Below are 72,089 nucleotides of genomic sequence, written 5' to 3' on the forward strand. Positions count from 1 at the left end.
GTATCGATTTCCAATATTTAAGACGAGCCAAAAATTCATCGATTATACATTTTAATAGTACATTGAATACAGAATCTTTTGGTACCAAGCAGACAACAGCGTACAAATTTATTAATACGATAAACATAAAATAAGGATGCGTCGCACAGGGTCAGCGGTAAAAAGTATCGATTTCCAATATTTTAAGACGAGCCAAAAATTCATCGATTATACATTTTAATAGTACATTTATTACAGAATCTTTTGGTACCAAGCAGACAACAGCGTACAAATTTTTTAATACGATAAACATAAAATAAGGATGCGTCGCACAGGGTCCGCGTCAAAAAAGTATCGATTTCTAATATTTTAAGACGAGCCAAAAATTCATCGATTATACATTTTAATAGTACATTTATTACAGAATCATTTGGTACCAAGCAGACAACAGCGTACAAACTTTTTCATTTGCTATACATAAATTAAGGATGCGTCGCATGGGATCAGCGGTAAAAAAGTATCGATTTCTAATATTTAAAGACGAGCCAAAAATTCATCGATTATACATTTTAATAGTACATTGATTGCAGAATCTTTTGGTACCATGCAGACACCAGCGTACAAATTTTTTAATACGATAGACATAAAATAAGGATGCGTCGCACAGGGTCCGCGTCAAAAAAGTATCAATTTCTAATATTTTAAGACGAGCCAAAAATTCATCGATTATACATTATAATAGTACATTCATTACAGAATCTTTTGGTACCATGCAGACACCAGCGTACAAATTTTTTAATACGATAAACATAAAATAAGTATGCGGCGCACAGGTTCAGCGGTAAAAAGTATCGATTTCTAATATTTAAAGACGAGCCAAAAATTCATCGATTATACATTTTAATAGTACATTGATTGCAGAATCTTTTGGTACCATGCAGACACCAGCGTACAAATTTTTTAATACGATAGACATAAAATAAGGATGCGTCGCACAGGGTCCGCGTCAAAAAAGTATCAATTTCTAATATTTTAAGACGAGCCAAAAATTCATCGATTATACATTATAATAGTACATTCATTACAGAATCTTTTGGTACCATGCAGACACCAGCGTACAAATTTTTTAATACGATAAACATAAAATAAGGTTGCGTCGCATAGGGTCAGCGGTAAAAAGTATCGATTTCCAATATTTCAAGACGAGCCAAAAATTCATCGATTATACATTTTAATAGTACATTGATTACAGAATCTTTTGGTACCAAACAGATACCTGCGTACAAATTTTTTAACTTGATATACTTAAAATAATGTTGCGTCGCATAGGGTCAGCGGTAAAAAGTATCGATTTCCAATATTTAAGACGAGCCAAAAATTCATCGATTATACATTTTAATAGTACATTGAATACAGAATCTTTTGGTACCAAGCAGACAACAGCGTACAAATTTATTAATACGATAAACATAAAATAAGGATGCGTCGCACAGGGTCAGCGGTAAAAAGTATCGATTTCCAATATTTTAAGACGAGCCAAAAATTCATCGATTATACATTTTAATAGTACATTTATTACAGAATCTTTTGGTACCAAGCAGACAACAGCGTACAAATTTTTTAATACGATAAACATAAAATAAGGATGCGTCGCACAGGGTCCGCGTCAAAAAAGTATCGATTTCTAATATTTTAAGACGAGCCAAAAATTCATCGATTATACATTTTAATAGTACATTGATTACAGAATCTTTTGTTACCAAACAGACACTAGCGTACAAATTTTTTAACTTGATATACATAAAATAATGTTGCGTCGCATAGGGTCAGCGGTAAAAAAGTATCGATTTCTAATATTTTAAGACGAGCCAAAAATTCATCGATTATACATTTTAATAGTACATTTATTACAGAATCATTTGGTACCAAGCAGACAACAGCGTACAAACTTTTTCATTTGCTATACATAAATTAAGGATGCGTCGCATGGGATCAGCGGTAAAAAAGTATCGATTTCTAATATTTAAAGACGAGCCAAAAATTCATCGATTATACATTATAATAGTACATTCATTACAGAATCTTTTGGTACCATGCAGACACCAGCGTACAAATTTTTTAATACGATAAACATAAAATAAGTATGCGGCGCACAGGTTCAGCGGTAAAAAGTATCGATTTCCAATATTTTAAGACGAGCCAAAATTTCATCTATTATACATTTTAATAGTACATTGATTACAGAATCTTTTGGTACCAAACAGACACCAGCGTACAAATTTTTTAACTTGATATACTTAAAATAATGTTGCGTCGCATAGGGTCAGCGGTAAAAAGTATCGATTTCCAATATTTTAAGACGAGCCAAAAATTCATCGATTATACATTTTAATAGTACATTGATTAAAGAATCTTTTGGTACCATGCAGACACCAGCGTACAAATTTTTTAATGCGATAAACATAAAATAATGTTGTGTCGCATAGGGTCAGCGGTAAAAAAGTATCGATTTCTAATATTTAAAGACGAGCCAAAAATTCATCGATTATACATTTTAATAGTACATTGATTACAGAATCATTTGGTACCAAACAGACACCAGCGTACAAATTTTTTAATACGATAAACATAAAATAAGTATGCGTCGCACTGGGTCCGCGTCAAAAAAGTATCGATTTCTAATATTTTAAGACGAGCCAAAAATTCGTTGAGTAAACATTTTAATAGTACATTGATCACAGAATCTTTTGGTACCAAACAGACACCAGCGTACAAATTTTTTAACTTGATATACATAAAATTATGTTGCGTCGCACAGGGTCAGCGGTAAAAAAGTATCGATTTCTAATATTTTAAGACGAGCCAAAAATTCATCGATTATACATTTTAATAGTACATTTATTACAGAATCATTTGGTACCAAGCAGACAACAGCGTACAAATTTTTTAATACGATAAACATAAAATAAGGATGCGTCGCACAGGGTCAGCGGTAAAAAGTATCGATTTCCAATATTTTAAGACGAGCCAAAAATTCATCGATTATACATTTTAATAGTACATTTATTACAGAATCTTTTGGTACCAAGCAGACAACAGCGTACAAATTTTTTAATACGATAAACATAAAATAAGGATGCGTCGCACAGGGTCCGCGTCAAAAAAGTATCGATTTCTAATATTTTAAGACGAGCCAAAAATTCATCGATTATACATTTTAATAGTACATTTATTACAGAATCATTTGGTACCAAGCAGACAACAGCGTACAAACTTTTTCATTTGCTATACATAAATTAAGGATGCGTCGCATGGGATCAGCGGTAAAAAAGTATCGAATTCTAATATTTAAAGACGAGCCAAAAATTCATCGATTATACATTTTAATAGTACATTGATTGCAGAATCTTTTGGTACCATGCAGACACCAGCGTACAAATTTTTTAATACGATAGACATAAAATAAGGATGCGTCGCACAGGGTCCGCGTCAAAAAAGTATCAATTTCTAATATTTTAAGACGAGCCAAAAATTCATCGATTATACATTATAATAGTACATTTATTACAGAATCTTTTGGTACCATGCAGACACCAGCGTACAAATTTTTTAATACGATAAACATAAAATAAGGTTGCGTCGCATAGGGTCAGCGGTAAAAAGTATCGATTTCCAATATTTCAAGACGAGCCAAAAATTCATCGATTATACATTTTAATAGTACATTGATTACAGAATCTTTTGGTACCAAACAGACACCTGCGTACAAATTTTTTAACTTGATATACTTAAAATAATGTTGCGTCGCATAGGGTCAGCGGTAAAAAGTATCGATTTCCAATATTTAAGACGAGCCAAAAATTCATCGATTATACATTTTAATAGTACATTGAATACAGAATCTTTTGGTACCAAGCAGACAACAGCGTACAAATTTTTTAATACGATAAACATAAAATAAGGATGCGTCGCACAGGGTCAGCGGTAAAAAGTATCGATTTCCAATATTTTAAGACGAGCCAAAAATTCATCGATTATACATTTTAATAGTACATTTATTACAGAATCTTTTGGTACCAAGCAGACAACAGCGTACAAATTTTTTAATACGATAAACATAAAATAAGGATGCGTCGCACAGGGTCCGCGTCAAAAAAGTATCGATTTCTAATATTTTAAGACGAGCCAAAAATTCATCGATTATACATTTTAATAGTACATTGATTACAGAATCTTTTGTTACCAAACAGACACTAGCGTACAAATTTTTTAACTTGATATACATAAAATAATGTTGCGTCGCATAGGGTCAGCGGTAAAAAAGTATCGATTTCTAATATTTTAAGACGAGCCAAAAATTCATCGATTATACATTTTAATAGTACATTGATTAAAGAATCTTTTGGTACCATGCAGACACCAGCGTACAAATTTTTTAATACGATAAACATAAAATAATGTTGTGTCGCATAGGGTCAGCGGTAAAAAGTATCGATTTCCAATATTTTAAGACGAGCCAAAAATTCATCGATTATACATTTTAATAGTACATTGATTACAGAATCTTTTGGTACCAAACAGACACCTGCGTACAAATTTTTTAACTTGATATACTTAAAATAATGTTGCGTCGCATAGGGTCAGCGGTAAAAAGTATCGATTTCCAATATTTAAGACGAGCCAAAAATTCATCGATTATACATTTTAATAGTACATTGAATACAGAATCTTTTGGTACCAAGCAGACAACAGCGTACAAATTTTTTAATACGATAAACATAAAATAAGGATGCGTCGCACAGGGTCAGCGGTAAAAAGTATCGATTTCCAATATTTTAAGACGAGCCAAAAATTCATCGATTATACATTTTAATAGTACATTTATTACAGAATCTTTTGGTACCAAGCAGACACCAGCGTACAAATTTTTTAATACGATAGACATAAAATAAGGATGCGTCGCACAGGGTCCGCGTCAAAAAAGTATCAATTTCTAATATTTTAAGACGAGCCAAAAATTCATCGATTATACATTATAATAGTACATTCATTACAGAATCTTTTGGTACCATGCAGACACCAGCGTACAAATTTTTTAATACGATAAACATAAAATAAGGTTGCGTCGCATAGGGTCAGCGGTAAAAAGTATCGATTTCCAATATTTCAAGACGAGCCAAAAATTCATCGATTATACATTTTAATAGTACATTGATTACAGAATCTTTTGGTACCAACCAGACACCTGCGTACAAATTTTTTAACTTGATATACTTAAAATAATGTTGCGTCGCATAGGGTCAGCGGTAAAAAGTATCGATTTCCAATATTTAAGACGAGCCAAAAATTCATCGATTATACATTTTAATAGTACATTGAATACAGAATCTTTTGGTACCAAGCAGACAACAGCGTACAAATTTATTAATACGATAAACATAAAATAAGGATGCGTCGCACAGGGTCAGCGATAAAAAGTATCGATTTCCAATATTTTAAGACGAGCCAAAAATTCATCGATTATACATTTTAATAGTACATTTATTACAGAATCTTTTGGTACCAAGCAGACAACAGCGTACAAATTTTTTAATACGATAAACATAAAATAAGGATGCGTCGCACAGGGTCCGCGTCAAAAAAGTATCGATTTCTAATATTTTAAGACGAGCCAAAAATTCATCGATTATACATTTTAATAGTACATTGATTACAGAATCTTTTGTTACCAAACAGACACTAGCGTACAAATTTTTTAACTTGATATACATAAAATAATGTTGCGTCGCATAGGGTCAGCGGTAAAAAAGTATCGATTTCTAATATTTTAAGACGAGCCAAAAATTCATCGATTATACATTTTAATAGTACATTTATTACAGAATCATTTGGTACCAAGCAGACAACAGCGTACAAACTTTTTCATTTGCTATACATAAATTAAGGATGCGTCGCATCGGATCAGCGGTAAAAAAGTATCGATTTCTAATATTTCAAGACGAGCCAAAAATTCATCGATTATACATTTTAATAGTACATTTATTACAGAATCATTTGGTACCAAGCAGACAACAGCGTACAAACTTTTTCATTTGCTATACATAAATTAAGGATGCGTCGCATGGGATCAGCGGTAAAAAAGTATCGATTTCTAATATTTAAAGACGAGCCAAAAATTCATCGATTATACATTTTAATAGTACATTGATTGCAGAATCTTTTGGTACCATGCAGACACCAGCGTACAAATTTTTTAATACGATAGACATAAAATAAGGATGCGTCGCACAGGGTCCGCGTCAAAAAAGTATCAATTTCTAATATTTTAAGACGAGCCAAAAATTCATCGATTATACATTATAATAGTACATTCATTACAGAATCTTTTGGTACCATGCAGACACCAGCGTACAAATTTTTTAATACGATAAACATAAAATAAGTATGCGGCGCACAGGTTCAGCGGTAAAAAGTATCGATTTCCAATATTTTAAGACGAGCCAAAATTTCATCTATTATACATTTTAATAGTACATTGATTACAGAATCTTTTGGTACCAAACAGACACCAGCGTACAAATTTTTTAACTTGATATACTTAAAATAATGTTGCGTCGCATAGGGTCAGCGGTAAAAAGTATCGATTTCCAATATTTTAAGACGAGCCAAAAATTCATCGATTATACATTTTAATAGTACATTGATTAAAGAATCTTTTGGTACCATGCAGACACCAGCGTACAAATTTTTTAATGCGATAAACATAAAATAATGTTGTGTCGCATAGGGTCAGCGGTAAAAAAGTATCGATTTCTAATATTTAAAGACGAGCCAAAAATTCATCGATTATACATTTTAATAGTACATTGATTACAGAATCATTTGGTACCAAACAGACACCAGCGTACAAATTTTTTAATACGATAAACATAAAATAAGTATGCGTCGCACTGGGTCCGCGTCAAAAAAGTATCGATTTCTAATATTTTAAGACGAGCCAAAAATTCGTTGAGTAAACATTTTAATAGTACATTGATCACAGAATCTTTTGGTACCAAACAGACACCAGCGTACAAATTTTTTAACTTGATATACATAAAATTATGTTGCGTCGCACAGGGTCAGCGGTAAAAAAGTATCGATTTCTAATATTTTAAGACGAGCCAAAAATTCATCGATTATACATTTTAATAGTACATTTATTACAGAATCATTTGGTACCAAGCAGACAACAGCGTACAAATTTTTTAATACGATAAACATAAAATAAGGATGCGTCGCACAGGGTCAGCGGTAAAAAGTATCGATTTCCAATATTTTAAGACGAGCCAAAAATTCATCGATTATACATTTTAATAGTACATTTATTACAGAATCTTTTGGTACCAAGCAGACAACAGCGTACAAATTTTTTAATACGATAAACATAAAATAAGGATGCGTCGCACAGGGTCCGCGTCAAAAAAGTATCGATTTCTAATATTTTAAGACGAGCCAAAAATTCATCGATTATACATTTTAATAGTACATTTATTACAGAATCATTTGGTACCAAGCAGACAACAGCGTACAAACTTTTTCATTTGCTATACATAAATTAAGGATGCGTCGCATGGGATCAGCGGTAAAAAAGTATCGAATTCTAATATTTAAAGACGAGCCAAAAATTCATCGATTATACATTTTAATAGTACATTGATTGCAGAATCTTTTGGTACCATGCAGACACCAGCGTACAAATTTTTTAATACGATAGACATAAAATAAGGATGCGTCGCACAGGGTCCGCGTCAAAAAAGTATCAATTTCTAATATTTTAAGACGAGCCAAAAATTCATCGATTATACATTATAATAGTACATTTATTACAGAATCTTTTGGTACCATGCAGACACCAGCGTACAAATTTTTTAATACGATAAACATAAAATAAGGTTGCGTCGCATAGGGTCAGCGGTAAAAAGTATCGATTTCCAATATTTCAAGACGAGCCAAAAATTCATCGATTATACATTTTAATAGTACATTGATTACAGAATCTTTTGGTACCAAACAGACACCTGCGTACAAATTTTTTAACTTGATATACTTAAAATAATGTTGCGTCGCATAGGGTCAGCGGTAAAAAGTATCGATTTCCAATATTTAAGACGAGCCAAAAATTCATCGATTATACATTTTAATAGTACATTGAATACAGAATCTTTTGGTACCAAGCAGACAACAGCGTACAAATTTTTTAATACGATAAACATAAAATAAGGATGCGTCGCACAGGGTCAGCGGTAAAAAGTATCGATTTCCAATATTTTAAGACGAGCCAAAAATTCATCGATTATACATTTTAATAGTACATTTATTACAGAATCTTTTGGTACCAAGCAGACAACAGCGTACAAATTTTTTAATACGATAAACATAAAATAAGGATGCGTCGCACAGGGTCCGCGTCAAAAAAGTATCGATTTCTAATATTTTAAGACGAGCCAAAAATTCATCGATTATACATTTTAATAGTACATTGATTACAGAATCTTTTGTTACCAAACAGACACTAGCGTACAAATTTTTTAACTTGATATACATAAAATAATGTTGCGTCGCATAGGGTCAGCGGTAAAAAAGTATCGATTTCTAATATTTTAAGACGAGCCAAAAATTCATCGATTATACATTTTAATAGTACATTGATTAAAGAATCTTTTGGTACCATGCAGACACCAGCGTACAAATTTTTTAATACGATAAACATAAAATAATGTTGTGTCGCATAGGGTCAGCGGTAAAAAGTATCGATTTCCAATATTTTAAGACGAGCCAAAAATTCATCGATTATACATTTTAATAGTACATTGATTACAGAATCTTTTGGTACCAAACAGACACCTGCGTACAAATTTTTTAACTTGATATACTTAAAATAATGTTGCGTCGCATAGGGTCAGCGGTAAAAAGTATCGATTTCCAATATTTAAGACGAGCCAAAAATTCATCGATTATACATTTTAATAGTACATTGAATACAGAATCTTTTGGTACCAAGCAGACAACAGCGTACAAATTTTTTAATACGATAAACATAAAATAAGGATGCGTCGCACAGGGTCAGCGGTAAAAAGTATCGATTTCCAATATTTTAAGACGAGCCAAAAATTCATCGATTATACATTTTAATAGTACATTTATTACAGAATCTTTTGGTACCAAGCAGACACCAGCGTACAAATTTTTTAATACGATAGACATAAAATAAGGATGCGTCGCACAGGGTCCGCGTCAAAAAAGTATCAATTTCTAATATTTTAAGACGAGCCAAAAATTCATCGATTATACATTATAATAGTACATTCATTACAGAATCTTTTGGTACCATGCAGACACCAGCGTACAAATTTTTTAATACGATAAACATAAAATAAGGTTGCGTCGCATAGGGTCAGCGGTAAAAAGTATCGATTTCCAATATTTCAAGACGAGCCAAAAATTCATCGATTATACATTTTAATAGTACATTGATTACAGAATCTTTTGGTACCAACCAGACACCTGCGTACAAATTTTTTAACTTGATATACTTAAAATAATGTTGCGTCGCATAGGGTCAGCGGTAAAAAGTATCGATTTCCAATATTTAAGACGAGCCAAAAATTCATCGATTATACATTTTAATAGTACATTGAATACAGAATCTTTTGGTACCAAGCAGACAACAGCGTACAAATTTATTAATACGATAAACATAAAATAAGGATGCGTCGCACAGGGTCAGCGATAAAAAGTATCGATTTCCAATATTTTAAGACGAGCCAAAAATTCATCGATTATACATTTTAATAGTACATTTATTACAGAATCTTTTGGTACCAAGCAGACAACAGCGTACAAATTTTTTAATACGATAAACATAAAATAAGGATGCGTCGCACAGGGTCCGCGTCAAAAAAGTATCGATTTCTAATATTTTAAGACGAGCCAAAAATTCATCGATTATACATTTTAATAGTACATTGATTACAGAATCTTTTGTTACCAAACAGACACTAGCGTACAAATTTTTTAACTTGATATACATAAAATAATGTTGCGTCGCATAGGGTCAGCGGTAAAAAAGTATCGATTTCTAATATTTTAAGACGAGCCAAAAATTCATCGATTATACATTTTAATAGTACATTTATTACAGAATCATTTGGTACCAAGCAGACAACAGCGTACAAACTTTTTCATTTGCTATACATAAATTAAGGATGCGTCGCATCGGATCAGCGGTAAAAAAGTATCGATTTCTAATATTTAAAGACGAGCCAAAAATTCATCGATTATACATTTTAATAGTACATTGATTGCAGAATCTTTTGGTACCATGCAGACACCAGCGTACAAATTTTTTAATACGATAGACATAAAATAAGGATGCGTCGCACAGGGTCCGCGTCAAAAAAGTATCGATTTCTAATATTTTAAGACGAGCCAAAAATTCATCGATTATACATTTTAATAGTACATTGATTACAGAATCTTTTGTTACCAAACAGACACTAGCGTACAAATTTTTTAACTTGATATACATAAAATAATGTTGCGTCGCATAGGGTCAGCGGTAAAAAAGTATCGATTTCTAATATTTTAAGACGAGCCAAAAATTCATCGATTATACATTTTAATAGTACATTGATTAAAGAATCTTTTGGTACCATGCAGACACCAGCGTACAAATTTTTTAATACGATAAACATAAAATAATGTTGTGTCGCATAGGGTCAGCGGTAAAAAGTATCGATTTCCAATATTTTAAGACGAGCCAAAAATTCATCGATTATACATTTTAATAGTACATTGATTACAGAATCTTTTGGTACCAAACAGACACCTGCGTACAAATTTTTTAACTTGATATACTTAAAATAATGTTGCGTCGCATAGGGTCAGCGGTAAAAAGTATCGATTTCCAATATTTAAGACGAGCCAAAAATTCATCGATTATACATTTTAATAGTACATTGAATACAGAATCTTTTGGTACCAAGCAGACAACAGCGTACAAATTTTTTAATACGATAAACATAAAATAAGGATGCGTCGCACAGGGTCAGCGGTAAAAAGTATCGATTTCCAATATTTTAAGACGAGCCAAAAATTCATCGATTATACATTTTAATAGTACATTTATTACAGAATCTTTTGGTACCAAGCAGACACCAGCGTACAAATTTTTTAATACGATAGACATAAAATAAGGATGCGTCGCACAGGGTCCGCGTCAAAAAAGTATCAATTTCTAATATTTTAAGACGAGCCAAAAATTCATCGATTATACATTATAATAGTACATTCATTACAGAATCTTTTGGTACCATGCAGACACCAGCGTACAAATTTTTTAATACGATAAACATAAAATAAGGTTGCGTCGCATAGGGTCAGCGGTAAAAAGTATCGATTTCCAATATTTCAAGACGAGCCAAAAATTCATCGATTATACATTTTAATAGTACATTGATTACAGAATCTTTTGGTACCAACCAGACACCTGCGTACAAATTTTTTAACTTGATATACTTAAAATAATGTTGCGTCGCATAGGGTCAGCGGTAAAAAGTATCGATTTCCAATATTTAAGACGAGCGAAAAATTCATCGATTATACATTTTAATAGTACATTGAATACAGAATCTTTTGGTACCAAGCAGACAACAGCGTACAAATTTATTAATACGATAAACATAAAATAAGGATGCGTCGCACAGGGTCAGCGATAAAAAGTATCGATTTCCAATATTTTAAGACGAGCCAAAAATTCATCGATTATACATTTTAATAGTACATTTATTACAGAATCTTTTGGTACCAAGCAGACAACAGCGTACAAATTTTTTAATACGATAAACATAAAATAAGGATGCGTCGCACAGGGTCCGCGTCAAAAAAGTATCGATTTCTAATATTTTAAGACGAGCCAAAAATTCATCGATTATACATTTTAATAGTACATTGATTACAGAATCTTTTGTTACCAAACAGACACTAGCGTACAAATTTTTTAACTTGATATACATAAAATAATGTTGCGTCGCATAGGGTCAGCGGTAAAAAAGTATCGATTTCTAATATTTTAAGACGAGCCAAAAATTCATCGATTATACATTTTAATAGTACATTTATTACAGAATCATTTGGTACCAAGCAGACAACAGCGTACAAACTTTTTCATTTGCTATACATAAATTAAGGATGCGTCGCATCGGATCAGCGGTAAAAAAGTATCGATTTCTAATATTTAAAGACGAGCCAAAAATTCATCGATTATACATTTTAATAGTACATTGATTGCAGAATCTTTTGGTACCATGCAGACACCAGCGTACAAATTTTTTAATACGATAGACATAAAATAAGGATGCGTCGCACAGGGTCCGCGTCAAAAAAGTATCAATTTCTAATATTTTAAGACGAGCCAAAAATTCATCTATTATACATTTTAATAGTACATTGATTACAGAATCTTTTGGTACCAAACAGACACCAGCGTACAAATTTTTTAACTTGATATACTTAAAATAATGTTGCGTCGCATAGGGTCAGCGGTAAAAAGTATCGATTTCCAATATTTTAAGACGAGCCAAAAATTCATCGATTATACATTTTAATAGTACATTGATTAAAGAATCTTTTGGTACCATGCAGACACCAGCGTACAAATTTTTTAATACGATAAACATAAAATAATGTTGTGTCGCATAGGGTCAGCGGTAAAAAGTATCGATTTCCAATATTTTAAGACGAGCCAAAAATTCATCGATTATACATTTTAATAGTACATTGATTACAGAATCTTTTGGTACCATGCAGACACCAGCGTACAAATTTTTTAATACGATAAACATAAAATAATGTTGCGTCGCATTGGGTCAGCGGTAAAAAAGTATCGATTTCTAATATTTAAAGACGAGCCAAAAATTCATCGATTATACATTTTAATAGTACATTGATTACAGAATCATTTGGTACCAAACAGACACCAGCGTACAAATTTTTTAATACGATAAACATAAAATAAGTATGCGTCGCACTGGGTCCGCGTCAAAAAAGTATCGATTTCTAATATTTTAAGACGAGCCAAAAATTCGTTGAGTAAACATTTTAATAGTACATTGATCACAGAATCTTTTGGTACCAAACAGACACCAGCGTACAAATTTTTTAACTTGATATACATAAAATTATGTTGCGTCGCACAGGGTCAGCGGTAAAAAAGTATCGATTTCTAATATTTTAAGACGAGCCAAAAATTCATCGATTATACATTTTAATAGTACATTGATTACAGAATCATTTAGTACCAAACAGACACCAGCGTACAAATTTTTTAATACGATAAACATAAAATAAGGATGCGTCGCACAGGGTCCGCGTCAAAAAAGTATCGATTTCTAATATTTTAAGACGAGCCAAAAATTCATCGATTATACATTTTAATAGTACATTGATTACAGAATCTTTTGGTACCAAACAGACACCAGCGTACAAATTTTTTAATACGATAAACAAAATAAGGATGCGTCGCACAGGGTCCGCGTCAAAAAAGTATCAATTTCGAATATTTTAAGACGAGCCAAAAATTTATCGATTATACATTATAATAGTACTTTCATTACAGAATCATTTGGTACCAAACAGACACCAGCGTACAAATTTTTTAATACGATAAACATAAAATAAGTATGCGTCGCACTGGGTCCGCGTCAAAAAGTATCGATTTCTAATATTTTAAGACGAGCCAAAAATTCATCGATTATACATTTTAATAGTACATTGATTACAGAATCATTTGGTACCAAACAGACACCAGCGTACAAATTTTTTAATACGATAAACATAAAATAAGTATGCGTCGCACTGGGTCCGCGTCAAAAAGTATCGATTTCTAATATTTTAAGACGAGCCAAAAATTCATCGAGTAAACATTTTAATAGTACATTGATCACAGAATCTTTTGGTACCAAACAGACACCAGCGTACAAATTTTTTAACTTGATATACATAAAATTATGTTGCGTCGCACAGGGTCAGCGGTAAAAAAGTATCGATTTCTAATATTTTAAGACGAGCCAAAAATTCATCGATTATACATTTTAATAGTACATTGATTACATAATCATTTGGTACCAAACAGACACCAGCGTACAAATTTTTTAACTTGATATACTTAAAATAATGTTGCGTCGCATAGGGTCAGCGGTAAAAAAGTATCGATTTCTAATATTTTAAGACGAGCCAAAAATTCATCGATTATACATTTTAATAGTACATTGATTACAGAATCATTTAGTACCAAACAGACACCAGCGTACAAATTTTTTAACTTGATATACTTAAAATAATGTTGCGTCGCATAGGGTCAGCGGTAAAAAGTATCGATTTCCAATATTTTAAGACGAGCTAAAAATTCATCGAGTAAACATTTTAATAGTACATTGATCACAGAATCTTTTGGTACCAAACAGACACCAGCGTACAAATTTTTTAATACGATAAACATAAAATAAGGATGCGTCGCACAGGGTCCGCGTCAAAAAAGTATCGATTTCTAATATTTTAAGACGAGCCAAAAATTCATCGATTATACATTTTAATAGTACATTGATTACAGAATCTTTTGGTACCAAACAGACACCAGCGTACAAATTTTTTAATACGATAAACAAAATAAGGATGCGTCGCACAGGGTCCGCGTCAAAAAAGTATCAATTTCGAATATTTTAAGACGAGCCAAAAATTTATCGATTATACATTATAATAGTACTTTCATTACAGAATCATTTGGTACCATACAGACACCAGCGTACAAATTTTTTAACTTGATAAACATTAAATAAGGATGCGTCGCACAGGGTCAGCGGTAATAAGAATCGATTTCCAATATCTTAAGACGAGCCAAAAATTCATCGATGATACATTTTAATAGTACATTTATTACAGAATCTTTTGGTACCAAGCAGACAACAGCGTACAAACTTTTTCATTTGCTATTCATAAATTAAGGATGCGTCGCATGGGATCAGCGGTAAAAAAGTATCGATTTCTAATATTTAAAGACGAGCCAAAAATTCATCTATTATACATTTTAATAGTACATTGATTACAGAATCTTTTGGTACCAAACAGACACCAGCGTACAAATTTTTTAACTTGATATACATAAAATTATGTTGCGTCGCACAGGGTCAGCGGTAAAAAAGTATCCATTTCTAATATTTTAAGACGAGCCAAAAATTCATCGATTATACATTTTAATAGTACATTGATTACAGAATCATTTGGTACCAAACAGACACCAGCGTACAAATTTTTTAACTTGATATACTTAAAATAATGTTGCGTCGCATAGGGTCAGCGGTAAAAAGTATCGATTTCCAATATTTTAAGACGAGCCAAAAATTCATCGATTATACATTTTAATAGTACATTGATTACAGAATCTTTTGGTACCATGCAGACACCAGCGTACAAATTTTTTGATACGATAAACATAAAATAATGTTGCGTCGCACTGGGTCCGCGTCAAAAAAGTATCGATTTCTAATATTTTAAGACGAGCCAAAAATTCATCGAGTAAACATTTTAATAGTACATTGATCACAGAATCTTTTGGTACCAAACAGACACCAGCGTACAAATTTTTTAACTTGATATACATAAAATTATGTTGCGTCGCACAGGGTCAGCGGTAAAAAAGTATTGATTTCTAATATTTTAAGACGAGCCAAAAATTCATCGATTATACATTTTAATAGTACATTGATTACAGAATCATTTGTTACCAAACAGACACCAGCGTACAAATTTTTTAACTTGATATACTTACAATAATGTTGCGTCGCATAGGGTCAGCGGTAAAAAAGTATCGATTTCTAATATTTTAAGACGAGCCAAAAATTCATCGATTATACATTTTAATAGTACATAGATTACAGAATCATTTAGTACCAAACAGACACCAGCGTACAAATTTTTTAACTTGATATACTTAAAATAATGTTGCGTCGCATAGGGTCAGCGGTAAAAAGTATTGATTTCCAATATTTTAAGACGAGCCAAAAATTCATCGAGTAAACATTTTAATAGTACATTGATCACAGAATCTTTTGGTACCAAACAGACACCAGCGTACAAATTTTTTAATACGATAAACATAAAATAAGAATGCGTCGCACAGGTTCCGCGTCAAAAAAGTATCGATTTCTAATATTTTAAGACGAGCCAAAAATTCATCGATTATACATTTTAATAGTACATTGATTACAGAATCTTTTGGTACCAAACAGACACCAGCGTACAAATTTTTTAATACGATAAACATAAAATAAGGATGCGTCGCACAGAGTCCGCGTCAAAAAAGTATCAATTTCTAATATTTTAAGACGAGCCAAAAATTCATCGATTATACATTTTAATAGTACATTGATTACAGAATCATTTGGTACCAAACAGACACCAGCGTACAAATTTTTTAATACGATAAACATAAAATAATGTTGCGTCGCATAGGGTCAGCGGTAAAAAAGTATCGATTTCTAATATTTAAAGACGAGCCAAAAATTCATCGATTATACATTTTAATAGTACATTGATTACAGAATCATTTGGTACCAAACAGACACCAGCGTACAAATTTTTTAATACGATAAACATAAAATTAGTATGCGTCGCACAGGTTCAGCGGTAAAAAGTATCGATTTCCAATATTTTAAGACGAGCCAAAATTTCATCGATTATACATTTTAATAGTACATTGATTACAGAATCTTTTGGTACCAAACAGACACCAGCGTACAAATTTTTTAACTTGATATACATAAAATTATGTTGCGTCGCACAGGGTCAGCGGTAAAAAAGTATCGATTTCTAATATTTTAAGACGAGCCAAAAATTCATCGATTATACATTTTAATAGTACATTGATTACAGAATCATTTGGTACCAAACAGACACCAGCGTACAAATTTTTTAACTTGATATACTTAAAATAATGTTGCGTCGCATAGGGTCAGCGGTAAAAAGTATCGATTTCCAATATTTTAAGACGAGCCAAAAATTCATCGATTATACATTTTAATATTACATTGATTACAGAATTATTTTGTACCAAACAGACACCAGCGTACAAATTTTTTAATACGATAAACATAAAATAAGTATGCGTCGCACAGGGTCCGCGTCAAAAAAGTATCGATATATAATATTTTAAGACGAGCCAAAAATTCATCGATTATACATTTTAATAGTACATTGGTTACAGAATTATTTGGTACCAACCAGACACCAGCGTACAAATTTTTTAATTTGATAAACATAAAATATGGATGCGTCGCACAGGGTCCGCGTCAAAAAAAATCAAGTTCTAATATTTTAAGACGAGCCAAAAATTCATCGATTATTCATTCTAATAGTACATTGATTACAGAATCTTTTGGTACCAAACAGACACCAGCGTACATATTTTTTAACTTGATATACATAAAACAAGGTTGCGTCGCATAGGGTCAGCGGTAAAAAAGTATCGATTTCTAATATTTTAAGACGAGCCAAAAATTCATCGATTATACATTTTAATAGTACATTGATTGCAGAATCTTTTGGTACCATGCAGACACCAGCGTACAAATTTTTTAATACGATAAACATAAAATAAGGATGCGTCGCACAGGGTCCGCGTCAAAAAAGTATCAATTTCTAATATTTTAAGACGAGCCAAAAATTTATCGATTATACATTATAATAGTACATTCATTACAGAATCATTTGGTACCATACAGACACCAGCGTACAAATTTTTTAACTTGATAAGCATTAAATAAGGATGCGTCGCACAGGGTCAGCCGCTAAAAAGTATTAATTTCTAATATTTAAAGACGAGCCAAAAATTCATCGATTATACATTTTAATAGTACATTGATTGCAGAATCTTTTGGTACCATGCAGACACCAGCGTACAAATTTTTTAATATGATATACATAAAATAAGTATGCGTCGCATAGGGTCAGCTGCAAAAATGTATCAATTTCTAATATTTTAAGACGAGCCAATATTTCATCGATTATACATTTTAATAGTACATTGATTACAGAATCATTTGGTACCAAACAGACACCAGCGTACAATTGTTTTAACTTGATATACATAGAATAAGATTGCGTCGCATAGGGTGAACTGTAAAAAAGTATCGATTTCTAATATTTTAAGGCGAGCCAAAAATTCATCGTATATATATTTCAATAATGTATTGTTTGCAGATTATCTTTGTACCATAAGCATACCAGCGTACTATCTTTTTGGTCCAATATACGTTATATAAATCTGCGCCGTATGGGATTTGCGGCTTAAAAATTTTAATTTTCGATATTTCAAAACGTGCAAGAAATTAATCTTATATACATTTTAACAGTACATTGTCTGCACATTATCTCGAGTTATGCGTGACTGCATGCATATATCGCGGTAATATATGTCGAAACTCATTTCTACTGCGCATTTCGTATGACAAAATCTGCATCACGATCATTTTACGATTGTTGATTGATTTTCGAAGGGAAAGAATAGTTTTCGGACTATTTTAAAAGTATGCTAAAGCCATCTGAAGTTATGTTTCATCAAAATATTTTTTTATCTAAAAATAGCACGCAATAATTTTTAGCGTGTATTTTCTCACCTTCGACGTCAAAATCCAACATGGCCGCAGCAAATGCCAAGGAACCTTAATAAATTAAATAATATAAATAATATAAATAATATTTAAAACTTATTAATTATATTTAATAATATATTTTATAATTCTGAAAAAATACTACTTAATATTATATTCCTTCTTTCCTATTTCAGTCTTTTTCTCTCTTTCACCCTCTCTTTTATTTATTCTCTTTTTCTTATTTAATTTCAAATAAAACTTCCTCCTTTTTTTCCTCTTCATTTTCCTTTATCTTTTTTTCTTTTCTTCTCTCTCTCTCCCTCTCTTTCTTTCTTTATCTATTAATAATATAATTAATAATATACAATTCATCTCTTTAACTTTAATAAAATATTTAAAAATAATTTACTTTATTTTATATTCCTTCTTCTCTCTTTTTCTATAATCTTTTTTTTCTCCCTCTCTTTTACTTAATATTTCTCTTCTTTTATTTTAAATAAAGCTTTGTTTTCTTTTTTCTCTGTATTTCTATCTCCCTCTTTTTCTCTCTTTCTATTATTCTTTATCTATAAATGATAAAATTAATGATATAATTAATAATTATAATTCGTCTCCTATGCCCTTACACGACAAAATTAAAATAATTCAAATTAAAATGAATTGTATGCTGTGATTAGTGTGCTGTGATTGATCAAATCTGAAATTATGATGATTCTAATAAAATTTCAAATTTAACAAATCATAGCCACGGATCATTTTAAACTGAACATTTTAATTCTGTCACGAAAGTAGCCCATTTAACTTTAAATAAAATATTTAAAGGATTATTAAAATTACAATAATATTCGAACAATTAAAAAATTAATACCTAATAATTATTATAATCTGATATATTCCTTATTCTCTCTTTTCCTTCAATCATTTACCTTTTTTCTTTTATTCTCCATCTCTTCTTTAATTTTAAATAAAACTTTTCGCTTTTTTCTACTTTTCCTTTTTCTTTCTCTCTCCTTTATTCATTTTCACTCTCTTATTTCCTTTTCTTATATTTTAAATAAAACTTTCTTCTCTTTTTCTCCTTTTCTTTTTTCTCTCTTTTATTTCCACTCTTTTTCTCTTTAGTCTCTTTCTTTCTATTCTTCTATATCTACTAATAATATAATTAATAATATAATTTATGTTTTCATTAAGAACTTTATAAATAAAATATTTTAAAAAACTATAATATTCAAATATTTAAAAAATCTAATAAAAATATTATTACCTAATTTTAAATTCATTCTTCTCTTTTTCTTTACCCTTTTTCACTCTTTCTTCCTATATTTTACTTATTCATCCTCTTTTCTAATTTTAAATAAAGCTTTCTACTCTTTTTTCTCTTCTTCCTTTTTTCACTCTTTTTTCTCTCTCTCTCTCTCTCTCTCTCTCTCTCTCTCATTCTTTCTATTCTTCTCTATTTATTAATAATATAATTAATAACATAATTAATAATTAATAATTAATAATTAGGTTCTTTTTTAACATTAATAAAATAAAACAAAAACAAATTAATTAAAAAGTTACTAAAATTATAATACTATTGAAACATTTAAACAATTCAATAAAAATTGTATTACTTAATATATTCCTTCTTCTCCCTTTTCATTTTTCTTCTTTCTCTTTTGTTTATTCATCCTCTTCTTTAATCTTAAATAAAGCTTTTTTTTCTACTCTCCCTTTATCTTTTTCTCTTTCTCTTCTTCTATTTTTGTCTATTAATAATATAATGCATCTCTCCTTTATATTAACTATAAATAAAATATTTTAAAAATTATTAAAGATATAATAATATTAAAACATTTAAAAAATTTAATAAAAATATTACCTAATATTATATTTTTTCTTCTCTCTTTTCCTTCAGTCATTCAATCAATCCTTTTTCTTTATTTCTTTTGCTTATTCTTTCTCTTCAATTTTAATTAAAAAGCCTTCTTCTCTTCTTCTCCTTTCTCTTTTTCTCTCTTTTTTTCCCTACTCTTTTTTCTCTCTTTCTATTCTTCTCTATCTATGAGTAATAAAATTAATGGTATAATTAAAAAAATAATTGGTCTTTTCTATAACTTTAAATAAAACATAAAAAAATTTATTAAAACTAATAATATTTAAACATTAACGAAGTAATATATAATTTAGTAATATTTTAATATTTTAATATTCTATAAGTAAATTAAATAATATTAATTATCAATAAAATTAAATAACATTAATAATATTTAACTATAGTACTTTATTAATAATATCTACACAACAATAACGCATAAAACTCTTGATAAAATAATGTAAATTGGATTAAATAATGCTTTATTTATTACATTTATAAAATATATATACTTTACTACACATACCTTTCTCTCTATTCTTTCCTACTTCCTCTTCCTCCTTTCTTCGTCTTCTTTATCTATATTTTCTTTAATTTAATTTAATGATATGTACACATAATATCATGTATATCATAATATAAACCACAATAATTGCATTCACAAATTGAATACACTATTAACCTCTCAATATATACATTTGAACTGTCAAAATGCGTATATACATTTGAACTGTCAAAATGCGTCGTTCAACCTTGACAGGCTTTTATCAATATGAAGTAATGTGCAACGCAGCACACATCGAGATAACCAATCAGCATCGCGGAAAAGAGGCAACAATACTTGCGAGAATCGACTTAACATGCACTTTTTAGAAAAGGGATAACCAACGCATTTTTAATGATATATTCAAAATCTAGATTCTTACGCGCAATTTTTTTCCATTAATTTTATAACAATTAATGCTTTGTGTGTGTGTAAATAACATATCAATTTAATATATTTAAATAATAAATTGAATAATAATATGAAAAATATAATAATAAAATATTCTTCTTTAAATTATATATATATTCTTTAATATTTAATAATATTTAATATTTAATATTAAATATTTAATAAAACGATTACGTGAAAATACATATTTCAGAAAGCAAAAATCATCACCATTAATATGCTACTATTTTATCTTTACTTTTACTTGACACAAGAGATGACGTTTGAACACAACATGAAATATCTTAAAAGACATTTATGAATTTCAAAATGCGCATTCATTAAACTTAAACATACGGGCATCAACGTTGCTGCTTTGACCTAGTGATTTGGTTCTCAAATTGAGAAATGTGAGAAAATTTCAAAGGCAACGTGAGAATGTCTAAAAGAATGACTAAAGGAAAAGAAAATTGTTTGCATCATAGGAAGCTTATTTTTATATTCAATTTTTAACTACATCTATATTAAAGTATACTTTTAATGAAAAATAAAATCTTTATGTATATTTGCATTATTTGCATTATCGCAATTTATTCTATAAAAATTTGCATTAAAACGGTGGATAAAATTTTGGAAATATCAAACCCAGGCTAGATTAATATGTTTGGGAACCTCTGTTCTCTCTGTGGTAAAACTCTATTTCCAATTTCCCCAAGTATCCTTCACAACACGTTGCAACTCAACGTAATGTGTAAGCAGCGCGGCTTCAGCATTAAATGGTCATTTCTTTCTCTTTTCGCAACGCTACACCCATCAAACCGCATTCCTCGAGAAAGTTGCAGCGCGCATCGTATATGCGGCCAAGCAGTAGTACACGTCAGGATTATCTGCGAGCACGTTAATGAAAAGACGTCCGTCCGTTCGCAATTCAAATTCAGCGGACGCCGCGATGAGACCGGCAGGAAGGATGACGTTTTAAGAGGCATAGAGAAACGCGCGTCGACTTCCGATGATTAATGTGACGTTATATTGTCCATTACGTACGTATAAACCACGTGGGTACCGCGTTTTATAGAACGTATAATAAAGGATAAACTTTAATGAATAAGCAAGCAGAGATGCCTTTCTGGTATAAATATCAAGATATATCTTGTTTGAATATTGGATGTTAAAAAAAATCTTCTCCATAAATAGGATGAAGAAATATTATATCTAGAAAATATCTATTATTGTTGGTAAATTATTATCGATAAACAAGGATCTCTTTTAATGCGCGCATTTCGTTTTGGGAAGAATTCTTTCTCCGCAAATAATAAATTATTATAGCAACGAGAATTTATAATAATACTCTAATCTAACATTAAGAATCTACTGCTGGTCTAATACATTAAGGAATCTGCTTCATAATAATACACTGTATTAATTTCGATGAGATAAAGTTGATACGTATGATTAAAAAGTTCCTCCCTCTTGCTTTTCCACCACGAGATATAAAGTCATCTTTCATTTGATGAAAAATGTTCGTGGCAGTTGCGTGCTAATCTCGACATGATCATATTCTTCCGAGCCTTCGGTTGCAATGAGATTAAGTGTGAAACGACTATGAAGAAATCGTGATGAAGGCGGCGAGAGGAGACTCGCCTGGCTTCATCAGACGCAGCTTCACATGCGTGTATATCTTCCCGTTACAAGTTTCCGCGTGTATATGTGATTCCATCACACCGCTTCATTCTCGCGTTTTCTCGCAGATCGTGGCAAGGGAGAGGGAATGTGATAAATGCTTCGACACTGACATTAGAAAAATATACTCTCGTTTCTTCGATGCCCTGGCAACCCCTTATCTCCCTGACTCGAGTCAGACTCTCCTTTTGAGAAATGGTTCGTTTTAAAAAAAAGCGGCCAGTCGGATTTTACGTTGGCTATTTACGTCTATTTCGTCTTAACGATCTTAAGATTGACTGCACTGGCAACATAAGTGCGAGTATCGAAAACAAGATTAATATATACATAGAAAAATATACAAGGAGAGACATACGTACTTCTTGATGACAGTATAATACAGGCATGTCAAACTCGTTTTGCATTACGGGCCACATGATCTATTTTGTATTAAGCTGAGGGCCGCATGTTTTCAATGTTCCTAGAATAAATAAAATACGATTTTTTTAATTATTATATTTAGTATGTTCAATGTATATTATACATAGTCGCTTTATATTTATATCTTATGTTACTTTTTAAAATAAAAATATTTTACGATTTTTTAAATAAAAAAACAAAAATAGAAACTATAATAAAAAATATTTTACTTTTTTTTATAAAAAACAAAAATAGAAACTATAATGAAAAATAAACAAAATCACAATTTAATATTATTTTTTAGAAGATATTTGACATCGTTTTTCACAAACCAATTTTTTTAAAAAGATTTTCAAGAAGTTTCGGTGGGCCGCAGTTTTTTTGTTGGCGGGCCGCGTGTTTGACATGCCTGGTATAATATCTTTAATATTCATTTTTTTATATAGTATACAAATGCATTAGTAAGTACAGAGAAGAAAATAAGAACAAAACTAATTCGTAGTTTCTCGTAGCATCATTAATGTACAATCATTATGCAATCTGTTTCATGAGTTTACTTATCGTTCTGTTACAAATAGAGAGCGAAAGTTCGTTTTCGCGACGAAAATAACGAAACCTTTTTTCCAGATGGATGATACATTGAGACAATTTACGTACAATTGTTCTCGCGTGCGTTCCGTTTAAACGGGAGTATATCTCCGATTCTATTATTGACATTGTCAAGATAATATATATCTCTCTCAAATTACCAAAATAGAATGGCTTCTACGTATATACGCGTGTGTGTCTCGGGTTCTCCAAAAGAAACATTTATAAAAAAAAATTATTGCAAAAAACTAAACATATTGGTTAATAAATATGCGAAATTTTGTCATTATTAAATTTTACGAACTGTCGCACTCTATTATACATATAATTATAATTCATTTTTAATATATGTAATATATTTATAATATCTTTATAATATTATAAAGATAATACACTCGTCAACAAAATTAACGCATATGTATTTTAAGTCAAAATTTCGCATAATTTCAAATAAGCATAACTCCGCTAAAAATGATCGGATTTGAAAAATTTTTGTTTCATTGTCAAGCTTGAAGTCTCTACTTTAAAAATCATCCGCCAGATTTTTAATTTATCCTCCCTCCCCGTACGCCACTGCTTCAAAAGTAAGGACGTGTTTTGTCTCTAAAAAATTGCATATTTTGACGCACTCCACGGAGTGGAATAAATTTTTTTCGCAAATCTTATCATAACTATCGTAAAATGTGGACTTTTTACTACAAATTTAAAAAAAAAGCAAAGTTCGTACGATTTTTTTTCGCGGAGTTATTACATGAAAGTTACCCATACATTTTTTCCATTTAATGACTCCAAACCCTCTCTGCTGTGTGTGTGTGTGTGTGTGTGTGTGTGTATGTGTGCGTGCGTGCGTATGCGTGCGTGCGTATGGTTAGGAGAGGGAAATGTAGGAATGTTCTCATTCAAAATTGTGTGTTCCCCCCTCGTCTTCAGATTACTTCTTCTATACGTTCACGTATATTAATGCATGCTCTAATTGTTGTTTAAGGAATTTGAGCCCAAATTTACACGCACGCACGCATGCGTGGGCGCATACGCACACACACATATACACACACACTATGCGCCAAATCCAACCAGCAACCTTGTAGTGCGTGTCGGGTAATACTAATGCTGGTGGTAAATGGAAAAAATGTATGGGTAACTTTCATATGTAATAACTCCGCGAAAAAAAATCGTACGAACTTTGCTTTTTTTTTTTTAATTTGTAGTAAAAAGTCCACATTTTACGATAGTTATAATAAGATTTGCGAAAAAAAATTTATTTTACCCCGTGGAGTGCGTCAAAGTACGCAATTTTTTAGAGACAAAACACGTCCTTACTTTTGAAGCGTACGGGGGAGGAGGATAAATTAAAAATCTGACGAATGGTTTTTAAAGTAGAGACTTCAAGCTTGACAGTGAAAAAAAAATTTTTCAAATCCGATTATTTTTAGCGGAGTTATGCTTATTTGAAATTATGCGAAATTTTGACTTAAAATAGATATGCGTTAATTTTGTTGACGAGTGTATATCATAAATATAATATATTTATAATATATTTGTATTCTATTATATATTATATAAAATGTAAAATCTTATATTTATATTTATAATGTTCTCTCAATTTATTAAATTTGCCTTGCTGAAAAATCAAAATAATTTTATACGACATATAAAAGGGCATAAATTAGAATTTTTTTCATCACGGTCATTATTATCTCTGATATATTAATTTTCAATTTGTTCTTTTAATCCGATTCAGAATTAACAGTAGACACGCATTGCATTATATCAGGATATTTAAGTCTAATGTCTACCTTAGCTATACATATATATAAAGATTGTTATTCATTCTCTCTCTCTTCGGATCGATTTTATTCGAGATTAATTGAAACATTTTATTAAATAATCAATTTTTGTAGAAAACACACCAGTTTCACACACACTCGCAAAATCTGAATAACAAACATAGTAGAAATAAAATATTAAGCTCTCATATGTCATGTACAAATACCACGCTCTTCAAGTACGTATGCCTGTAATCACACGATATATAACAGGGTATGAAAAGCGTAGTTATTTATGTGAAAGCATCGACAAATCTTCGGAAAATATCGTGCTACATTCTCAAAACAAGAACGACGATAATCTTTTTGATGATTCGTCCCGCGAATATGCAATATAATAACAACTTGACCAACATTATACATATGCACTATTTCTCCATTATTAATTAGATTATAAAGATTTGAGTACGTAACATACACTATAGTTATATATATGTAAAAAATGCTCAAACATTTTTTTATTTTTAAGCTTTATCGCGCATCCAATAGTGGAAACATTTATACAGGATGTTGCATAACATTCTTTTTCTTTTGATTAAATATCTTGGCAATAAATTTGAAATTAAAATACTCTTTTACAATCAAATTCATGAAACATTTCATAGTTTTTTTCGCCTATTTGCTTTCTTGTAATAAAAATCCGTTGGTTTTTAAGTAATTATAAATTAGAATCGATAGTTCGACTTGAATAAACGGAATTATACTTTTTTGTTATTACGGAATCATATTATAGTTGGTTTATTTAATTAATTTGTTTAGTTAATTAGTTGAGACTTTAGTATTTGTAATATAAAGAAATGTATTAAAACATCCTGTATATTATGAGAGACTAGCTCTATAAAATCCGTTTATATATATTTTTCGAGATTTATCTTTTTCTTAAAAATAAATAGATTATTTCTTTAACAAACGGCAGTCGGAGTTATTTAAAACGTCGGAAATATGCAAATATAGAATATTATGAGAAACGGTGTCGTATATCATGGCTGAGAGAGCACCGCTCCTTTTTAATCCATTCTGAACCGTGAAATTATTCCACGAATAGTCACGTGTTTCAACGACGCCCGTATTAAGTAAAATTCGCAGTTTGCAAGTAAAATATCCCGTGTCGGACATAACTTTTGTAAAAGTTCATAAAAATAGTCTCATTTCTTAAGTGCTGCTGCAGACGTGATTATTACAGACTAGAGCGTGCCTCTAATACGAAAAAATGCAGTCACTGAATAATTTAAAAATCAAGTTCACTACCGATTCTAAGAACTTGATTGCTTGGATAACCACAAGCGCGTGTAATACCAAAATGAGTATTTCTATCTTATACATATGTTGCAATCTTTCCATCATTGCATAGTAAATACGTCGCCATGCTCGGGTACTGAATTCGCACAGTCTTTCCATCGTGTGATGGAGCTTGACGTGTTCGCTACATAACTTCTCTGAAAATATAAATAGATTATAATTTTTAAACAAGAAATCTATTCCTTCCGACTAATTAACTATATAATAATTGCGATTAACATTGACTGTATGGTTTATACATATCTATTATACAAAGCGTTTTATAAAACTCGCGCTATTTTATTTCGGTGTAATATATAATATTCTTTTTAAATTTATACTTTTCTAAAATAATTTTATTTCAATTCAAATACTAACATAAATCGTGTATTTAGCATTATAAATTGCAATATTACTACATATACAAACTACACATTAAAAATTTTTTAAATAATTACATTAAGAATAGAGAAATATGTAACATATATATTACCTGTATTAATGTGAATTTCTTCCTCTGGTGGAGGTAAGTACTTGTTTAGCATAATCTCAGCAAAATCAGTAGTATTATCGACAGTCTTCAAAATATTGATACCTGTTTCAGTTGACATAACTTTGTCTGCTTGTTGCCAACTATAAACGCGTAAATAATGAACTTTGTAATACGTAAGTAAAGTCATAACTCTCACTCTTTGTTTGGTTTCCTGCTTTAGATCAATAAAAGTTTTAACCGCGGGACGGAAACGTTTTGATACGATAGATTTGGTACGATTTAAAATCTGCGAAAAAAAAGAATATACAGAATGATGTGGATATTGTTGGCAATGTATTGCAAATAAGAATATATTATATATTACCTGTTTAGGTTCTTCTTTGATTATAGGTAACTTTACTTCAACAAAATCAATACCTTGGCATAATGTTTTATCCAAGGTATAAATTGGTTTCTTCATCAATTTAGCGACTGGCAAAGACTTTTCTATCATTATATTTACTACATTTTCAACAGTATCAAAGGCCCAGTTTAAAAATGTATTTGTGCCTTTTACACGTTCGTACACCTCTGTGGATTTATCCCACAAATAATTCACGCTGGGTATTTTACGTGCACGATCGACAGCTTGAATTCGATAAAATTGATCTGGGAGTTCTGTTTCCATGGCTGTCATCAAACCAAGATCTCTCTTTCATGGATAAAAATGGTTTCTCTCCCCGTGACAGTAAATCTGTAATAAAAACACGATATTAAAATCTGAATAAAAAATATTATATTATCAGAGGGTTCAGGAATAATATGAACACAAGAGAAAAATCTCCCTTTTGTAAATTCGCTCCTATATGCCGTACATAACAAAAGTATATCTAATATTTTCATATCTTTTATACAGTCTACATAATTTTCCATGTTTAAATAATGCTTAAATAAAAATTTTATATATAAGTTTTTTTTTAATACTATAATTTTAATATAACAAGAAACATTATTAATATAAAAATTATTAATTTAATTTAATTTTTTTAAATAAAGTCCTTATCTCGAGAAATAAGAGAAAATATAAAAACACGAGCATTAAAAGTCTTATTTACGTTTAGTTTTATTAAAAAATTTTATTTTTAGTTTCATGTATATACAAAAGTTCAATACATTACATAAACAAAATTATTTACAGAGTAAAGAACAGTTCGCGTGTTTACATGTATAAATTTGCTGAATTGTTGTAGTCAAAATAAAAACACTTACTGTTAACGTTGCATCATAATGCATATATCATCATGACATTACTCCAAGCACGATAACTCAGCAATAACTTGCAATCATCCGTTAACACATTCCACTCGGTGCTTATATGAATTGAAATTCAAGCAAGACATGCACAGTCAGTTTGCCAAGGAAAAAGAGAAAACAAAGAAGATCTTTTAAACACACATACATCCATACCGAGCGAAAATAATATCACGACGTGATTGGAGCACAAAGCATCAGCGAGAAATGCGCGCGGCTTACTGCGTCTCATTGTTGCGCCAATCGATAGCAACGTGTGAGCCAGTTATAGAAACGTACATATGTTCTCAAGATCAATGTCACGGACGCGAATTGACAGGTGGTTCGGCCGGCATAGCTGAACAAAGGAAACCGATCGGTTGACACTTACCTGACTAACAATCGCGAATGGACGCGAACTTCCCTTTAAGCTGCCCTATGGCTTTGTACGTTTCCCTGCTTGCCCTTCTCTCACCCTCTCGCTATCTCTCTCTCTCTCTCTCTCTCAAACACTGCAGCTGTTGTACCTTGATCTCTGATTCATTTCGCCACGAAATTTACTCCGATTGAGCGCGAACACGATTATTTATACACAAGTGTGATCTCTGCTTGCTCGCTGTCATTTTTCACTCATTCGATATCTGAGTTGAGATGCGATTCTCTACCACAAGATCACGCCGCTGCTGTTAAGTTTCTCGATATGGTTTCACTTCGGAGCAATCGTACGTCGGTAAACTGAAGACTGAAGCAGGCTCTACAAAGGCATATTGATCCAACTGGTCCCGGTCCCTTGAGGCAGAATAGGAGTAAAATTCAATCTTTTCAAGCGTTTTTATTTTATTCACAAATTTAACAGTTTTTATTTATTTTTAATTAAGAGAAAGCATGAGCCTTAAAAACATTTGACTTTTCATGATTTAAATCAACATTATTCTATTGGAAACCATTTTCTGTCAAATAAACATATGAAAAGTTACAATGTTCAAATTTTAATCTTCTTTAAATAATTTTAAATGTTTCAATTCGATTATTTTCATTGTCATTTTATATAATCAACCTAATATATATTTAAATTAAGAATTTTACTTTTAATTTCTATTATTTAAAGTTATCCTCCAAACGCTCCAAAGAATTATCTTACTTTTGATTTTTTTCTAACGAAAAAGCTTGATTTTTCTTCAATCTTCTTTAATCTTGGTTGAATTCTTTGATTCAATTCCTACTTTCAGATTAAATAAGATGAAATATATATATTTTGTTTCAAAATTATATTTTAGATAGTATAATGTTATACTAGAATATTTTATAAAATATATATTTGCCTTTATTCATTATGCTTGTAGCAGTCTTTTTTACTACGATATGTTTCGTGGTGCTTAAACTACGTTTGTACATTATATATGTATATTAATCAATAACATTAACCAATAACATTGAATTTTCATTTCTTGTAAAAACGTCGCAATTTACATCAATATAAAAATTTTTATATAAAAATATTAGTAAGGCAACTATACGACTTATTGACCACAGAATCATGTGATTTTTACGTATATTATAGAAACGTGTAGAGTGTAGAATATAAAAACGTGTAGAAATATTCCAAAAAGCTAACAAATATCAATCTATTCATTATAAAGTTCCAATATTGCAATATTGTTCACGAAGATTATCATTTTTTTCGTGCTTCAGCGTATTTTACATTTTTAATATAATTCTTGTTTAAAAGAAATATTTAAAAAATTTTGAAATAAATGTATATATGTATATGATACATAAAATTTTTTTGAATGACTAAAAGTGTGCACGTTATTTTATCGTACGTTTCTCTGAATATTTGAAAATATTACGGTACGTAACGAATGAATTAACATAAATTGTACATCAAATTGAACGCAGAAATGAATAAAGCGAGCTTTGAGCTTATTTCTTCTCCTCATCCTTTTTCTCCGTTGGACTGTTTGCCTGCTTATCATCCGTCTGTTTCTGCCCAAAGTTCAAGAAGTGCGTTAAATGAAGAATTGACACTACGCTGGTTATGTATGTCGCCACGTCTTCCTTCTTTACTGTCCTTAATTGCGCAGCAACGGAATGATAAACGCGATTAGCAGTTTTTGTCGATAGCTGACCGATTGTTTGCACCGCGTGGAGCACTTTGTTTTCATCTGCTGAGACTGGAGCTGCAAAATAATCATTAGCGTCATTATCGTCATTAAAAACGATACCAATCTTTAAACTTTAATAGAGCTTAAGAAAAAGCTCTTGTGAAATTTTTAACAACGTACTTGGCATATTCTCCTCTCCTTCTACCGGCGGGAAGTAATGATCTAATAAACGATTGACAAGTACGCTGGTGTTGTCAATGCCTTGTACAGCCATGTTACCGCATTGTGTGTTTAGGAGCTCGTTCGCCTTAGCTATACTGATCTCTTTCAGTGTAGACGCCTGTTGCGTGGCTGATTCCTTTGCCACGTTCAATTTTTCAATGGTTGGTTGCAAGGAGCTGTTCATAACCGCCTTCGCGGCGTCGTAAATCTGCAAATATAAATGTCATACTTCTAGTGATTTATTTCACGATTAATTAATCCTATGTATAAATTAACATTTTTTTATATGAATTTATTATTTTCTATTATTCAATATATTTGTCTATTTATTTTAATATTTTCTTTCTTTCATTAATCTTTTTAGATTTAAAAAATTACAAATATTAAATTCTAATTAAAAGATTATTTTAAAAAAATATAAAAGATATTTTACTATGGATTTAAACGTGAACTCTCAGAGTGCAGCTGTCAAACATTCTGCCATTCGAGAATTAAAAGAGAGAGAGCAGGTTTCCTTTAACGTTACCTGCTGCGGTGGTTTCTTTACGATCGGAACTTTTTGTTCAACAATGTCTAACCCCTGGCATAGCTTCTGGTCGACGGCGTTGATCTGTCCTTCGAATTTCTTAGCCAAAGGGGCCGTAAGCGGCGCCGCCGTGGCGGTTGCATAATGCAATCCTGCTTCGGCAGAGCTCAACGCCCAATTTATTAAATGATGGGAATCCTTAACGTAGGAATACGTAGAGCCCGTTTTCTCGATCGCCGAATGAACCACCGGAATACTTTTCACCCGGTCTATTACCTCAAGACGAGGAGCGGAATTTGGCGTGGCTTTATTTGCATCCGCCATTCTCTCTGTAAAACAATAAACAACATGTCAAATTGATATTCAGGTTTTCAGATTGCTGGTTTCGAAAATGACATATATCAAATTTAAAAGAATGTTTGATAAAAAAGTAATTACTTTAAATTATACTTGTGTACGGAAAGAGACACGCAATCTCTCTCAACAAGAGATTGCGTGTCTCTTTAAAATAATTTGTTTTGAAGTTTGATTTACGTCATTTTTTTAATAAACATAGTTGATTCAATAACAATAAAGTGATATAAAAATTATAATTATATGTAACAAAATTATATATAATTATAACGAAATCATATAATGCTCCATATGTGCTCCGAATTTTATTATGCGAACTAAGTACATGCAAATCTAAATTAGGTACATAATATATTAAATTATACGCTCTATATTTTTTTTTAATTTTAAGCAAACAGTAAATAATAATGTTCGTCACGTACGAGTACATTTGAATATTTTTTTTAAACAATGATAAATGCGCACGAGCAGTGAACAGAGATCTTTGTACTTTCGGTAGCTGATGAGTCAAACTTGTTATTTAACTCGTTATCTGTCGTAGTCTGATTGTGAGTCAAATCAGACTTGCACTTTGATACCCTTACCGATATAACAGGAATAAGTTACATTTATTCAATCTGTTTTTTAATGTAAATCTATGCGTACGATCGGCTAATTAATAAAAGAACTCAATCGGTGCGCAGAAAATCTATTGTAATACACATTGACAATTATATCTAATTTGGTGTCTCATACATATTTATCGACATGCATGTGCGAAACAATATTGCAAAGAGAAATTGCACAGTGTTGAAAAGAGAAATGATTGCAAACGAAATCAAATGCTACGAATTTTACTACACGAACTAATGTACTCAACTCATCATAAGATTATGCGCGTGGTACATGATTCATCCGCTAGAAGAAACGAGAAAATAATAATAAACTCTTATTCCGCGTTTACATTGCATTGCTGCCATATGAAGTAACATTTTTTCCATATTTGCGCACCGCACACACATTTCTTGAATTATTTATTTGAAATATATTTTTCGAAAAACTTTGATTTCCACACACACATTCGTCTTATAATACTTTAATTTTATTAACTTTTTTTCTTCTTACTCTCATAATACTATCTTAAGAGAATAAGAAATCTCTCTTAGATTAAGTTAAAAATTCTGTTAAATTAATGAATCTATTATGTAAAAATGCTCTATAATGCTGTATCTTTATAAGCTATGTAGCTCTTTAGCTCTTTTTTTTCGCTCTTTCTTTTTTGCTTTACAGTGCTACATAGCTTATATAGAGATACAACGTTATAGAGCATTTTTACAAAATAGACCCATAAATATATATTCTTTTTTTTTTACGTACATACATTTTTTATGCAAATATGCATGGAATTTATGCATACGATGAGATTTTATTTAAAAATTATTTACACTAGGCAATCATTTCAGATATGGTACGACTTATCTGCAATATTGACTTGAGTGCTAATTTGATATCGGAGGATAATCTATCTGCATACAGACTTCCCCTTACGCGAGAAGATTTCAAGTTTGTTGTAAAATATTCATTTTAACTTTAGATCAAGTTACTACGTACAGTTACTTGTGAAGAATGCAATCAATGAAATATTTACACATTAATCAATGCATACAACAAACAAATAATATAATTACATTAAAATATTAACTATTTATTTAAAATGCAATAAAAATCACGTGTTATATATTTACAACTGTTCTATTCATTAAGTTAAATTAATTAATGTAAAATCGTCTGTTCAAAGTAACAGCAATAATATAAAAAAGTAATAAGATAAAAAATGTGATATAAATAAATAATAACGTCATTTTTTATAACAAAATGAATTATGTTTCAAATTATGTTACATGAAAAAATACTTACATGTTTGGATGACTTGTTGAAAAAATTTATTGATCACTGAAGTCAGCTGTGAATCACTGATTTACACGAGGCACCGGGTAAGACTGACGTTATATCGGTGTGAGAACTCGTAAGCATCATCAGGTAGAGGGGACCGGAACAGTAACGTCGAAATCAAATGTCCCTTGAATACGAAAGTAATAATAGAAATTATTTTTTTCCATTAATTTTTTTAGTTCTTATAAACATTTATAAATTATAAGAAAAATATTATTGTAGAATAATATTACATTGATTTTAATATAAAAATTTTCAGGATACATTTAACACACAAAATTTCTCTAAACTTATCATTTTTTCTTGGAATCTTTTTTGATATTCTAAATTCTAATTGAATGATTACATATTTGAGGGTAATACTTAGGATTATTTAATTATCGTTAATATTCTTTCTTTGTAATTATTTATCTTTTACTTGATTCTTTAACATTTCTGTTAAGAAATTAAACACGTAACTTTAATGATAAAATAACATGTTTATTTAAATGAGAAAAATCTTTTTTGAAAAATTATTTAACTCTTCTTTTCCTTTTATAATATTATACATTACGCATTATTACACCATACTGTTTACTCGATTTCATCATACAATTCTACCATGCTTTTATAGTTGGGTTCCGAGTGATGTGTATACGTCTGTGATTTCATTTGTGCTTCTGCGCAGTAAGAACATCCAGTAACATCCATGACGTGGCGGTCACACAACACTCTCTTACTTATATCCTATAAATACATACATGTGAAAACCAAGTGAATAGCCGACTTACAATGAGTTGACCGTACTGGGAATAATGAGTAAAAATCATGACACTGTCCAATGTACAAGTCTGAAGCAATTCCTTTTTATTTAATGTTGCTTGGAGATATTTGCATTGTCACGCTTTTCTCTTGAAATAGAAATTTTATTATACGCGATAAAATGCATAAAATATTCAATTATAATATAATGTATGTCTAAAATATTAAACTTTTAACAATTTGTTTCTAATGAGAAAATAATTGCATTATAATAACTATATAAACGTTTAGAGTTCTACTGCGTCTATTTTTATCTTATGACAAGAAATAATTCAAATTACGGAGCTAAAACTTCTTGTTATAATTCCAATAAATAAATAAATTAAAAGATTAAGGAAAACAATAAAAAATATATGTACTTATATATATATATATATATATAAAGTATTGTTCATTCTAAACATGAAATTTATTATTTCGGAGCTTAATTTATTTCAGACTCAACAAAAAAATAAATACTTGTTATCAAAGAATATAACTTAAATTGTATTAATAAAGAAATTTTTCAAATTATCTTCAATTATCTTCAAATTATCACAGAATAAATGTATTGATTAAAAAAAAACACAAATTTTTATTGCAAATATACATTTATATTTTACATTTATATAATGTCCATTGAAGACAAAATACAAAATACGTATCAATATTTTTATTTAAAATGAAATATTTTTATTCTAACATTATGCAAAGTAATAACAGTTATATGCAGGGACCCGGACCGAACCGGAATCAAAACCGATAACCGTTCCATAACCGTTTTTTTAGTAGAACCGAAACTGTAAACCGTATTGAAATTCTATTAAATTTATAACACCGGAACCATAACCGGACCGTTAAATTATTTTCGGTTTACGGTTTTTTTCGGTATTTTTTTCTGTTTTTGCGCAAATGACGGAAATGTCATGATAACTGTCTCCTCGAAGTGCAATTATAATTATTTTCTAAATATTCTGAAACGTGTATGTATTATCGCAATAGTGATAGCAGTGAGGATATTATATTTTCTGTTTTATATATATATATATATATATATATATATATATACATATATAAAGTATATATAAATTATATTACTTTAAAAAATTATTAATTTTTATGACATATGAAAATATATTTATATATGTACCTATCTATATTATATATATCTATATCTAAATATATTTTCATGTATAATATAAAGTGTTGTTTATTTATATGTCATAAAAATTAATAATAATTTTTTAAAGTAATATAATTTAAAAATTAATTAGAAAAACGAAAAGTAAAAATTTTTAAAAACCGGAACCGTAACCGAAAAAATCATAATTTAAACGGTTTCGGTTTTTTTATTTATCAAAAAACCGAAACTGGAACCGGAACAGTTATTAAATATTTTATTAAACCGTAACCGAAACCGAACCCTAATTTTGTTTCGGTCCGGATCCCTGGTTGTATGTATGAAAATTTTTTGAGCAATCGTTAGAAAATCATTATGCAGTAATTCAAGCAATCTCAGTATATCGTTCCGAACGTCCGGCTCTTTATGTATAATATATTATATATATAAATATTAGACAGAAATGCATAAAATATATTGTAGTTATATTTATACATCGAAATCCAAATATAATTATTATATGAATATTTTTCGCCGCAAGCGCACTTAGCTGATATTTCTATATAATTAAGTTAATAAATGATGTAAAAAAACATATATATTAATATATCAAACTATAATAATTATATTAAACTGTCTGCAAAGACAGAATATCGTTTAAATGCTTTATTTTGACTAATATTAATTGGAAACAGTCTCTAAAGTTTATCGTATTCGTATATCTTTGATCATACAATACTACTTATTTATTCGCACTGCATGTATATGAGTTAAAAAATATATACAAAATATATAAATATAAAACTTATCTATATAACCTTATATCTCACATCTTACGATTACATTCCTTCAAGTTTTATATATTCATGGGACAATGTAGACGAATGTGCACGTGTTAATAATCAATAACAGAGATTATTTTAATTAACATTTTAATTGCTACCGCAATATCGAGAGAATAGCAATTAGCACATAGCAATGCATTAATTCAATTCTTAAATATACACAAAGTAATCGTAGAAGATAATAACATATATATTATGAAGAATAAATATAAGCGTTATTTAGTTTCAGTATATAAGTATATATAAGTATAAATGAAATTAATTTTTAGAACATAAAATACATACATGGAGAAGATCTGGAAAAAATAAAAAATCAAAATGATTTAAAATCAAAGTTATTCGCTTTTTTCCTTATCACTTTGTGATTCTTCCGTTTTCGTTTCCATTTTCTCGCCATTTTCTTGCCGTTTTTCGTTATTAACTGTGTGGAGATACTTCGTCAATCGAAGAAATTCGACTAAATTGCTGATGTAAGCTTTTAATAAACCGTTCTTGTTGTTGGTATTCAAATGATATATTATGTTCAAGTACACACGTCGAGCGGCTTTATTGGATAGGTGACCTAATGTTTGCAAAGTATGTAGCAACTTGTCCTCATCTTGTGTGTTTACATCTGCGAATACATATATAAAAATAAAATTAATATATTTAGGGAAATAATAAAATATAGAGATTTACATTACAAAATGAATTGAAAGCCATTCTCGCTGCATATTTAGCGTTAATCGGAATTGTTTAAAGTTTTGAATTTTATTTGATTAATTTATATAAAAAAATATGATAAATGTAAGATAACATAATATCTATATAAATTGCAAATAAAATATAGAAATTATAGATAGCTAGAAAACATATCAGCTATAAAATTCAAGTCTTGATAATAATTATACAGAGGAAAAAGATTCGCTAAAATTTATTATTGAAACACAGGACATTTTTTTATGTAACAAGTTATTAAACATAAATTAGAAAACAACAGTAGTACAATGAATAACAGATTATGACACGACTATAAACTCTTATTGTTAGTTGTGTTAGTAGCTTTCACTAACTTTCTCGCTGACGCGAGAAGACTTTCATTACATTGTAATTTTATTATAGATTGTAAATTGTAATATTCTAATATATGAAGAAATGAAGAGTTTAATGTATTTATGCATTTGCAATGTATTATTCAATACTCTACATATTTCAATTTTAAGTTATCGAGAAACGAAAAAATGTACACAATTTACCTCTCGGCTTTTCTTCTTTTGTTGCGGGAAAATATCTGTCAATAAGCTTATCGACAACAACGGCAGTGTTATCTAAACCTTTCACAGCCACGCTACCATAGTGTGTCTCGAGAATTTGATTAGCTTTATTCCAGCTAATGTCTCGCAAATTCGTCGCTTGTGTGACAATTAAATCATTTACATTCGAAATGCTTAATGCCGCCTTTTTATAAATCTGAAAAAATATATTGAATATATTTATAAATATAAATAATATATTTTTAGTTTTATTTTTGTATTCCGAAAACATTTTTAGCAAAAAATGTATATTTCATGTGTTTTTTTTAGATAAATTAATATTTAGATATATAATGTAAAATTCAGACCTGCTCGGGTTTTTCCTTCACCATCGGTACTTTTTCTTCGATCTTGTCGAGACTTAAACACAACGTGTAATCGACGAAATTTATAGGACTCTGAAACCTCTTCGCGATAATCGACAGCACGGTAATAGGTATTACTTGTTTTGTTGCGACATTAATGGATGTCTCAGCAGTGGTGAGTGCCCAATGCACCAGCTGATTCGAGTCCTTTATCTTGGAATAAGTCTCCGCGGATTTAACGAGTGCCGATTCGACGATGGGTAATTCCATGACACGATGGAAGGCCTTCAGATTAAGAAGCTGTGCCACTTCTGTCGCCATGTTTTCTCGCGCGGAAAGCTATCATACGGAAAATATTTGTTTAAATTTTACAAAGATGATTTATAAGCATATTGATTATATTTCGAGAAAAAGTTTGGCAAATTAATACATTCCAGTATAACATGTTTTTGAGAAAAAAAATTAATTTTAGGATGTTTTAAATTTAAAATAAAAAAGAAAACTTTCTAACTCTATGTGCAAATATATTGCTGTATGTATATACGTCTAGCGAACGTCAATGCTTGCAACTTGATTAATTAATGATCATACAAAACTTTCTCAAACTCTCTTTGAAAACGTTCCTCTCATATTTTCTTTTGCGCTTCACATAATTATATTGTACATATATATAATTTCAATCTTTTATATTTTAATAAATATACGCGAGTTGAATTGCTACGCAATATAATATTGAATAACATAATAAGATTTGAAACGATTTGTGAATCTCTACGACAGCATTGAAAATGAAATTCCTGAACTGATCCTTCATAATACGATAAACGGGACTGTAAACATCAGAACGTTTCAATACTGGTAACATAATATTTTCGAATTCAACATAATATCCTTCATATCGATACAATCCAAACATATCCAATATGGCTATAAATTGTCGGTCGCGAATATTATATATAATTATTTTTAATTATTAAATTTATAATATAAATTTCTTTAAACTGAAAACAATTTTAATATCTAATATATTACATTAAAAATTGAAGAATTATGAGAAAATAAAGTTGAATTAAATTTTTCGTAAAAATAGAATAAAGAATTTATATGCAAATAGCGTAATAATAATTCTGTAGTAATAATATGTTATACAATAATATAACTCTTTACAAGTCACACCTAGAATATTTCTGATAACGTATATAAGTACACGTAATTAAAACACGATTTCATAAATTTTAATTAAAAATTTTTTGTAAATCCAAAGGTTTATTTTAAAATAATTTCCACTGACCGGAAATAAAATTTCAATAACCGAGAGATTAAAGGTCATTATTGCCAAAGATGGTACTTACAGACTGGAGTAACTGCGGCGTCGATCACCGTATAGTAGTTCACCAGCGTAGCTCTCGAACGCGTCTGATACTTGAGTACGAATGCTGCTGTCGGTCACGTACAGTGAACACTTATAACGTGGAGAATCGCTTGCGCAGTGAACGCAGTTTGAATGAGCCAATAACTGACTGAGCAAAGTACGACATATATAACTGCCGGTTCCAGATACGTACGACGGAGAATCTTTTTATTAAAACAAATTCTTTTTTGAAATCTTCGAATGTGTTGTCATATATTTTAGAGAAGCGAGAAAGCATTTTTGAAGGACAGTAAAAAAAGTTTGCAGTGGTGTATTGCTACTTATTTTATTTTAATAATAAAATTATTTTTTGTTTGTTCTCCGATTAACTCCAATTTTTTTATATTATTGTTCCCAATATTAATAAAATGTTACAGCCACATATCTATGATATTTTAAATGAAAAAATAATATAGATATTTTTCAATAAAATTGTTTCAAAATTTTTATTATATAAAAATCCTTTTTTCTATTTATTTATTATATATATAACATATACCATACATTTTCAACCTCAACTTTTAATTGCATACAATTGCACCATCCGATCGTGGCTAGATGATACACACTCTTTTTAGAACAAGCAGAATGCGCAACACACAAGGAGGTCAATTATATAAAATAATTTATTTAAATTAAAGTAAAATATATTAAATATATATAATTAATTAACTTAAATTAAAGTAAAATATATTTTTTTAAATCAGCAAAAATATATCTTAATATTTTTATATCTTATAAATATATTTTATAATTTTTTTATTTGCATAAATTATGAACAGTATAAGAAGTAATTGATGTGTCTTTATTCCTGTAAAATAATAATTTTAGTAGAACATGTTATAATTTTCTCCCGTTATGCTTTTCCTTACCATGTAACGTAAGTACATTTTTTCGTATGTGTGAAATGAAGAGAGGATGAGGTTTCTCAGCGTCCGTGTCTATAGTCATGTATCTTCACTGTACAAAGTCCATTTCATCTACATCGTTAGAGCATGCCTGTGTTATCATGACTGGTGCGATTGTCGCACATAGGCACACAAAATGATTTCAGAGTTATTGGAAGAATCCATATCCGCATTCTACTAATTGTAAGAATATATTGGCTCGATGGAAAGAATATTCCCCTTCAAATTATAAATTTCTGAAATATTTTACTTGAAGATTATGATCTCATTTTTTTATTATTAATATTTTTTTTATTTTTAATAAATGTAATTATTAGTAAAACTATAAGCATAATTTTTGAAGAATTTCTATTAAAAGTCATCTAAATTGTATCATCATTTGTTTGAGCTATAAATAACACAATTTGAATCAAAAACTGATATAATTTAAATTTAAAAGCGGGAATATATATTATTTTAATAATACTCATTAATTTCTTTTAGAAAGTTTTTCATGATAGTAAGAAATAATTATTATAACACCAATTTCTTGTACAGATAATAATTAATAATAAATATAAAGTTAATATAATTTGTCATTTATATATATGATAATTTTCTTAAATTATATAACAATTTAATATAGAAAAATAATCAGTAACTAAAATTCATTAATTCTAATTTATAAATTTATATTATTATTATTATTATTATTATATGTTTGTGTATTATTATTAAACTATGATCAAAATTTATCTGAGTAGCCAATTTTCAAGGTTAAAATATTATTCCGCTATCTTTTTATTTGTAAAATATTCGTCATCAATAATGTCATACTAAGAAGTTATCTAAAGTTGTTATCATTCTTATAACTAACTTTGTAGATTAAGTTCCAAAGTTTGTAAATATATTTTGTCTAGACAGCACGACTTATATAGATAAGCTTTTATTGCGTGATACATCAAGTACCGCAAATATATAATACATCTTGCACTCGTCTACTTTAATCATTTAGGTCATTTTTTCTAAAATCTACTTTTGTTGTTAATGCGAACATGTAAATTATGTAAATTTATAAATGTTATAGTACATTATTATTATTACATAATTAGCACAGGTATTTCTTAATACACGCACACATTTTAACATTTTATAGCATATATATAATATTTAAAAAATATTAAAATATTAAAATATTAAAGAGAAAAAGACTCTATATATCAAATATGTATATAAAAATCTCTCTTAACAATATATTTCTACGCAGATATTATCGGAATATTTTTATAGATACATACGTATACTATTATTTTATTATAGCACAATTATATACCGTATCTATATAAAGTATATTCTACATATAACATATAATATGTGCTACATATTATATAATATGTGCTTCCTGTTAATATTGATACAATATTATTTAGTTGGAATTATCAATGATACTTAATTAAAAAATCGTAACAAATATTATTTTCTGAATTTAATATATCAATATAATAATTGTAATAACAGATTTTCAATTAAAACACAATCGGCGTTTCATTTACTGATGTACACCGAAAATATGCATTTGCAGATTGCTTGTGCAACAGGAAGATCGAGGTAAACATTCTATAAGTATTTAGCTTTCTCCACTTTCACTATTTAAAGAAATCTAAAGAGTAGTAAAAACACGCAGCATATACTGGTGTATGTGTGTGTGTGTGTATAGACAACTCGGAATCTGAATGTTAAAGTCCATGGTTTAAACACTGCAAAAAAATAATGCTATTATGTAGCTGTGTAAATCATAACGTGAGCTCAATAATTTGATAATGTGCACTCTTTTTGAATATTATACGCTCTGATTTTGAACAAAATAAAAAAATAAGCTATTCGCATAATTGTAGATAAAAATGCATATAAATTTCTTTTTAAAAAATATAAAAATCTAAAACCTGGGATGTTTGATTAAATTTTTATTTTCTTATCAAGTAATGAATTATGTTTTGTTATTTTAAATTCTCGAAAGAATAAATAGGAAGGAAAGAAAGCAACAGTCTGTGTGATATTACGGATAATTAAGAGACGGTCTTTTTTATTTCTTCATTTATATATATACTTAATTATCGAGGAAGCATTGCTAATGTGGCTCTAGAGCTGACTAATTTTTAAATCGAGAAACACGATATAAACACGGCACGGGTATATTGTGCTAGTGATACAATATATTTTGTTGCATTATTAAAATGTATAGAAATGTAAAAATCTCACGTATATAGAAATGTAAATATAATGATATAATCACGATTGATGGAATATTATATGTTAATCAGCAAGCTGCGGCTCGGCGCGATTTCTATTCTCGTGTCTTTAACCTTGTAATTGAAAACCGGAAGAAAACCGCACGTAGCAGTTTTCAGACGAGACTCGCTCGTTACTCGATACCATTTACTGGGGGATTGGAAGTCACCGACATGTGGTTGTGGTGGTTCTGCTGGTTTTGCATGTGTGATACCTTCTGAGGGCTGGAACGACCAGCCAAGAGCGCAGCTAATTTTTCCTACAAGGGTGGACAAAGAAATTTGTCTACATCGAGAGACCATGATTCTTAAGAATTCTTTGTTTATCGATGTAAGTTAGCAGAAAAAAAATGTAATGTTTTCATATTTTTTGAAAATATCATGTGTAAGGATTTTCAAACATTTATATTATAATTAATTAATTATTTAAAAAAATTAATTTATAATATATCAATATTATATAATTAATATACGTACCAAGAATATATTCGCGGTTAAGCTCAATCTCTCAATAGCAGAGTGTATGACGGATACTTGTTCCTTTGCTGCAGTGTTTTTATTTATAAGCGGTGTCATCTGAAAAATAACATGCACAATATAAAAGTACTTTAGTTATACTGTACTAGGATATGCTGTTTAGATTTATTATATACTTTATTAAAGTATGCGTCATTCTTCTTAATCTTCTTCGAAAAGTATGTACGATCGAGAGACAATAATATGACTTTTTTTTTATGCACACACACTGCATAAGTTTATTGAATCGTGTAATTGATTGAGTTACGCAAGCGCGTTGATTTAAATCGAATCAGTGAAATTGATGTAACCTTCAACGAGGCGTCGACGACGGCAAGTAGTTGATGAGAAAGCCGGACGAGTAGACGACTTAGACGTCGTGGGGTTCTAATCGCCAAAGCCGTTGTATTATTCACCAGATGCACTATGCGTCGTGTGGACTCGCGCGTCAAAAGTACCAACAGCTGTTCGAATGTGGCCGGACGTGCCTGATTTTCGGGTTCAGGTAGACTCAACTTGGCCCACAACTCCTTGGCCTTTTGTAGCGCTAATTTTGGGTCTGTGGTTATCTATGTATATTACAAACGATAAATTCTTACTCAATATTCATTTATAGATAACCTTACGCTACGATAAGCGAGTGTTCCGTAGGATAGATATCAATATAACCAAGATCACGAGAACAGTATCAATAGTCATTGTATGGAAAATATTTATGATGAGAAAAGCTTTCATGATGAGGGAGAGAGAGAGAGAGAGAGAGAGAGATGTTCTATAGATGTAAATATTTACTATATGTGATCACTCAACGTATTCATGGTCTCGGTTATATGTCTACCTCAGCCTACCTTCTGTTTATCAACGTTTTCATATTCAAACATTTATTTAGAATATAGAAAATGATAAAATATGTGGAAGGCAAAATTTAAATGTTCTAATTTAAAAAATTTTTTTTTAATCACAAATTTTTGTACTAGGTGTATAATCGTATTTTATATCAAAATGATATTTTTTTTTTCTCTAGAATCAAATTATTCTAAATATATCGTAAAAAATTTATATTGATTAGAAAATCAGTATTATTATCAAGTATTTTATATGTTTATCATTTTTTTCGGCATAGCGCACTATCGAAAGATATAAATTACTTACTTATTTGACACTTCTTCAATATAACTGTCGCGGCAATATTTCTACGAGTGAGCAATTAGTGTAGCATTAACAATATTTTTCTAATCGCGATTCTAGCAAATATATATGTGATTAAAGTTCAATTATACTACTAAACGACGCAAAAGTATCTACGCAATATAAGTACGCTAAAAATTAATAATTTTTGTCACGTAATAACATTTATAACATTACAAAATATTTTATAATTTAAAATTTATAATTTATCATTTATAATATTATCAAATATTACCAAACAATTATCAAATATTTAGATGTGTAAATTCCGAAATTTCTAATTATTATTACGCGAATAGACAAATAATAAATTGATTAAATATCGAGTCTTACCAATTCGGCCACATATAGAAGTACATGAATGCATTTCGTTCCTTGTTCTTTAAGAGCACGTGCTTCGATCAAAGTGCGTTGTGTCAATCTCTTTTGGAGTTTACGCGAAAATCTTGCGCCATGCTTGATGGTTCGTGTCGTTTTACTCACCGATTCAGGGCTGACCTCTGAAAAATGGATTGTCAATCACTTGAGACATTTATTGCTGATTAATGTATCGTAATACATCATCGCTATATATTCTGTTTAATTCTACACAACAAGAGCGCGAAACATAATTGAAAACATAATATCTAGATTATAACACATGTGTAAAATTTCGTAGAATTTTGGCATATATTATTTAGGCGTATATATGTTATAGTATACAAAAATCTTACCATCGTTTTTATCGATTGACTCTCCTGGCAAATAACGATCCACATATTTGTCCGCAACTGTCAGCGCATCATCCAATCTATCCGCGGCAACGTTGGCAGCTTGACTGCCAATTTGTTTGACACTTCCGGCACGCTTCAGAACCGGCTTTACAATATTCTCATTTACATATTCTCGCGTGTTCAAATACATCTTAAACGTGAAATAACATGTGATAATCAAGATTAATCGACTTGTTAGAATAGTTAATTAATCATTTCCTTAATTCTTATGGAATCTATCGCAGAATCTATTTGCCCTTTATCGATCATATATAATTAAATACCACAATTTTTATTTCTATTTCTTAATATATCTTTTGTTCAAATTTACTCAAGTTTTTTTTGCATTAATAACAATAAACAATATAATAAATTAATTAATAAATATTGTTATAATCATACATATCGACACATATACATATATGTATATATGTATATGATTATTTACTGATATGAATATATAATTATATCTTATTTATATCTCTATCTACAATATAATTATATCTCTTTATAACAATCTACATATCTCTATACAGATACCTATATCGCATATATAAAGAAAAATTGTGAGAAAGGAATTTGTAAACTTACGAGATAGGGAGGAAGATTTACGGCTGGTACTCTCTGTTCAACAATGTCGATACCTTTGCACAACAGCTGATCAATTGTTATAATTGGTCCATTAAATGCGAAAATCGCTGGCCTTGCCGTTATCGTTGCAATCGCTAATGACTGCTCTGCAGTATCCAAACTCCAATTCATTAAAGAATTTGAGCGCTAATAATAAAATAAATAATGTTCTAGCACAATTAAAAAGGATACATTTTATATTTGATATTATTTGCATATTTTGTTAATCTGAGTTATTTTTCTGAGAGAAAAGTTTTGCGCAGTTGTACTTGATTTGAATCTTTAAAGATAGATTTATCAGTTTTTTATAGTGGCACACCATGTAAATAACTTCCTTATTACATGTAATCTAATTATTAATTATACATACCTTTATCTTTCTATACACATTACCAGCAATGTGTATACCACTTTCCACAATGGGAAGATTCGAAATCCTAGCAACAGATTCAAAATGCGGCAGATCCGAATGCCGCCTTCTCACATTTGTTCGCGCCATATGGAGATAATTGCTGCAAATTAACAATTAATAAGCAAATTAATGCAAAAGTAAACAGACAAAGAAAATTAATAATGCAAAGTACTTAGTAAACAGCCAAAAAAATTAATAATGCACATAATCTGTTTAATTTGAGAATAAGTAGCATACAATACGCTTTATGCATGCGTCATTTATATATTTCAACTGTTTAATTATTTATTATATACATATATACATGCGTGTGTTACAAAAATTTATTGTATCAATTTTTATAAGTAAAATTTTTTATGTTAATTATGTGCACAAAATACTTGTAAGATCATTTCTTAATAATATTTCTCTTCTTAAATCTTCACCAAGTTTTATCTATATACGTACAAGCGTCTTTGATAGATTTTATTTTATTTTTGATGGTTCGTTATCAATCATAATATAATATCGATTTTATTCAAGTAGCATTTTAATTTTTTAAAAATGCTATTTCTAATGCATTTTTATTTAAGTAATTTTTATGCTTAATATTTCATCGATGAAGAAAGTAATACGTCACGATTGGACTTGATTGTTGCGGGCATATTAAAAAAGCTATCAAAATATGCAATTTTTACGCTGACAACCTCTCAACATATTATTACAAACTCGAGAGAAGTGTATTATGATTTTTTGTCTTCTATAAAAACAATGGACTTAAATAAACAAAAAATTATTTATACACTATTAACTTATTCAATATTCGAACTATCAAATTACACAATATTTGCTCAATGATAGATCCTTGTTAAAATAATGCACATCGCATATTGAGATAACAATTGACATTACGATAAAGAGTCAATAATAAGCTTTGATATTTTTTAATAATCGATTGTTACATGTCTCTTTTAAAAGTAAATAATCAATCGCGATATTTTTACAATTTACTAAATTATACAAAATAAAAGGCCAATCTCACACATATATAATATACCTATTTCTCTTTCTATTCAATACATAAAATACATTTAATTCATGCTGTTATCTCTCTTTTTTTTCTCTTTTAACTCACTCAAAATTGTAAATTTTATATTTACGGACTAATGTTATTGCAGCCAATAAAGAATGGATTATCGCTAAAACACCAGTCCGTTGAAAAAACACGTGTTTTATTTGCTAAACGTAAACGGAGCCATATGTCATTAAAAAATACGACTTTCTCAGCATCAGAGAAACGATAAGGGAGGTCATACTGAGAGGAGGATAGTGAAAGGAGATTTTGTTTCGTGGTTAATGTCGAAGCTATACATACATCTTTCTATTTCACGCATCTCTTACAATTAATTAAGAGAGATACTTAAATGCCGAATTGAAGCAATTCATCGATAGCTGCGCAATAAGAGACAAAAGAAAATTAGCTAAACTCGTTAGCAAGACTCAATCGGAACTTTTGGTATGGAACTACTTTCACCTACAGTTACCATAGCTATTATATTATGAGAATGATGTGTTGAGGATGAAACTCCGGTGAAATCTGCAAGTGATTAACACGACATGCTTTCTCGCAAAGGTCAAACTTCATTCCTATGCATATGCAGCATCACGATTGGATTGTCACATACTAAATTTTATTTGCAACTCCTTATGTTTATATAAATAAGTGCGACGTATCTATCGCATTTATTTTAAATTTAATTTAAAATACGATCTAATACTCTCGTTATTCTTTTTATCTTTTAGAACAGATACGCTATATTGCTATTGTCTCCGATATTAAATTCTAATTTAATTTATCATGTAACTATACATATATTATCGATCATCGATATATTATTGATCTGACAATGAGTGTTTGATTAAAATAATGGCTAAGCAACGCGACAAATTTAATCGAGTTACTCCCGTTTATTTATCTTCCATTTCTTTTTTTCTCTCGATTGCTCGCACTTCTCTCTCTCTCTCTCTCATCGATAGTATGCTAATATATGTATATTAATTTCACGCATTATAGTACGCTAAATCGCACGGATGCTTCTTTTTTTTTGTTTCAACTAATAAATAATAAATAATCAGTTATACAATCATATTCAGATATACATATAGAGACACACACATTCGTGCAAACACAAATATATACGTATGAAAAACATACACATTCATAAAATAAAATGTGACGTAATCCACACAAAGCCGGAATAGATTCGGATCGGCGGAGATCGACGAAGACGCGATTAAACATTCTTACCTGAAAACAGAGCGAACTAAAGCTGCAAAAAGTGCGATTGAGGATTTGTTTGTGATTATTGTATAATGCGGCCAATCTCACAAGTTCCTCGGTAGCCAACGAGACGGCAGAAAACTCGGCGTTTCGACCGAAGAACGCGCCGTTGACTGCACGTCGAGGACTGCAAATGGTATCTCATCGGTTTGACCTTTGACACATCGATTATATATGAACGCAGCTAACGCAATGACGCATTAATAAAGAAAAACTTGCTCTAGCTTTTCTCTGCTATCTCATAGAGACGAGTTTTTGCGTGATGCGTCAACTTAAGTCGTTTCTGAATCATTAAAATGTAATAGGCGCTCTGTTTTCAGAAATTATGATTTATTTAAAATATATTGATTATGTTAAAATTTAAGATAAATGCTGCATACGAAAAATTTGTTTGAAAACAAATATTATTCGCTGAAAATTCTAGAGCTTACTGCATTTCTCTTCTCTTCTCTTCAATAATTCCTAGTTCAATAGATTAAACAATTAAGAGCACTTATACTCTTTTTTATCAGCATTTATTATATTTTTTTATTTGTAGTTCTCAACTGTTTCCGAGAGCTACAATGCAATTATTATTGTTCACCTTATCAATCAAGTATTGCGACATACATCTCTGATAACGATATTTTAGGTATATTCGTCAAACAACGGCCTATATCTTTAATTGGATACGTAAACAAATCTTTAATTCGATTTATCGTACATTCTAAAATGTACAATATAATTACTAATAGAATTAATAATAGTATTGTACACTAATTGCATTTGTCTTATTTTATAAAATTATCATGCTTATATACGACGCAAATTTTAAATGAACATTGAACATCGCAGATTATTATTCCAAGGCACTTAATGAGCTCGTGAAAATTATTAACAAGAATATTAATAAGAGAAAAAAAATTACAGGAAATTTGAATTATCGCTCACAGACACTTTAATCGCTATGCAAAGTCCACTTCGTACACTTCTATCTCTATAAAGATGATTATTCCATGTGGTTATGCTTTAATATGGACATATATATTTCGCTAGTTTATATTTATCTTGGTTGTGAGTTTCTTACCTTATTAAAATTAAGTTGTTTACTAAATGTATAAGTTAAAAAAATTATATCTACATTATTTTTAAATTATTAATTATTTCCTGAACTTTGAAGTGAATACGAGTTTTCACAGAAAAAAGGTTGCTTAGATATCGTAAATCTTTTCGCCATCATCAGAAGTCAAAACGTGTCGACAATCTCACCGCGTCAATACCTTTTCTGGCACTTCTATCCGTCATCTTCTATCTTTTCAATGATCATATGAGAGGCAATAAGCTGTCCTCAACGAATAAGAATATAAATGGTTAAAAATATAACGTGAATTATGAGAATTCAAAAGGTCGAATTAATAAAACAATTGTCTATTCTATTGCTTATTGAGAATAAAGTATATCACTGAACAACTCTAGACACTCAACTAACTGGTTTGACTAATGTCAACCAGGAAATTGCCGGTTTATATGTTTAGAAATTGTCAAGGTGACTTTTCAATTAGCGAACACTATATATAATTTTCGCGATTTTAATGTTCACGTATAATAAATAGTTGAGATTTGATAATTAATTTAATTAATTATAATAATTAATTAAATTATGTCAACTCTTGTCATTTTAACACATCTATGCGTACTTGTATTTTTGCAATCTTTTGAAAAAAATTAACACATTCTACTTAGACTTATTAAAAAATATATGTAAACTACTTTTTAATAGATTATAAAAATTTTCGGAAAAAATATATAGTGTAATGTAATAAATACGAGTATTATGTAATACTTTTGAATCATAATATCATATAATGATAATGTCAGATTTAAATCATAATTAGCAAGAGTTCTTTAAAGCAAAAGATAGTTAATCTCCCATCCCATTATTAATTTACGTATCAATATTTTATAAAACATTGTTAGTATGCATAGATATATCTTTTTTTATGATAACGTCGCTTTATTTATCTTAAAATTGCGGTCAAATAAAAAGCCAATAAAATAGCAACAAATAACCTGTCCAATTGACTGAGATGTCAACGCGATTGATACTACGATACTTAATTACTGATCCTTACATCATATGACGTACCCCATTCAAAGTATATAGTATATAAGAAAATATCGCTAAAGTATATAGGAAAAGTTATTGGTTTGTGTCACGTGCAGCACGCGAGCTTTTTCCTGCTCAGCGAGCGTGCAAGTACGAGACGATGGTGAACATATACATATGTTAATAGGTTGAAAACGCACCACCGTTTAAATCTTCTCTCATCCATAGGCGTATGCACTATTTCTTGTATGATTTATTTACGATCAAATCATTGCAACATAAGCCCAACAAATTGTTAAGTGAAAAAATATTCATAAAAAATGTATATTTTGTTATCATCATTTTTATATTTATTTCTATGTGTTATCCTATATTTACGTAGAATTATCCTGATGTTTAATTTGGAAGTAAAGTTCAAAATCTTTGCATTATTTTCCAGGGCCTCTCCGCATTATCTTTATAATATCTAATATAGCCTTTTTCTTTATTTTAACTTTAAAATTATTTATGGTATATATTCTTAATAATCGAAGATATTATATATAACATTTTATATATGGATTTAAGAACATAAAAAACAATAAGAAACATGTGTGACTAGTACGAACGCCCTTGTCTGCCAATGACACTTTACACCATGTATATACATATGTACATGGTAATAGTTATCGATTCACACTAAGAATAAGCAATAAGAAGTCATTAATCCATTTTACAGTATTATATGAAACGTATGCAATGTGTTTAATATTAGTTCCAATCAGTGCCAATAAAGGAAAAAATTCGTGACAAATACGTCACGAACGCACGCGACGTATTTTATGCCGCACGTGATGATTCTCTTCGCGAATATATAAAAATTCCTGCATCCCCTGAATGGGGTGACATATTTCGTGCGAACGTTGCGTTTAACGCATGGAATCGCGCGCGACAAATATCTGCGCGGTATTTAGAGAAAAGCGCGGTATGTGTTGCGGCTTGTCAAAAGTATCGTAAAATTGCATAACGCGTGACTAGACCGATAACGCAGGACATTAATATTCTTTAACGTTTTTTTACGACGGGACCATTATACATTTCTGGTTAAGAGCGCGCGTTTTTCCGCAATAAATAACGTCGCGATACCAATCGACTTCGCAATTGAATGCGAAGTCGCGGGGGTCGAAACTTGTAATATACCTGAAGATAAAATAAATCGATATATTTAGAGAGAAGAGCGAGGATATTTTAATTTTTTGGATATTAACTTGTGAAAGATCATGTACGAAGTCGAAGTACAGAAGGTTCTCCAAGACGAGCAGTGCTTCGAAATAATTCGCAAGAAGCTGCGGCAGGATGCGATTGACGACTTCTTACTAGTCAACTACGAAATCGTGCCGATAAATGAGATAAACGGTTTTATGGGTCAGTACTTCACCTTGAAAGCCACCGTGGCTTGTCCAAAGTCGCCATTGGAAACGAAGAGCATCAATTTCTTCACCAAAATACCGCCACCGATCAGTAGTCCGCTGTACGACTTTGCTCAGGAATACGGAACGTTCAAAAAGGAAGTGGCTCTCTATACCACTGTATTTCCGGAGATCCTGAACGGTCTCGACAAGAGATGCATCCCAGAATGCTTCCTCGGGATCGAAAACGACGTAATCGTCCTCGAGGACATGGCTCACAGCGGTTATACGATGACTGACAAGTTCACGCCTTTCGACTTGGAGCACTGCGAGATCCTGATGAAGATGCTCGCCAAGTTCCACGCAAAGTCCTTCATCTTTGAACAGCAGTACAAGAAAACCTTGCACGACGAATTCTCCCACTGCTTGCAGGAAACTCTCTGGCCTGCGGATGGCAGGGCAAAATTGACGTTCGACGCCGCCGTAAAAGGCATCGCCTCGATGATCGACTTACTGTCTGGATTCAACGACGATCAACGCAATAATTTCAAGGAGAAGTTCGTGAAACTATGCGCGGATCACATGGACAACCTGTCACCGTCGGTGAAGCACAAGAATGTGCTATGCCATGGTGACCTATGGGCAAACAATATATTATTTAAATACAATGCCGATAAGAAACCTATTGAATGTTGCCTCATCGATTTCCAACTGGCGAGGTAATTGTGTGTAATTTTTTTTCAAATATATATTGTATATAACTAAAGAAATAAATATATTTGTGATAGGAAAAAGGAGCACGATTCATATCTGTTCTTTTTTTATTTTGATGCAGGTACAATCCACCAGCGCACGATATATTGTGCTTCCTTCAATTCACGACAACGCGAAAGCTACGAGAGAAACATAATGATTCGCTTTTCAGAACCTATTACGATTCCATGACGATCGTCATGAAGGAAGCTGATCTGAACATATCAGAAATCTTTCATTGGGACGAATTCATGGAATCTATCCGAGATTTACGCATTACGTGCTTAATTCACGGTATTCTCAATACACCGATCATGCTGCTGCAACCTGACGTGATCACTAAATATTTTTGCGAGAAACTGGAGCTCCTCGAGAGCTTTCTGTTTATTGATAGAACGCCATTCATTTGCGGACAATTCAAGGAAGCACCGGAATATCGTGCCCGAATGACAGACGGCTTGTTAGAGTTGTACGATTACGTAATCGATTACGCATAATCGAACTGTAACGAGACAGTAAGATACTTCGTCGCCAAATATAGCTTACGAGCAACAAAGTTCGAGACAAGTTGATTTAAGTTCGATACAGATCTTGACACCAGTAGATTCTTCAATAATGATTTATCTTTTGACGTCAGCATTTCGAACAAGCAAGTATACTAAACTGGTATGTAATATAAGAGGGTATGTATGTAATATAAATAAAATGCAACCATTGTGCTTGAATTTTGACAATAGATCAATTTCTTTGAACATGTAAAAAAAATCAATTACGTAGAAATTATATGGGAATTATAAAGAAACATCAAAATATGTTTACGTGTGATAACTAGCTGTTGTCATAGCTGATAACATAGCTGTTGATTTATAAGCTAATGGTTTTTATAATGAACTGATAATATAAATATACTTCAGAATCTATCTAATCTTACATTGTAAGATAATCTACATATATGTAGTACATACAATATTTAAAAATCTTCTTAGCATAACATATTATTAAAGAAAAAAAAGTTTCGAGATATATATTTCATAAAAAAATTAATGCAAGAATATGTATAGTTAAAAGAGCTTAAATTATATATAGGTATGTGAAATAATATGGATTTATATATAAAATATGTTGATAGAATAATTGATAATATTTAAAATAACACAAGTTATTAATAAGTTTACATAATTCTGTGCAACACGAGTATTTATTTTGAACATAAAATGATATAATAATCAGTAGCCATTATATATCAGTAATTTTTGTTCTATATGTAGTAATAACTCTTTGTAACAATGCGCTCTATATATAATTGAGGATATTTTTAAAAATAGATTCTATTAACAACAAGTTAAATATATCTTCAATAGCGGCTTATTATGTTTCTTCACATTCTTTTAAAAAGTCTTGTTTATTTTAATTATTATCTTATCGATCACAAGCAAGTATAAATATTCACATATGCATACTCTTAAATGTAGACAAATTAGATTGCACGTGATATTAACAGTACTGTGATATTTCTAGAATATAATTGTGCGATTATTAATGACTGTAGTTCTAAGTTGTTAATACAAATGGTTAATAGACATGAAATAGTATATTTTGTACTTACCCTTACTATACACTTTGCCATATAAAACTTCTCTACATGTAACGTAAAAAGTTGATACATTATTTTCTTAACAAAACAAACATTTTAACGCATTTAATATTAGCCTTTAAAATGAAAATTAAGAACTTATCATAAAATATAAAAATACTAATTAATTTAAAAATGCGTACCTAACTATATTGGAGCATAAAAAAGATATAGCTCAAAGTATCAATTTTCTATACAGATTATTAAAAATTTTATTGTAAATCGAGTGCTTCTATAGTGTCTTCAATATTTTCGAAAAAAATCTTCACAGATAATAATATATAAAGAACATATATCAAATTTTTTAAATATTGCTAACAGAGAACATTCTAATAAATATTTAATATGGAACCGTCTCCAATAATAATAAACCAATATATTGCATTTGCCGAGATAACTTGAAAATTAATTTTTTTTTACGTTGTGCAACGATCTTGCATTAAACTATTAAACTATCTATCAACTATGTGTATAAATATAAATCATGAGCGTACGGATACTCCTGCCAGCATATTGAATAGATATTGATACAGACGAGGAACAACCGCTATTGAATGGCATTTAACACCATTTTCATCTCATTACGACTGAACGATTCTATCTGCCGACAGTTTCATCCTGCTCAACACAGATTTGTAAAGTACTTGTCTTTTTATTACAAAGTGACGTGGATCCGCATATCGAAACGCGAGGCATAAGGGGACTCTGGGGGACTTTTTTACTTTTATGTATATAATTATTTATATCATCAATTATAATGAATATATAGTTATGTACAATATTGAATCTCATTCTTTAACAATAACATCAACAACATGATTAAACAACGTTCCTCATTGGTACACAAATTGTAAATGTACAGATAAAAAAGCATTAGATGAGGTCAATGAGGCATTGAAGGTGGCGTACGCTCAGCGCGCCTTATATATAATTCCCTCTTCTCTCTTTATACATTTTTTTAAATCCCCATATATATATATATATATATATTTATATATATTTATATCTCGAATCACTTCGAGTTCTTTGTTCGATTTTTTCATGGGCTTATATTTATATTTATATTTATATATACTCTGAAGTATTATACTTCATGTTTTTTAGATACACACGTTCACATACACACAAATGCGTCACATTTGCTCCGCGCGACGCAACGAGAACATGACAACGTTTGATGATATTGATTGAATCGGTGTGCGATTTAATTCTTAAAGAGAGTGCATGAGCGATTCGCGACGCGCGATCGGCCAGCCATAAGTTTCCTTCGTGAATTTTAATTACACCGGATATAATATATGATCGTCTTATCTTTAAATTAATATCATAAGGATCGTCACATGCATAATCACACGGCGCAATCTTTACATACAACTAAAAGATATGATAAAATTATTTCAAACGTCAAGAACGAATTAATAGCTACCGAAATCTTTCTAATTTTTGACTCGCCCCGCGCGACGCAAATCTCGACCAATCATCTAAAACTTTACACAAGGCTCCGACAAGATTTCTTTTTTTTGTGTCGCTTAATAAACGACAACCACAAAATCTAACGCACGAATTTGTTTTATTTTCGTATAGAATCGCGTCAAGGCGAGACAGAATCACCGAAGCTCTCTCTCTCGAAGCTTTCTCTGGCTCTTAAGGACTCGCGAAGGACACGCTTGCATAATCATAATTCGCCGATAAACGTTTCTTTGCAAGAAAACTCAAAGAAGGCAAAAGGAGAAAAGAAAACAAATGTATAAATAAACATTTCTCGAGAACAAGACGACACGCACGCATCTGAGACATGATCAAATCAATCGCAAGATTTTCGCGTTACGCACAGCTTTTTTTCGCGTTACGCACAGCTTTCTTATAGTTGACTCGATATTCTCACATTTTTTTGTTTTCGTCAAAATATGTTAGTTTGACAGAATAAAGAATTTCGAAAATTTATCTCACAATTTCATTCGTAATAATTACGATACGCATGAAGAATATTTTTGAAACTTGATATTAAAATTAGCGATATCTATCTATATAGACTGCGTTTAAAAAGTAGAGATCTTGTCATAAAATAAGAAAGTATGTTCTTACAAAATTAGTAAAACTTTATAAAGAAATTATTATATTTTCTTAAACAACAAATTTTGAATTAGAGTTTAAATTGGAAATTCTTTCTCTTTTTTTCCTATTATGTTAAAAATTACTTAAAGCAGTTTATAATTTTTGAATTTAAGTCATTAAAATTTTTTGTAATTTTTAAGAGAGAGCTAAACTTATAAAAAGAAATATTCGCATCTAATCAATCGATAATGAATATATATATCTCTGCTCTGATTCTAATCTTTTTAGATACACACACATTATTTTATTCTAGTACTTTTGGCATCTATGTAACTAGTTCTATTATATTTTTACAAATGAAAAAAAAACAAAATCTCTTTTCATCTATTTTCAAAGTCGAGGGAAGGGTGCAGAGTAAGAGGCAATTACACATATCGACATGTTCCCCACTTTCTTCTCTCCTCTCGCAATCTCTCTTCTTAATTTTTTTTTTCTTCTATTTTCATTAAACATTCGTGCCACGTAATTTCGAATCTCGAGACGGATAGAATTAGGGGCGACTGGGAGCAACAGAAAAGACGAGTAAAATACATCATTCCAAACGAATGTCAAATATTAAAATTGTTATAAATAAATAAAAAAACATATATGATGCTTCATGATCGATTTAATTATAAAAATATTTAATTTTGACAAAAAGAAATACATCAGAAAAGAAAAAAAAACATTTAATATGTAATTCTCAGCGTTGCCCTCATAATTAAATTGTAAAAAACACAAAGCGTTTACTTCGCAACTAAAAATTTTCTAGAAAATATATACGTTTCAAAAAAAGTTTTGCACCATTCAAATTTTTACTAAAATGTATTGTATATAAGTGCAAGTATATATTGTTTAAATTAAACAAAAAATATATCTGTCAGATAAATTAATTACTAAAAAAAAAAAAAATTATCTTCCTTTCCATCTCAATACAAAAATGTGGCATACTAAGAAGATGCAAAACTATATTTGACGTCTGCTAACAACGAGATATTTTGCAATATAACTTCGTGCAATCTGGGAATGAAAGCTAGATCTCTATTATGATATTTTTCTCGTGAGAATTTAAGATCCTACGTAGCCTTTCTGAATAATCCTTCGGACCAGTTGCACCGACGACATCCACCACTGAATCAACTAAATTTCTTTTTTTATTCGCGTTACATTACATAGAGAATTTAATTTGTTCAATTAGATATTCAATTGTTAGCTCCCTTCCTTTCGTCTGCGTTATCAGTGCTTTATGAAAGGATAACTCGCGCGCTCTGACCAGAAATTTAGTTAAGTTCAGGACTGTCAGTGCAGCTAAGCCCTGACATCTCTTCGCTCACGTGTCCTTTGTACTTCGCAGAGTGCGTGTCCACTCGCGCGCCTCGCCTTGCTCTTTCTTTTGCCGCACACACACTCGAGCTATACATAGAAAGTTATGTATGTACAACGATATTAACACGAACTGCAGTGGCAGTGAACAGTGCACGTGGATATTGCAAACAGCAGCAGCAGCAGCAACAGCAGCAGCAGCAGCAGTAGCGGCGGCGGCGGCGACGGCGGCGGCAACGACGATGACGACAATTATACAAGGTGTATGCATAATATACGAAACACGGTAGCGACTACCACAGCTAGTTTTTAATCTGTCTGCTTCGTAATCTTTGTTCTTTTTTTTTTATTTTACTGTTTGCCATCCTCAATCGTGGATTTCCGATCCTGTGGCGAACGCGAAACAGGGGTGACTGACACTAGTTTATCGTCGTCACGATTCTAGTTCTCGTTCTCAATTTTTCTCCTTCGTTTCTTCCGCTTTTTTATGTTGGCCACCTTTTTGAAGAACAGCCTCATGTATATATATATATATATATTATATATTTATATATATATATATATATATATATATATATATATATAAATCCGCTCGCGTCGCACTCGCGCGCGCATTAATCCCTTTCGACCTCATTCTCGATTTTGTGTGTATATGTGCGTGTATATATTTATGCCTGATGTGTGTAAGTACATGTATGTGAGGATCGAATTATAGATCGTATGTATGTAACTGCGCGCGCGCGTGCGTCGTTATTTACATGCCTGTTCTCGTACGTGTGTGATTACATGTGCGTGTTTTTCTGTGTACGAGTCCGTTTTGCACGCGCACACGTTTGTATGCGCAGCGGGAGAAAGATCAAATGTATGAGAGAGTGTATGTATGTGAGAAGGGATTATAGAGTACTTGTATATAAGTGTATCTGTGTATTTTTCTTACATATATGTATATTTTTCTTCTTTATATATATATATATATATATATGTACGTTCGTATGTATATATATATGTACATATTATACATATACATATATATATACATATACATATATATGTACACACACACGTGAGTTTCACAAAAATATATAAAAGAGAGAATGTCTATGTATACATATATATATGTGCATATATACCTATAATGTATATATACCGATATATAGACGATTTTTATATACTTAAAGTTGTGTGGAAAAGGGTATTTTATCGTAATTATCTATATGTATATACATATACATATACATATATATATATATATATATATATATATGCATGTATGTATGTATATGTATATATAGAACCTGTAGAAAGTGCTTCTGATTGAGATTTTTTTGTTTCACATTAGCCATAAAACAAGACACACGAGGTAAAGATTGCGCGTAAGTAGTCCGGCATTACGTTTGCTCCGGCAAATTCGATTCGCGCCGAATCCGGCACTCTTGTCTATGAGAGACGACGAGAGGAATCTCTCTCGAGATGAGACGAGGCGATTGGACGAACGAATCCAGTTCGCTGCACTCTTATACGGGCTTCTCTCTCTCAATATTTCCCTTGTGTTTCCCCTCGTCGTCTTCTCACAGCTCGCTCGTTGAACAACGGTGTTCTCTTGGATGCGTATTATATACATTATAACATGTGCCGAGACGAATTATATTACGACGGCAAGTGTTCTTCATCTTCTTCCGTTTCCACCGCGCAGGATACTGCAATTCCACAGCGCCTGTCGAGGCTAAGCCACGTGCTAAACTTTTAAGCTATATTCCTCTTCCCCTCCCCCACCGTCCACTTTCTTCGTTCCCGGTTTACGGAGGGCCGATAGAGGAGCTTGATAACACAGTGTGACGCTTTGCGAAATGTCTGATTCAGTCCTGACGGCGTCGTCTTCGGGCGAAGACGATTATTCTTATTAGTCCGATATAAAGAAAGAGAGACGTGTAGCTACCCTCAGACCGCACAATTATGCCACTCTCCGTTGTCCCTTTGTGTGCGTCCTCTTCTCCTCGCATATATTCTCTTCATTCTATCCTCCTCGTCTCCTCACTTCGATTTAAAGATACTCGTTCGTTAGGCTTCCGAGAGTCTTTGTCCACGCGATCGCGCATCAATTTTCGAGATATTCGACCATAATTCGGATAAAAATAATCACATTATATAAACAAAGCTGAACGAAATCCTCGAGGAGCGATCGAATCGGCGAATGAGGCTTCAATAATATTTGTAGCTTGTCATATGTATCGACGAAAAAAAAAAAAAAAAAAAACATACGACTGCAATTCACTATTTCTTTTTGCGGTAATAACTCGTTGATGATGCGCGATATCATACGACGATGGTGTTCCTCGGCGAAGACGAGACGGTTACAGGGACGACGGGCGGCACAATGATTTCTAACGCATGATTAGATGTAGGAATATGGTCCATCGGTGAGGGCGCTACACAGCAACAATCAGGAGGAGTCGTCCTTGCCTCGGGCACCTCTGCTTGGCCTATATTCGAGACCCGGATCGAACTGCATCAGCACGAAAACCTGGCGATTTAAAATTAACGGACCGGATAAAATAATTCCGTTCGATTGTTCGATGTCTGTATTTTCAGTTAACGTGATATTGGAAAATTATATTAAATTGGAAAATTGCCAATTACGTATATGTAAATTATTGGATTATCATGTTTCTGCGCGTTACTAAATTGTTTCAAAATTTGCTGCAAAAAAATTTCTAAAAAAATATATAATATGATTATTTAAAACGCTACGCTTACCTGATCTGTGGGTAGTAATGTGAAGTCATCGGGTGGATTTGTGATCACGTATCGCTTGGAAGAGGCGTCGCACGACGAGCTAGTGTCTCGAAACCTAGAAGATTCAGGTACATGTCAGCGAATGAGAATATAAGGCATAGTACATCGACGAGAACACGAGCTGTAACTATATACACCAAATGTACTCGTATATAACTAAACTAATCAAAGTCGAGCTAACTATTAAGCTAAACTAAAATATAAACTAAGCTAAACTGAATTAAACGATGGACGTATGTGACGGATAACTAAACGCTAAACAAACAACGAGATGACACAAAGATAGAAAGAGAGAGAGAGAGAGAGAAATAGTAAAAAATGATAGGTATTTTTTGGATGAGAGGGCAACTTACAATCGTTGCTTCGTTATTTTCGTTTTTTTTTTGTTTCATGATGCAAAAACGCAAAGTGCAAAATGTGTGCGGCAAGAAAATCATAATCAAGTCGCATGGTATAAGTATACGTGAGTAGTAAGAGATAATAAATGGCGGTACAATAATGGCGGCAATCAGAGAAATTGCTGTTTTCAAATACGGTAATATATATACAATGTATGTGCGTAAGGATAATCCAATAAATACCATCGAGAGAGGGAAAAAAGTCCGGTACCTGTACCTGTACAGACCAATGCACAGCATTCCGTACGACTTTAATGCTGCGACAAAGAGGTCACCGTACTTGCCTCCCTCGCCATATTGAGCCAATGGTCCGTCGTACAACGCGATCTGACCAACGCGACACCGATCTCTATTGGACAGACTGTCTGCCGTACTGCAAATTAAATATCGCGTTTAATTTGTCTTTCTCTGAAAAATTAAAAATAAATAACGAATTTCTTTTTCCAACATCTTACCTGTAACCTCCCCTTAAACCTGCTCCTTCAGCTAGGATCAATTCCAACTCGGGTGTAGCTCCACCGGTGATCAATGATCGAATCAGAGTCAGCGCATTTTGATTGAAGTATGTCTGCAGAAGTAGATGAAATTATATATATATATATATATATATATATATATATAGTCTTTACATTCTCATGTTACGCTAGCGTTTCAAAGAAGAGCGAGAATATTAAATATTGAAAATTATCGCGAGACTAAACGTGTTGTGAAAAATATATGTATTATTGATCCAGGGCTATACACGGTCGGAATAATGAATTTTTTACACTGACCGTCGACATAAGCGAATCCAGTACGCTGACGGCGAAGGCAGTGCCGCAGGCGAACGGTTGCGTGAGGTAGAGTTCCGTGTCCGGGTCATCGTCGTCGTCCTGGTCAAGGAACTGCACGTTGCTGTCATTTACAAGTTCTGGAACAGGTAGATGATATTGATATTTTAATATTTGTCACGATAAAATCGTTTGTCTTTGTGAGAAATATTTTCAAACGATGACTGAGTATATTTTTATACATTAAAGCGATATCAAGTATATAAAAATATATAAAGATTGATAGAATCTTTTCCATTACCTGTAATCATTGGCACATTTGCTCCGTAAACGGATCCCCGCCGCTGCAAAACGATCGGGCTGCCAACTGAAATTAAATATCTCGCTTTCATTATTTGTTATAATTTGCATTTTCGATTTAATATACATATAATATAGTTTTAAAGTAAGATCTCCATTTCGTACAAATGACAATGACATATCTTCGAGTATACCTTGGCTAAGCACGCCGATTGTATCGTCGAAAGTCATAGCCTTGATATTGAGGGACGCGAGGATAGCCTCCTTGTCGGCGAGGGTGGGGTCATCATTGCTAGGCACTTTTGCCGACAGGATGCAACACATGTCACATAGATTCACGTTAACGGCACGTAAGTCGGCTCTACTTAATGGCGAACCCTGCAAAATGTTATTCAAATAAAATATAAATCTCCTGAAAGATTTCAAATAAAATAAAAAACGTATAGGAAGACAAAGAGAATTTCCATCTTTATTGAGACATCCTGTTCTACACGATAATAAAAAAAATCTGAATTACTGCGCGGAACAACTTTTGTGATTCAACTGAACAAGAACAAAACAGATTCTCACATTTAGAACCGATATCTTTGGTAGATTCTGCAACATTTTCCACTCGCGGCGTATGTAGTCCACCGATCCGACTATCACTACGTGTTTAAGCTCGTGGTAATGAAAATTGGAAGCTCGTAATGGCATGACAAGGTTTCTCAGTCCGATGAGAGGCGAGTCGGGATCGGCGAACAGGCAAACGACGACGTGTCCGTTTAGGACTGTCATCGCCGCCTGGTTACGATCCAGTATGCAGTCTTCGAGGTTGCGAGAGGGACTCCAATGGAACATCCCCGTCGAGTCGTATTTCATCTCGGTCTTCTCGAAATCGAAATCTTTCGCTTGATCGTCAGCGATCCCGACCTGAAGACCACCATTGTTGTTGACGTTCGTGCCAGCCGAGGCTCTGCTCGTTGGCCTGAAAAAATCGCATTTTTGCGATTATATGAATGAAGCTACAGACGTGAAATTGTCATTGTCAACTGTATGGAAAATCAATAACGGAGGAACAAGTAGTTTTACACTAATCGATAATAGAAAATCTTAAAGGAATTACACTCAGAATTCTCCTCTCTGAAAGTTCTTGTTAATTTCATCAAAAATAAATAGTAAAGCCACATTTTCGCATGCATTTCAGACGCATCATAATGTTTATGTCATCTAGCACTCTACTGGTGTTGTTACTCTTTACATTTCGAGATGAGTTAGCTAATAGATTAATTTTACTATAGATTAAAGCAAAAAAAATATAAGAGAAATATTCGAAGGTATTAAGCTCTCTTACTGCGTGCATATAAATACAGTGATTGTGTAAAATAAGTAGAATTGCCTCTGTAAAAATTCAGAATTTTGCGCTTTAGTAGCGAATATCACGAAGTGACTAAAACGAAAAAATTTATTGGATGTCTATTTAAAACGTCGCGAAAGAATTGCAAATAGTTCGTTGGAAATAAATTCGAACAAACTTATTAAAGTATAAGAAACGTCGATCGACGTAATATTCGTCGAACGTGTTACGCGAAAATTTGACACGCATATATGACACCCACGTGCTTTTACGAGCGTCTTTAATGTCAGTCGTGTATGTTTTTCCGAGATTAAGTATCCTCGTAAAACTCGCGGACTTTAATACTTTTTGCGCTGTGACATGTAACTGCAAACGTGATGCGCAACTTCAAACATGTAAAGGTAATGTTTCGCGTTGGCGTTTGATCATTTAACAGCGCAATATACTGCTTGTGATATTTAAGGATCAGACTGTCGTTAATAATTTATCTCATCTTATTATAAATCTTTTATAAAGTGGAAAGAATCGATTTACGATGCACATCAAATTTAACGGACCAACGTTTTAAGTTAACTATTAAGATAAATCCGTGTCACTTCTAGGAAAAAAGGCAAATTATGCAATTAATTTTTCTGATAAATAATACAATAAAATAACTAATTTTATGGGAAAAGGTAGAAACAATAAAACGTAAAACAATTGGAAATTATTTTTACATAGAAAATTAAACGTATCAAAAAATTCCTAAATTATATGTAAAGTCTATAACTTTGATTGTGCTTTATGATCTACTCCTACTGGCATCAAATTTTTGATTACATCGTAATAACTGAAACTTAAAATTTAAATAGCAATACATAATATTCTTAGTAGATTTTTTTTTGGTAAGAAAAATACGTTTGTTTTGACTGAATAAACATTTTGTCGCATTATCATACAAGAATATAATTCGACATGCAGGGAGCATGTTCATTATTAAATAGTAGTAGGATAAAGCAGTCACATCACAACACAAGGTAGCGTTAACAACAGAAGCGTACATGAGCTTTTTGACTTCGTAGGCGAGATGGTAGCCAGCGTATGCGGACTCCTCTTGCGATCTGGAATCAGAAGGTTGCGTAACGTTGGATCTGTTCTCAGATGACTTTGTCTGATTTTCTGGTCCACGGTGAGAAGGACATAATGATGACAGTGATGAATGATTCTTTGGACAATTATATGTACGATATTTCATCGAGACGCACGTCAATGTTGTTGCGAATAATAAGATCTAATGTGAAAGAAAGTATACGAACCGCACGTTTATTGGCAAAAGGCATCAAACGCTCAGATCTTTTCGAATAATGGCAGAAATTCTACAACTAATCTAGCGAACGTGTGTAACAGGTTCATCGGAAAATGTCAACGACCACCTGTAGCCTGTAACTTGCAACGTCCGATAGCATAGTAGTACGAGTGGCTATCGTTCGCGCGCGAACGATTTCTCTCGTGATTTATGCGAATCGTTTATCGTTCAAGTTTGCCGCGCCTTTTGTCAACAATTGGCTGAAACGATAGATAGCACATCGATCTTTCTCGTTCCCAACAGGATTGTCTCTGATGTACTATTTTATTATGCAATTAAATGACTCTGTTCTACGTATAATGTACAATAATATTTTTCGAAATATACAGAACAATTAGGCAGATAATTATAGAATTTAACTGTTCGATAATCACATGTCGATATCGTAATTTTGCTGATTCAAAAAAAAAAAGATGTAGAAAATTATACTCGATCGCGAATGGATGAATTGATTCTGGATCGCATTCGAAGATCTCTACCGAGAATTGGCGGACGTTAAATCTTTGCGGGTTACATGGATCGTATGTTCAACAGTTTTAGACACATGCTAATCGAAGAAAAACGAATGCAGAGGTTGTTGATACATTAATGTGCAGATCATCCTAGTGCACTCGATTAAAATAGGTCTTATTAACAGATTAATATCGTTTAGCTGAAAAGTACACGCATTTATACAGAAAAAAAAATATATGAAAGGCGCATATTTAAAACTGCATTTACTTTGTAATGTTATATATCATTAGGTTATTCAAAATATGTTGCCATCAATTCGTCAATTAGAGAGTATTGTGCAACATATTATGTTTACAAAAGAGTTTTCACACACAGGATAACTTGGCAACTTCCGTTTTGTTTATCCAACCAGAATTCCATTACAATTTGAATAACCCCTATATAATACGCGTGAAGAGAAATCTATGTAATGTCTAATCGTGCAACTATATAGATATAGTACAATATATAAGCTTATATAATTAAAGTGTAAAATAATATACGTTGTACGACAGGATAGAGAGAAAGATTAGAGCGCACTTTAGGAAAATATTTATGTTCAAGCGACTCAGAAGAAAGCGATTCGTTGTTTACAATGTGTCAGTATTAAATGTCGAGTGCACTGTAAGTCTCGCTATAAAGTGACACAAATACGAAAATAAGAAAAAAATAGAATAAAGAAATCCGAACGTCGTTTCTATTGGAAGTTCGCTTTTCACGCAGCCTCTTCTTTCATCAATAATTCTCAGTAGTGAAATTCGCATGTGTTGCTTGGATTAGGTGCGAAACAGACATGTCATTGAATACTCTGGTCATCAATGATTACGAATGCAGATGTGTCTTTATATATGTGTATATATATATATATATATATATATGTATATATATATATGTATATATGATGACGATGATATAAGTGAATAATGTTTGGATGCGTATGCTTTGAGTGACGATAAAGTTACAGTGCGCAGAATAATTAGGTACCTCTGATTATACGGTTGATTCGGACTGGACAGACTGTCATTCGTCGCTCGATTCACGTTCGGCTTCACCTTATTGACCTGCTTTGTCGAATTTATCAAGGTCATCCCAACGGAGTTCCGATGATTTCTCATGGCTGCAACATAACGGAATATCAATGTTGGAAGATGAGGTGAAGAGAAACGCGAACCGTCAAATGCAAACTTCTCGTAATCAAACATTTCTCGTTAAACAACTGGTTAATAATAATTCCTAATTGATTAAGTTAAAATTATAGAACTTGCAATTGAGACTTACCATTCGGATCGTCTCGTTCGCGGCTGATTTCACCTAAAATGGACAAAACAGTGTTAATTCCAAATCTGAGCATCCTATTTGCCGCCGATAGTGGGCAAAGCAACAATGATTAAGACGATTAGAGTGTCACACTGATCCTAACTCCCCCCATTACAGCGCACATTATTTCCGTGGTGATGAGCCTACAGCCCCATGCTTACAGGCGCGCATACTTCACCCTACACTTGTATTTTGCATATGTCAAGAAATTAATCATTAATGGCGCCAATCGAAATAGAAATCTCTTAATTACAAAGGATTTTATATGAATTTTCTGTTTTTTTTTTATATTATACTTCTTTTACTAATAAAATAAATTAAAAGACGAAACATTTTAATTTTTAGAAATTGACTGATTCCATTAAAATTTCTATTAAAATTTTCTATTAAAATTTTATCGTGTAATTCTAAAGGTAATAGACGAATTACTTTCTATGCAAAAATTACTTTTAAAAATTCTCTTATTCTATTGTGAAATAATATAGTAAACGTTAAGTATTTTACCCCAAATAATAATACATTTTATTTTCTAAAGTGTATTGTGTCAAATATAGGAAGAAAAATTAAAGCTGTAATTAAACAATGTCTGCTCCAGAAGTAAACGCAAGCCATAGTAGCATTATAAAAATTTACGAGAACAATATAAAGCACGTATCGCGGTAGCTTTTTGAATAATTATTTTCTGTAAATAATGAAACAAAATTATAAAGTGCATTATATATATATTTTATATATATAATGTTATCAAACTAAAACTTTTATATTAGAAAAACTATTAATCTACCGTGCTGTATACAACTATATGTTTATCTTTAAAAATTAAAAACAACAAGATATTATTACTCTGAAAAACGCGTTTCACAAGTCAACGAATCAATCGTGGAACAAGCATCTCTAAATATATGATATAAAAATTTCTATTTACCATATACAAAGGTTACAGGATAAAATTAATTTAGCAAAAAATACTTGTGCTAAAACAACGTTTCTCAAACAAATTTTGTCAAAAAAATCTTTAATTTGAAAATTGCATATTTGCTTTATTAAAATACGTTGAATATTAAAAAAAAAAATACCACGATAAAAAGAAATTTAATTTGTATCTGAAAAAAAATCTGTATTTTATATCATATATTTAGATTTACATTTAATTACATTCAATAAATTGATGTAAAAGTGTGAGAAACGTTTGTGCAATTAAACGAGATTTACTACTTGCGCAGACGAGCACCAATAAATGTTCTGAGCATTTAAATTTTTAAATATAATTACGCGATTTTACTTTATTTTCTAAAAGAATTTTGACATTATTATTATCTTGTATTTATTATTCTCATCGCAATTTTTGAAAATATTGATCGCTTTATAAAAGAGTTAGATTATATAGCAAAATATGTTTTTATAAATAATCGTTAATTGAAATTGCCTGATTATTCGTTTTCTCGTGAAAACTGTATCAACGCTTTTAAAAATGATACATACAATCCGTCACATAATATTTAATTCTACATACATTAAAAGAATTGCTGGAATTATTTAACAATCTCTATAAATAATTACATTTTGTTCATTAAGAATTTATTCTGACTAGATTGCAAAATTATATATATTAAAGTCACTTTATAGAGTAATTATAAAGTAAAATGTAAATAAATAATATTAAAAATCAATGCTATAAGACTACTAAATGCTATTGCGACTATACTAAAAGTATGTTTTGTGCAAAATCTAATATAAACTTTTAATAAATTAAAAAATTTTAATATAAAACAGAAAATGATATTTTTTTAGCTCAAGTATACAGAGAACACAATTTTACGTAACAAACACAATTCTCAAACCAATAGTCATAAAAATATTTAACATGACATAAAATTAATGTAAAATGTATACTGCATTCGTACAGAAATAAAATAATGGAAAAGTATGAATGGTTATCGAAACTATTAGTCAGCTGCATGCACCTGTCACCATAATGGAGAAAGTAGTACATACGAGAATAATACGCAAGCGTAACATAAACGTATGCTTGTGTATTATGTATGATAAAAATAAAAAAAATTATGACACTTCGCTCATTAGTTTTTCCCTACTTTCTCCAATGTTTCAGCAGCAAATAAACAGATTATAATCGCTATTACTTAATCGAACAAAACGTGTCAATAACTAATCGGTCAAGCGTGTTTGATAAAGCGTATCAAACTTCCGATGTCAATTGAAAGTGATGATTTTTTTAAAGCTCGCCTTTAGTGTCTTTCGGCTACTATTAATCAAGCGCGACTTTTTATTAATGTATTATTTGTGTCGTATTGCCGATCGCGAAATTAGAAAGGGCAGCTTGCGAGACTGTAGCATGGTTTTTGATTGAGGTGTAACTGTACCTCTTACGTGAACCATCTTGGGCAGTTCTGGCGGAGTGAATGTGGGGGGAGGATGGTGGTCGTCTGTAACAAACCACTACACATGTTAGCTACCCTAACTAATTACCTAAAGTCTAATTGCTACTCTATCGTTGGACGGTACTAAATCTGCGAATTAACTTCTAGAAGCGAAGTTCCGTTTCAGCGTCACGATAATTCAGAAATCATCACAACAGATTTTCATGGTACTTATTAAGAAAACATTGCGAAAAAAATTATTTTTCTTACCTTGCATTAAATTCTAAAATGCGTCTAAAATAATAAAATGTAAAAAAATATTAAAAATCTATTCTGTCATAACTTAAGCCCTTGATTAAATTTACGATATAATTTATATACAGAGTATAATTTAATATTTAATATACAATATACCTTAAATCGATATATACATCGAATATATAAAAATAAAACAATGAAATGTAAATGTATTATCAAGCTGAAACGGCCTTTCAGTATTTACTAATAAAATATGATCTATAATCACTAAAATTGTAGAGAGACAAGTGCGTACTTTTTAAATTCTAACGATTAAAATACAGTTCGTGACAACATGGACGAGTTGACGGAATGAGATCAAAAAAGATTTTATGGGAATTTTAACTATTTTCGAAACGTCTTCGTCCATATTGCGGGAACGTTATACGACATGGTACTAAAGTCGATCTACGATTATAAACGTGCAGTATGCCCAAACCATTTCTAATTCATGCCGAAGATGACGCAAGTGAAGAAGACGCGACGATATCAATTCCTTCGTTGCTACTAACACACGAAACAAATTTTATTATTTATTTTTCTCATCTCAATACACGGAACAAAGTGCAATCCGTCGTCTCCACTTAACGCTACCGTATTGTATTGTGTCCTACGCATGCAATAATATGACCTTACAGAGTGAATATTTACTCGGCATTATCAGTGCACGCTTTTGCATCCTCCGGGAAAGAGAGTTCACGTGCAAAACGACAAAGATTTTGCGAAAGCTCGAGAGGAATTGAAAGAGTGCATGAAAGAATTATAGAACTTTTCTACTAAAAGCGCAAGGAGAAAAATTCGTTTTTTTTTTTTTTTTTTTATAGGAGAGGTAGGTGGCGAGGAAATGGATTCTGACGTTAGCTTCTCGTCGTGACGAGACGAGATGCGGCGATTGAGACCTGTGTCTATTTGCAACTGACATTATCGAGACCGACGGTGTGTGGAAATATAATATATTGCATGTGTGAAGCTCCACATTACGCGCACTTACTCGAGACCCGTTGAACAAAATTACGCTAATTAGAGATTGCGAACATCGCGGTACACCCGTTTTCGCTCGAAAAGTCAAAGTTGAATCTTCTTTGACACGCTATTTCTAAAAAAACATTCTCGGACAGGAATTGCGCGAAGTGCAATTTTCTGTATTTCTTGACGTTCAGGATAAAATGTCAGATCGCCAAGAATTCTTAGTTTTCTCGGAAAGATAATAAACGGAAACCAACAAAAAGACGATTTACAATCGACAAATCAAGTTACACGAAATACAGTGCACAATATACGGAAATATATTCTCAAATTTTTTAAGTATAAAAGGAAGTATTAAAAAAATTAAATTACGGAATTTTTTTTAAATATCACAAGAATTATTGTTAAATTTCACTGTAAGAGACCGACTTTAAACTGATACAAGTTAATAAAGTTATAATAAATAATCTCTTTTCTTATACGATTTTAATAGTATGGTCTTCTTTCACTTAATTACTGCGAACTTGTTTCAGATAACATTTCATAATTTTCTTCATTAAATCGAATAATATTTTTCAAGTCTTATAATTCAATTTCCTGTGTAATGCTCTACATTTAAGAACATAGGTTTTGCTCGTAATTCAATCTACCGATTCGACCCACTCGCTTGTAAGGTCAAACGAATCGGAAAATGAAGGATAAATCAAGCGGGATATTCGAGTAAACGTGCAAAAGGTGGTAACGCTTCATCGATAGTTAGCGATGAACCTGTATAGTATAGCGTTACTCTGTAAATTGATGGAAATTCGCGTTTGTTTAGCCTACGCTTCTACAAACGCGTTGTACAACGCGTGCGTGCGTCTCGCATCTAAAAATTGCGATCTCTCATCAACGCGATCGCGGCCGGATAGTACGATAAACAATATATACGTATATACAGAGAAGAGGAAATGCATAAATATATATATTAAATATACACCCGCGCTTTGGCTAGACTTACTTGTGCACAAGAGATCTTCACCTATGCGGTAGTGGAGGAGACGAGGAGAAGATAGTTCGGACAGATAGACACATACAGAGAGTTAGTTAAAGAGTTTTGCTTGCGGATCTCGTGTTCTGTGATGAGCCCGCGTGCGCGCGCGCGTGTGTGCTTGTAATCCCGTATGCGAATTCACGTATTGTATATATATATATGCGTGTACATATGTGTACATACTTGGAGACATTTAATGCAACGGCTGATATGTGCGTGTCACGTCGTGTGTGCATGTGTTTATGCGTTTAGGCTCGAACGAGCGATGCAAGTGTGTATAGCAGCGTGTGAATTTGCATGTCAATTAAGTCGACATGTGTCTTATTATTTTCTCTTACGCGCGCATCGCTCACGTGTACTCGTCTACTCTAACATCGCGAAGACTTGTGTGGTGCTTTTTAGTCGGCAAACACCGATCTGCTTCCGAAAGGGGGGACCGGAAGAAAAAAACAATAGTATCGGCGATCGGAGCAAAAACGGACTTGTCACCAACGTTTTCATTGATCCTTCAC

The 72,089-nt window shown here is 31.2% G+C and overlaps 6 protein-coding genes and 1 long non-coding RNA gene across 61 annotated transcripts in view; 1 reads left to right on the forward strand and 6 right to left on the reverse strand.

Moving 5' to 3' along the window:
- Window positions 1-18,196: 18,196 nt before the first annotated feature.
- On the reverse strand, window positions 18,197-20,664 carry LOC145933516 (uncharacterized). 3 transcript variants are annotated; one of them, XR_014424878.1, is made up of 3 exons: window positions 20,530-20,664; window positions 20,282-20,452; window positions 18,197-18,734 (listed from the first exon to the last, which is right to left on the reverse strand). It is a non-coding gene; the product is annotated as an uncharacterized LOC145933516 (long non-coding RNA). The 3 variants fall into 3 exon arrangements; XR_014424879.1 differs by lacking the exons at window positions 18,197-18,734; window positions 20,530-20,664 and adding exons at window positions 19,339-19,812; window positions 19,930-20,118 and having other exon boundaries at window positions 20,282-20,303; XR_014424877.1 differs by lacking the exons at window positions 18,197-18,734; window positions 20,530-20,664 and adding exons at window positions 19,339-19,815; window positions 19,930-20,118 and having other exon boundaries at window positions 20,282-20,303.
- A 3,133-nt stretch (window positions 20,665-23,797) lies between these two features.
- Window positions 23,798-30,083, reverse strand: LOC145933459 (lipid storage droplets surface-binding protein 2-like). Of its 4 annotated transcripts, none has more exons than XM_083033168.1 (5): window positions 29,382-30,083; window positions 28,970-29,070; window positions 28,086-28,454; window positions 27,722-28,007; window positions 23,798-27,386 (listed from the first exon to the last, which is right to left on the reverse strand). In XM_083033168.1, the coding sequence occupies exons 3-5, from the start codon at window positions 28,395-28,397 to the stop codon at window positions 27,148-27,150; spliced, it is 837 nt and encodes a 278-aa protein (XP_082889294.1). In that variant the 5' UTR covers window positions 28,398-28,454; window positions 28,970-29,070; window positions 29,382-30,083; the 3' UTR covers window positions 23,798-27,147. The 4 variants fall into 4 exon arrangements, with proteins under 4 accessions (XP_082889294.1, XP_082889293.1, XP_082889296.1 ...); XM_083033167.1 differs by having other exon boundaries at window positions 28,970-29,142; XM_083033170.1 differs by lacking the exon at window positions 29,382-30,083 and having other exon boundaries at window positions 27,722-27,745; window positions 27,824-28,007; window positions 28,970-29,375.
- A 208-nt stretch (window positions 30,084-30,291) lies between these two features.
- On the reverse strand, window positions 30,292-34,237 carry LOC145933460 (lipid storage droplets surface-binding protein 2-like). Its single transcript, XM_083033171.1, has 4 exons — window positions 34,094-34,237; window positions 31,844-32,172; window positions 31,276-31,525; window positions 30,292-31,170 (listed from the first exon to the last, which is right to left on the reverse strand). Exons 2-4 carry the CDS (start codon window positions 32,165-32,167, stop codon window positions 30,914-30,916), a joined length of 831 nt encoding a protein of 276 aa, XP_082889297.1. The 5' UTR covers window positions 32,168-32,172; window positions 34,094-34,237; the 3' UTR covers window positions 30,292-30,913.
- A 1,996-nt stretch (window positions 34,238-36,233) lies between these two features.
- LOC145933776 (lipid storage droplets surface-binding protein 2-like) lies at window positions 36,234-39,979 on the reverse strand. The gene is made up of 4 exons (XM_083033767.1): window positions 39,824-39,979; window positions 38,475-38,810; window positions 38,110-38,323; window positions 36,234-37,487 (listed from the first exon to the last, which is right to left on the reverse strand). The coding sequence occupies exons 2-4, from the start codon at window positions 38,790-38,792 to the stop codon at window positions 37,210-37,212; spliced, it is 810 nt and encodes a 269-aa protein (XP_082889893.1). The 5' UTR covers window positions 38,793-38,810; window positions 39,824-39,979; the 3' UTR covers window positions 36,234-37,209.
- Window positions 39,980-42,825: 2,846 nt separating this feature from the next.
- On the reverse strand, window positions 42,826-49,009 carry LOC145933624 (lipid storage droplets surface-binding protein 1-like). The gene is made up of 8 exons (XM_083033496.1): window positions 48,843-49,009; window positions 46,514-46,655; window positions 46,105-46,290; window positions 45,475-45,664; window positions 45,095-45,261; window positions 43,885-44,142; window positions 43,535-43,633; window positions 42,826-43,317 (listed from the first exon to the last, which is right to left on the reverse strand). Exons 2-8 carry the CDS (start codon window positions 46,640-46,642, stop codon window positions 43,192-43,194), a joined length of 1,155 nt encoding a protein of 384 aa, XP_082889622.1. The 5' UTR covers window positions 46,643-46,655; window positions 48,843-49,009; the 3' UTR covers window positions 42,826-43,191.
- Window positions 49,010-51,830: 2,821 nt separating this feature from the next.
- On the forward strand, window positions 51,831-54,694 carry LOC145933651 (uncharacterized). The gene is made up of 2 exons (XM_083033598.1): window positions 51,831-53,068; window positions 53,185-54,694. Exons 1-2 carry the CDS (start codon window positions 52,221-52,223, stop codon window positions 53,597-53,599), a joined length of 1,263 nt encoding a protein of 420 aa, XP_082889724.1. The 5' UTR covers window positions 51,831-52,220; the 3' UTR covers window positions 53,600-54,694.
- A 2,473-nt stretch (window positions 54,695-57,167) lies between these two features.
- Slo (calcium-activated potassium channel slo) overlaps window positions 57,168-72,089 on the reverse strand; it is a 101,690-nt gene continuing 86,768 nt past the window's right edge. For 16 of the 50 annotated variants that reach the window (XM_083033552.1, XM_083033551.1, XM_083033565.1 and 13 more), the window contains 13 exons: window positions 71,545-71,565; window positions 69,285-69,347; window positions 66,865-66,897; window positions 66,571-66,703; window positions 64,790-64,849; window positions 62,984-63,380; window positions 62,608-62,791; window positions 62,415-62,480; window positions 62,117-62,253; window positions 61,799-61,911; window positions 61,555-61,716; window positions 60,907-61,000; window positions 57,168-60,673 (listed from right to left, as the gene is read on the reverse strand). In XM_083033552.1, the coding sequence (XP_082889678.1) occupies window positions 60,593-60,673; window positions 60,907-61,000; window positions 61,555-61,716; window positions 61,799-61,911; window positions 62,117-62,253; window positions 62,415-62,480; window positions 62,608-62,791; window positions 62,984-63,380; window positions 64,790-64,849; window positions 66,571-66,703; window positions 66,865-66,897; window positions 69,285-69,347; window positions 71,545-71,565 (1,544 nt within the window). In that variant the 3' untranslated portion in view covers window positions 57,168-60,592. The remainder of the gene's footprint in view (window positions 60,674-60,906; window positions 61,001-61,554; window positions 61,717-61,798; window positions 61,912-62,116; window positions 62,254-62,414; window positions 62,481-62,607; window positions 62,792-62,983; window positions 63,381-64,789; window positions 64,850-66,570; window positions 66,704-66,864; window positions 66,898-69,284; window positions 69,348-71,544; window positions 71,566-72,089) is intronic. The other 34 variants (XM_083033555.1, XM_083033571.1, XM_083033569.1 and 31 more) reach the window with 11 other exon arrangements.

This window comes from Prenolepis imparis, unplaced genomic scaffold, assembly GCF_030444845.1.
Source record: "Prenolepis imparis isolate NDT839.2.m4 unplaced genomic scaffold, iyPreImpa1.0 SCAF_3, whole genome shotgun sequence".
NCBI lineage: Eukaryota > Metazoa > Arthropoda > Insecta > Hymenoptera > Formicidae > Prenolepis > Prenolepis imparis.

Coding starts and splice junctions, on each gene's coding strand:
- LOC145933651 (XM_083033598.1), top strand. CDS start 52,221: ATGTACGAAGTCGAAGTACAGAAGGTTCTCCAAGACGAGCAGTGCTTC. Junction 53,069..53,184: donor ATCGATTTCCAACTGGCGAG/GTAATTGTGTGT, acceptor ATTTTGATGCAG/GTACAATCCACCAGCGCACG.
- LOC145933624 (XM_083033496.1), bottom strand. CDS start 46,642: ATGGCGCGAACAAATGTGAGAAGGCGGCATTCGGATCTGCCGCATTTT. Junction 46,291..46,513: donor ATGTGTATAGAAAGATAAAG/GTATGTATAATT, acceptor TTTTATTATTAG/CGCTCAAATTCTTTAATGAA. Junction 43,318..43,534: donor TAACCGCGAATATATTCTTG/GTACGTATATTA, acceptor CCACCCTTGTAG/GAAAAATTAGCTGCGCTCTT.
- LOC145933459 (XM_083033169.1), bottom strand. CDS start 28,397: ATGACAGCCATGGAAACAGAACTCCCAGATCAATTTTATCGAATTCAA. Junction 28,008..28,085: donor TCAAAGAAGAACCTAAACAG/GTAATATATAAT, acceptor TTTTTTTCGCAG/ATTTTAAATCGTACCAAATC. Junction 27,387..27,721: donor AGAAATTCACATTAATACAG/GTAATATATATG, acceptor TTATATTTTCAG/AGAAGTTATGTAGCGAACAC.
- LOC145933776 (XM_083033767.1), bottom strand. CDS start 38,792: ATGGCGACAGAAGTGGCACAGCTTCTTAATCTGAAGGCCTTCCATCGT. Junction 38,324..38,474: donor TGAAGGAAAAACCCGAGCAG/GTCTGAATTTTA, acceptor ATATTTTTTCAG/ATTTATAAAAAGGCGGCATT. Junction 37,488..38,109: donor AAAAGAAGAAAAGCCGAGAG/GTAAATTGTGTA, acceptor ATGTATTCGCAG/ATGTAAACACACAAGATGAG.
- LOC145933460 (XM_083033171.1), bottom strand. CDS start 32,167: ATGGCGGATGCAAATAAAGCCACGCCAAATTCCGCTCCTCGTCTTGAG. Junction 31,526..31,843: donor TAAAGAAACCACCGCAGCAG/GTAACGTTAAAG, acceptor TTATATTTGCAG/ATTTACGACGCCGCGAAGGC. Junction 31,171..31,275: donor AGGAGAGGAGAATATGCCAA/GTACGTTGTTAA, acceptor ATTATTTTGCAG/CTCCAGTCTCAGCAGATGAA.